The following is a 72089-nucleotide window of genomic DNA, read 5'->3' on the forward strand; positions in this document are numbered from 1 at the left end:
AGGATCCAGAGACAAATGAAAAGATGCTCAATATCACTAGCTATCAGAGAGATGCAAATCAAAACCACAATGAGATACCACTTAACACCAGTCAGAATGGCTACCATGAACAAAGAAACAAACAACAAGTGTCAGAGAGGTTGTGGGGAAAGGGGACTCTAGTTCACTGTTGGTGGGATTGCAGACTGGTACAGCCACTATGGAAAGCAGTATGGAATTTTCTAAGAAAACTAAAAATGGACGTACCTTTTGACCCAGCAATTCCACTGCTAGGAGTATATCCTAAGAACCCTGAAACACCGATCCAAAAGAACCTATGCACCCTGATCTTCATAGCAACTCAATTTACAATAGCCAAGAGTTGGAAGCAACCTAAATGCCCATTGGTCAATGACTGGATCAAAAAACTATGGTACATTTACACAATGGAATTCTATGCTGCAGAAAGGAAGAAGGAGCTCCTACCCTTTGCAACATCATGGATGGAACTGGAAAGCATTATGCTGAGCGAAATAAGCCAGGCAGTGAAAGACAAATACCATATGATATCACCATTAACAGGAATCTTAACAGCAAAACAAACAAGCAAGCAAAATGTGACCAAAGACACTGAAATACAGAACGTGCTGACAGGGTCCAGAGGGGAGAGGGGAGAGAATCACAGGGGAAAAGGGGAAGGACTCACATGAACAAGTATAAAGGACACATGGACAATAACTAAGGTGGGGCGCAGAGATGGGAGGGAGGTGGGGAGCACTGGGTGGGGGGCAGGGCTGGGAATACAAGAAAGAAAACTGTACTTGAACAAAAGTCATATAAAATTTTTCAAAAATGCTTTGTAAAAAAAAAAAAGAAAGAAATCAATGGGCCAAATTTAGCAAAAGCAAAGAACCCCAAGAGGTAAAGCCAGAACTCAACACCACACTTTTATCCTAAGAATATTTGACAAAGCTGATGAAAAACCAATTCTGGCAGCTTCACAGGTCTAGAAAGGCAAAAGTCAAGCCTCTCCACCCCTCCAACTAAGGGACTGTCATAAACTACTCCTTCAAGTTGGAACTCCAGGGGCTATACACTTAATACACAGGCCTTTTGCCTAGATTCACAACACCATCAAGCCCCACTGAGTGATCCAGAAAACCTCAAGACCTGAATTTTTTCAAAGATTTTATTTACATATTTTTGGAGAGAGGGGAAGGGGGGGAGAAAGAGAGGGAGAAGCATCAATGTATGGTTGCCTCTCATGGGGTCCACACTGGGACCCTGGCCTGCAACCCAGGGATGTGTCCTGACTGGGAATTGAACTGGTGATCCTTTGGTTTACAGCCTGCACTCAATCCACTGAGTTATACCAGCCAGGGCTCAAGAGCTGAATTTAAATCAAGGAGCTCCAAGACTAGTTATGCTCCCAGGCACCTATCAGTAGAAAATGGCGCCCCCCACTGCCAGGAAAAGTACCATCGTCCTACTCTTTTGCTCTACATCATATAGATAGGTCCCAAATGGTAGAGCTAAATTTTAAATCGTTCTTTTGACCCCAGAGACTATGCTCTTAACTACTAAACTGCCACAGAAAAAAAAAGTGTATAGAAATGAATTTTACCTAATATAAAGTTATGAACTATCTGTAGTTCTTTCCAAAACTTGCAGAAATGGACTTCCAGTCAAGGTGGATGTGTAGGTAGACAGACTTTGCCCTAGGCACAACCACAAGAAGAATTACAACTAACCTCAAAAAAACAACACCACCCAAACCTAGAACTGCCAGAAAATCAAACTGTATAGAATTCTGACAACCAAGGATTTAAAGAAGCCACATTCATCCAGATGGGTAGGGGAGACGGAGTCATGGAGATGGGCAGAGAGGGAGTGGAGGCAGCAGCAGTGGAACGGATGTTCCCATTGGTCAATGACTGGATCAAAAAACTATGGTACATTTACACAATGGAATTCTATGCTGCAGAAAGGAAGAAGGAGCTCCTACCCTTTGCAACATCATGGATGGAACTGGAAAGCATTATGCTGAGCGAAATAAGCCAGGCAGTGAAAGACAAATACCATATGATATCACCATTAACAGGAATGGATGTTCCCACTTTCACAAGTGGTGGATGAAAATCGAGAGGTATACCTTGGGAGCGAGCAATCCCAGCCCCAGGCCAGACCACACAGCCCAAGGTTCCAGAAGATGAAGCCCCCTTACCTCTGACTGTAAAAACCAATAGAGTTGGGGACGCAGAAGAAACAGGAGAGTCTGTTTAAAGGGCATGTACAGGCTTCAAATGTATGCAAACCACCCACTCTGGGAATCACCACCAGGGCAACAGCTAGAAGGGTGCCAGTTGCATTCAGGATGTGAGTGAAGTGACTGGGAAAGGGTCAAGTGCCAAGCAAACCCACAGAAGCCAGGCATCCCCTTTCCAACTCCTCCCCCAACATAGAGCCACACAATGGTGAAGCAGGTCCCAGTCAGGATAATACTAAGGCTTGTCCCATACAACTTAACAGGTGCACTAAGACAGGGAATCAGAGCAGCTCTACCTAATACACAGAAACAAACACAGAGCCTGGCAAATTGAAGAGACAAAGAAACATGGCCCAAATGAAAGAACAGAACAAAACCACAGAAAAAGAACTATACGAAATGGAGACAGCCAACCTACCAGATGCAGAGTTCAAAACAGGGGTGGATCAGGATGCTCAGAGAACTCACTGAGTACAGTAACAACATAAGGGAAGAAATGAAGGCTATACTAAACGAAATGAAGAGAAATCCACAAGAAACTGACAGTGAAGGGAAAAAACTGAGATTCAAATCAATGATTTGGAAGATAAGAAAGAAATAAACATTCAACCAGAACAGAAAGAAGAAACAAGAATTGAAAAAAAAAATGAGAAAAGAACAAGACTCTGGGACATCTCCAAAAGTGCCAACATCAGAATCATAGTGATGCCAGAAAAAGAGGAGGAAGGGTAAGACATTGAAAACTTATTTGAAAAAAATAATGAAAGCAAAACTCCCCTAATTAGGTGAAGGAAATAGACAAACAAGTCCAGCAGGCAGAGTCTCAAACAAGTTAGACCCAAAGAGGACCATACCAAGATACACCATAATTAAAATTCCAAAGGTTAAAGATAAAGTCTTAAAAGCAGCAAGAGAAAAGCAGCGAGTTACCTACACAGGAGTTCCCATAAGACTATCAGCTGATGTCTCAAAACAAACTTTGTAGGCAAGAAGGGACTGGCAAGAAATATTCAAAGTGATGAAGAGCACGGACCTACATCCAAGATTACTCTATCCAGCAAAACTGTCATTTAGAATGGAAGGGCACATAAAATGCTCCCCAAACAAGGTAAAGCTAAAGGAATTCATCATCACCAAGCCATTATTACATGAAATGTTAACAGGACTTATTTAAGGAAAAGATCAAAACTATGAACATTATAATGACAATGAACTCACAACTATCAACAACTGAAGCTAAAAAACAAAAGCAAAAACTAAGTACACAACCAGAACAGGAAAAGAATCACAGATATGGAGATCATTTGGAGAGTTATAAACTGGGCAAGGGAAGGAGGAGAATGGGGGAAAAGGTGCAGGGATTAAGCACAAATGGTAGGAACAAAATAGACAGGGGGGTGTTAAGAATAGTAGAGGATATGAAGAAACCAAAGAAGTTATATGCACCACCCGTGGACATAAACTAAGGGAGGAGGGATTGCTGGAAGGAAGGGGAATACTGGGCGGTGGGGGCCCAAGGGGGGAAATTGGGACAACTGTAACAGCATATCAATAAAATATACTTAAAAAAAACTTGCAGAAGCATTCAGCCAGCACTGCAGACATAGCTCAAAGGACAAGCACACTCCTTCACGAGGAGGATCTACTCCACTCTTTGAAGAGCCAGCTAAAATCTGTGCTGATTTCTACCCACTGGTCCCCACCTGGTCCTCTAGAGTTACAAGTTTCAATCTCTCCCCACCAAAAGCACCCCCACCTTTTCTTCTCCAGGCCTAACTGCCTTTTGTGTTTCAACGGAAAGCCAACTGATACATTTTTAGCTTCTTTGTATTAGACTATCACAGATGTGGATGATTCACTTTATCTCTGCTCCTTGTAAAATGATACCTGGACTAACCACCATACTCCAAGCTTGGTCTGGAAAGCACAGGGTCAAGCAAGACCATCACTTGCCAAGCCCTGTACTTGAAACCAAGTACTGCAGTATAAAAACTGCCTCCTACTGCAGTGCAGAAAACCACACTTTTGTTAAGGATCTGAGTGAGAGCTGTCTAAGGTGTCTGTTTTCAAGAAGTGTCACAACTCCTCATGCTGTAGGCAAACTGGTCTTTGATTCCTGAAATAAGTGACAACGTTCTCTCGTCAGGGTCTTTGCCTGCTGCACTGGAACAGCTCTCTCCACTTCCCCAATCCCTAACCTCTCCTTTGCCTGGTTGGGTTCTACTGAGCTCAAACCTAAGGCTAGCCTAAGGCTCAGCATCACATCTTTAGGAAAGCCCCATTAGATTCCTCTGTTTTAGGCTCCCACCACCCTGAAAACAGAAATTAAATAATTGTTACTCATTTAATGACTGTTCTTTACTAAAGAATAAGCTGCACAAAGGCAGGGGCCAATGGGGAGTATCAATAAATATTGAACTTTCTTTTTCACTCTAACATATCCCCACTCCCAGCAGGGCATTGGCACTGGCTTGCTTTCTCTCTCTGCAGCCTTCTGAGGATCCCGATATAAGCCTTGAGAGTTTCTCATCTCCCACTGCCCTGCATTTAGGCAGGACCAATACTTAACTCCCAACGTTATTAAAACACTTAGCCATTTGGGCTTATTGAGATCTGTCATTCAACACACTGACTGCATCTCACCAGCTTTGTGTCAACTGCAGACTCTGCCACCGAACCAGGGACCCCTCCTGGAGGCCATGGCCTTTTAGGGTTCAGGGGCGGTGAAGAGGTCCACGGGCTTTCCCAAACTCAGGCAACTGAAGTGACCTCCAGCACTTACACCTAAGGCTGACTCAATGACATGGACATATAGGTCAGAAAAGCTATTGTAACACTTCAATTTCCCTGGAATCCATGCCCTCCTGCCCCACAAACACAACATGATAAACAGAAGTGAGGCTGACTTCAGAAGCGAGTAAGTAATTCTGGCAGCTTCTGTTTTTTCCTGGCAGCCTTGTTCTGACTCTTAAGAAGTCCATAGCACTTTAAGCCCTTACAGGATTTCTAAGCATCAACTTCTGGATTCACTGAATTTATGTAACAGGGAGAAAAGTAATTTTATATCAAGAAAGCCATAAATATATAGTATTTGAAGAAAAATATTCAAACCCATAGTTGTAAAAGGGTTGTTTACTGTATAAACATAGAACTTCCCCACCTTGGAGAAAAATGTCAAACTATGGTTCAGTCACAAAGACAAAAGGAAAAAACAGACTCAAAGTCCCTTGTCTTCTCCTCTAGTTAACCCGAATTCCACTTAAAGATTATCCCTTGATACAGTTACTGAGTAATGATCAGTAACACTCTTTCACACCCCAACCAACTGATTTCCAACACCATCTTCACCCAGGGCAATAGAAAAAGGTCATACTTGAAATGGCCCGTGGCACTTTGCAGTGCTGACCCTCCAGGTGGGCACTGGTCATCAATGACAAGCCTCTGAGAAGACAGTCTCAACAAGTCAGGAAGCCACAATTGTTCGATCCCTTTCTCCACGTGAAATCCTCATTAAAACACAGACACTATGTCTGAACACAATTAATTCTATTTAAAAAGGAAATGTAAATCTGATAGAATCTGCTCTCGGTAAACCTCTCCCTTCTTTCTTCTCTACACACTTAAAAACCATGTTGTTAACAATTATGATTTGCTTTCTTCTCAGGAGAAATAAACTCGCCAGATCTGTAATTTTTAGAATTTTCTTCCCCTCTTTGAGCAATCCTAGAGAATGAAAGAATCACTTGAACATTGTTCAGATTTTCCAAGCACATTAATTATCTCATTTGCTTTAAGCCAGAGGTTGCATCTCAAACACCCACAGGGCCCCAGGGGGCAGCAGAAATAGGCAAAGTGGAGCACATCTTGCCAGAGGCAGAAATAAGTGTCAGCCCAAACTAGAGGGACAAAACGATTAGCTCCCCCACAAACTGGTACCACACAGTCCAATCAGTTTTTCAGAACTTCCCATTTCTCATGAGCATCTGGAACACAAACATTCAAATGTGAAACCTCACTTGAAGCATTGGTAATAACGTTAAAAAGCTCTCCCATTGGGCCAAAGCCTATCACCGGACCAATTCTGTACATAGGAGTCCACTTTTAATTCCTTACTCTAAGCTAAGAAATCTACTTAGGGATCTATTTAAAAGAAGAGGTATGGGGGAAAGGGAGTGAGAGGCTTCAATCCTCTCTTGAAAATGTCCTTTTTATTCCTCTCCAATCTAAAATATTACTCTCCCTGCCCTAAAGCACAAAAGTAAGAGTGACTACAAAACTCCAAAGGATGGAAGGAAAACAAGGTATCAAGCCCAAGGAGTTACTCTCATGCATCCTCTAAAGTTTCTGCTATAAACAAAATGCTGCAAAAGCTCTTAGATTTTTACTCTTACGCTTTTTGCCTAACAGTAGCAAGGGTCTATTCACCCTTGGATATGTGGCTTCACTCCATCTGTCTACTTTCAAAAATCTGAGGTAACTCTTCCAGCCCTATCCCTCACCACCCTCTCTATCCCAGCTAAGACACAGATAACAAATGCTCCAAACATGCAATATTGTTCACGTTTTGGAATTACAGTCTATAAAAACTTACTTTTTGAATTTCAGAATTTTTAAATTGTTTTCTTGCTGACTGAGATGCTCTCACACCCAAACCATTGTTTGCTAGCATTACTTCCTAGCATTTTAAAAACATTCCTAAGAAACCACAAAAATCATTCCCTAATTTCTGGGGCTTAAAATACTTAAGGCAATCAAATTCCATTAGTAATAAATGAGTAGAACCTAGCATTTAAGTACCTGACGCTACATGGCATGACAGGCATGGCCTCTACATTCTGTGGAAGGAGTGCTGAATCCACGCCCAAGAATTTCATAACACACTGAGAATGAGGGCAACAGTAATGCCCTACTTTGTACTGCAGTCCAAAGCAGATCAGATCCACAGCCTTTCACGTCACTGTCAGCTTCAGAGGCACCTGAGTAAGTTGTTAGAATCCAATGTCCATTAAAAGTATCCCTAACTTCTCTTGTTTTGAAAACCATGTTAGGAGCACTGAGATTGATGCATCTTCTGTGATAACAGTTCCACTCGTATGCCCTTGTTCTAATCCAGTACAGAGCAGTTAACAAGATATTATAAAATGAAAACCAACACCTGCCATTTCTTAAATGTATTGGAGGATTCTTACTGGAAGAGGAAAGATCAGACTTAACTGATAAAAGATAAAAGAACTACTGCAAATTATTACAAAAGTAATTTCTGAAATGTTTATTTTTAACCACTGCTAAAACAAAATTTTAGTGCCTCCTGAAGTTCATATTTTGGTAAATGAACATATAAATTACTGAAAAGCAGAAAAGAAGTTACTGTTATACAATATAATATCTTAATATAGTAATTCAGCACAGTCAAATAAACAGCTACAATTATTTAAATTGCTTTGCTATACAAAACAAGAATGTGAATTATTTTTAACACTGCACAAGTAACCAAAGGTAGCAAATCCAGCAATATTAAAATCTGTTATTAAATAGTATTCAAACATTCCAATAAAAACAAAACAATGAACTTCTACAGCTATAATTATGCCCTTGTGAAAGGAATGTACATGGATGGTAAAAAAAATAAAGTGACAAGAGCAACTAAGAATGTATCTGCACCTGCAGAGCAGAAATACAGTTAAGTGAATGCATATAAGGTCTTTTGCTGAAAAGTAGAAAAAAACCTGGACTTCAGTACAATTTTACAATTTCCACTGAAGTTCTAATTGTTTTGTGTGGTGACAGGCAGACAGGGTTTTAAATTAAAGTATCTTCCCTACATCTTGGGTATGGATGCATTATTTTTTTTTAATCCAATGGAAAGTTACCTTTGAAAAATATAAAATTTAAAGCAATGTACTGATGGGAAATTGATAATATTACTTGTGGAAAAATAATATTAGTTAAATAATTAGCTAAGAAGCCATCTGGATCTGGACTCTGACGATGTCAGTTAAATGCCACAGCCGGGGAATGTACGCTGTCACCACGGTCATCAGGAAACTTGCCCTCCTCTGCACGCTTGGTGCACTTAACGAGCAATTGATTTCTTCTGCCAAAAACATAAAACCCTTATCTAAGCAAAACGGAAGTATCATGAGTTGGATTAATTCACATCGAATATCTGAAAGGGTAAGTGGAACATTTTTCAAAGTATAAACATGTCAGCACTTACATATTCACTGAATGAACACTCTCAAAGGTTTTCTTCCATTCCATTGTATCAAGCCATCCAACAGACACTGTAATTTTATTGTGATTTATAAAAGAATCATTTTTTGTATAAATCAGGACATATTTTCAAAATCCACATTAATAATACCTAAAAATTTAAACTTAGCTTGAGAAGACTATGAAAGTCTTGCCACATTTAAGTCTAAAATGACGTTTAAAGAACCCCTTATCAGAGGCCTCATTCACTATCTTTCCACAGACACTCCAATGGTTCTAACCCTGATAAACAAAACTCAGCTCTATGCACATCACAACTTCAACAGTTCTGAATAAAATATATTTCATAAGGGCCAAAATCATCAGAGTGGCAATATTACAATGTTATAGTATAAATATGTCAAGTAGATTTGTATTAAAATAAGACAGAGCTGTTCTCAGCAAACAGAGCTCTGTGGAAAAATCACAAAGTGCCTTTAAAGAAAGTAAATTTAGACTGTACTCGATTAAGAGATACTCCTCTAAATGCAAAAGTTGTCTCTAGGAAAGGAAGTTTAACTCATGCTTCTTTTCACACCTGCCAACACTTCATATTCTTCTCCAGGCAAGCGCACTGAAGTGATGTGAGTGTGGGGTCTTGCTATGACTATGAAAGGCATGCTAACGCCTCGTGACCACCTGACACTCACAGGGGCTGAGTAAGGGCAAGCTGAACGCAGCGCAGCTCCATCAAAATGCAAAAGAAAAAAGCATATGAGGGAAATCTCACCTCAAAATGATTTTTACCATAGAACAAATAAACATAAACATTTCAAGCACAAAGTTTTACAAAAGTAATATATTACCACTTTAGTTTAAAAGAAATTCAGAAGTCAGTTTTGCTGTTAATCAAACCCGTACACACACTGAAGTTATTACTAAACACAACTTGACAGTTATGTGTTTGTAAAAATTCACTCAGAACTTAATAATCAAATAACCTGCATTATAATTAACAACACAGTTCCTAACATTTAAAAACCCAGTTCAGTGCTGCTGCATCTCAAGTTCTGAGAAGCTAAAGGCAGAAATGATCCTGGCTATAAACATACATTTCCTGCATTTCTCCACCTTAAAAAAATACTTGAAGAAACTTTAGGAAAATTTATTTTTAAGGCCTGCTCTATTTCTTTATCTTAAATTGAGAAAAACTAAAGGTTGCAATATAACCTCAAAATATTTAAACAGCACTTGGCATTTTTCTTAAAAAGCAAATTTAATTCTTTCATTATAAAATACATTTTTTCCTACCATAATTAATAATTCAAATGAACGGAAGTGCCCCTGGTCCTTTCCCGTGGCAGGTGCTATGTCCTCTATACTTCGTGCAGCTTCTAAAAGTCAGCACTCAGAAAAAAAGAAAATGTTTTGGAGCAAAACCAAAGTCCCCAACAAAAAGTAATTTACTGTAGATTACAAAATCCGCTAATGAGAGAACCAAAAAATGCACACATGCATACTCTTGCATACAAAACCAAGACACAATCTCATCCTCTATTCAAGTCGACTTGTTTCTTAAGCTGAAGCAGCAGGAAATGTAGAGCCCAGAAGGAATATATCAGAGGTCTCTGCAAAACAGTGCAGACAGATTTTTATCTAGGGAGAGAATCCTTTTCTTCTTTTCTACAAAAAGCTATGGCTAAAGGGACGAGGTTTTCAAAAATCCAAAAGTGAAAATCTTTATTAGACTTCTCTAAATACATTTCCATATTAACATTGACTTTTTAAATTTCAACATATTTTGCAACTTTATTTTCATTTACAGGATAAGTTGGGGATTCCAAATAGTCAAAAGAGAAATATAAATTCTTACTGCACAATCTTTATAGACATTTTCTGTTAAAGCACCTTTTTTAATGGTGACAGTGGATTTCTAACCATGAAAACATTAAAGCAAAGGAGGGCACGAACCACCAGCAAGGTTCAAGTGCTCTTCACACACAGAGACGCACACTCTCACTCACTTTCCTGTCAGAACAATTGGCAACATCAGCGAGTAATTTGATGAAAAGGTGAGGAAACTATCATTTACAGTACTAACAGAAGCCTAAAATACTAATTTTTTAAGGAATTAAATAGTTTAGGGGATTCAAAAAGCTACCAATAGCTGAGCTAATAAAATCGACTTTTAAAAATGAGTCTAAAACTACTAGAAAAAAATTAGCCTCAATGCTTTTTTGATGTCAAATGAGTTACTGATAGGACACCACGAGTCAGGAATCCAACCTCAGCCACCTCAGTACAGTTCCTAGCAGCACAGTTGATGCAAAAAGAACATCAATCAATGTTCCTGAAGACCTCACGGCTAGACCTTCCTTCAAATCCATGTTTTTAGTGTCTTAACATACTGCACATGGGTACAGAATAAGTGAAGATAATATTTGACAGAGATTACAAAAGTATGAACTATATACACCACCTGATGACACAACGAGCTTAAAAAGCTGTATTTCCTTTCCTCTCAATTCACTTTAAATGTTAATATTCATTATTTAAATTTTATCTTTTGCATCTTTGTCTTTTTTTGTTCTCTCCTAAAACAAGTAGTAAAAATATACTGGTTTGGAGTTTGTTCTATGCATTTTCCAAGAGCCAATCGAACAGTGACTTGCACTTCTCCTCACTGGAAGTCTTTTCCATCACTTCATAGTATTTAAGTACAGCCTGCAGAAGGTCCCCCACTTTCCAGCGTTTTTCTTGCAATTGTTTTGAAAGCTAAAAAAGACAGAAAGATATGTCAAATATTAACCAAAAACAATTTCATAACAACAAAGTTTTTATTTTGAACATTGGCTAAAACAAAGAATCCTGCTATTTGTAATAAAATATTGTTTCCCAGTTATAACAAAGTCTTATCCCTAAACCACCACCCCTTCCCACAAATTAAACATCTTCCTTTCCTGCCATTTATAAATACATCTCCTCCACAGAATGACAACTTGGGACTGCTAGAGACGGAACTCCATAAACCTCATCAAGCGGATACTCTGCATGGGAGTAGAGACGCTACATCTCTACAGGAAATTCTTAACCTAACCAAATACATCTGCCACACCCAAACACAAAATAATAAAGACATCAAGCTTAATAAAAGGATGTGGATTTTCCTTCCACAACTTATAGTCCCGCTTTTTCTTTTTGTTTGAATACACCCTCTAGCCTCAACAGAAACATGGCTTTCTAAGTTAAAAAATGTTAATGTTTTTTTTTAAAAAGTAAAATATTGTGGTCATAATACACAATATTTGCAATACAGTATATACAAATATCAAATCATTATGTTGAACACCTGAAATTAATGTTATATATCAATTACACCTAAAAAAAGTATAGGTTTAAATAAACTATCACCACTGATCAGAATGTCTTCACTTATTTTTTTCTATTTAGTTCTGTAGAAAATACTTAATTTTTTGTAATCTATATATGCTTAGTTTTTTTAAAAATAGCTTTTGAATTATATCTCAATAAAATATAATTCATATTATCATACAATTCACCCATTTAAAGTGCACCCATCAATGGTTTTTAGCGTCATTCACTGAGTCGAAGGCAGCCATCACCACAACCAGCATCAGAACTCCTTCATCACACCACAAGGAGAGCCTTACACGTCAGCAACCACTCCCCACTTCTCCCAAACCCCTTAACTCCAGGGAATTACTAGAATTAACTCCAGAATTACTTTCTGTCTCTGCAGGCTTGTATGTTGGCCATTTCACATAAATGAAATCATTTGTATGAAACAATCTACTTTTCCATGATCAATTATGACCAGCTTCTTTGACTTAGCATAGTAATTTCAAGGTTCCTCCATGGTGTAGCATGTATCTATCATTCCTTTTAATTGGTAGATTGTATTGCATTACATGGATACACCATATTTTATTTGTCCACTTCTTACCTATTATGAATAATGTTGCCATGGGCATATGCTTTCATATACCTAGGAGTGGAACTGCTGGGTTATACAATAATACTGCGTTTAACTTTTTGAGGAACTGGCAGAATGGTTTTCCAGGTTACATGGGGCAAGGTCTCCTTGCTCAGGCATTATCCCACTCAGATCTGCCCACGGCCTTTCTGAGCCTTCAATTTATCTGTGACTAAATAAAAATGTTTGCTTCCCTAAGGTCACTTTTGCCCATTCTGTCTCTTTGACGTTTTATTTCCTGAACATCCCTTTCTGTCTTATTTTCTCCCTTTACCACAAAACAGACACCTAAACTGGAAGAATCCAAAAAAATCTAAGTAAAAACAAGTGACAAAAATAGCAAAAAACCCCACAACCCTTATTTTTACACAATACTTTTTCACATACTTCTTTCAACAATACTTTTGTAAATTCTGTACCAGGAATCAAGAGTAACTAGACTATTTCTTTTTTGTTACTACTGATCAATTCACATTGGTTATTCATTAGACTACTCTATACCCTACAGTAAGATTAAATCAAAGTTCTGATATGAAAATTTCTGGGACAAAAACCTTAAATTAAAAATCTTGACTAACAAGGTGCTCAGTATACAGTTAAGTTCTCAATAAAAATATCTAATTAATACATCAAATCTGAATGTTTTATTAGAGCTTTATTAGATACCCAAGTGGTCCACTGTCCCTTACTGGATGTTTAAACTTATATTGGCTTTTGATTTTGCTAGTTTCTCATACTAATGAAACTGGATTAACAGAGAAAGAGACATACTAACTACTAGGCACAATTATGAATCAAATAGAAAGAAAAACTCAATCCTTTCATAGAAACACATGAAATGTTTATTAATGGCACCTAACTTTGAGAACTTAGGATGTGCCAGACACTAGATTAAGCATTTTTTAATATTATTATATGTAATCCTTACAAATCTCTGTAAATTCTATACTCACTTCCATAGTGCAGATAAGGAAGTCAGTGAAGTTGCCCAAGGTCACACCACTGGAGAGTGGCAGAGCTGATCTGTGAACCCAACTGTTCCACTCCATCACCTAAGCATCTCCTCACCCTATTATCAACAGCCATCTTACTAGATCAACCATATGACACAGAACACCATGTACTGTGAAATGTATCCTCACAACCACCCTAGAAGGCAGGTACTCACTTGTATAAACTCCTTCTTTGTAGAGTCATGAAAAGAAAGTTCTGTAACTTCAGCCTCAGAGGCAACAAGCCACTGAAGAATGATCCTTAGTTGAGGGTCTACTGTGCATGGCTCCAGGTCAATATTTGTTATTAGCAGAGTCTTTCCATCTTGCCCCAAATCTGATATTTAAATTTAAACAATATGAAATGAAACTCAGTAATTCCATTATCAATACCCTGGTTTCCAAGGATATGTAAATATTTTCCATTTCTTAAGACTCCAATGAATGCTTGGAAAAAAACCCATCCTTTCTTGACCACATCAAAAAATCAACTAAAACATCTCTTTGAAAGGGCAAAATAATGTGAAAGAAAAGAATAACTCCAATTATCCACAGAGAGCACAAATGTAAAACTCTATTCTGAGGCATTGAAGTGCCATAACTGCCTTCATTTGTGTCAGAATATAATCCACAGGTAAAGGGGGAGAAAATAAAACCATAAAGCTAAGATTACAATCAAAATACAAATAAATGAAACACACAAATAAAAACCTCAACTAAACATATTAAATGGATTTTAAGAAAGCTTTCTGAACTAAGAGAAACAACAGTAGCAGCCAATGTATGTCTAGTATATATTTAAGTACTGTTCTGAACTGTGTGGATAACACAAAGTCCCATAATTCAAAACTACCCTGTGATGTAGAAACGACCATCATCTGCATTTTACAGGTGAGGTACCTGAGGCAGAGGGAGATCCAGGGTCTTACAGTGAAGCAGTGGCTGAGCTGGGATAGGAACACAGGCAGTCTGGCTCCTTGTTCTTTATTGCTTCATTCTTCGGGCAAAATAGGGAAAATGCTATATGCGACTACTTAAATCCCAAAAGGCAGACCAGGGGATTTTCTGGTACATTCCTATTATAAATAAGGTATTGCTCTCACATTTGTTTTCTTTTTTAATGAAAATTATGTTTTCAATATAAAGTAGGATGAATCCCTGTTGACTATAAAACGAATGACTTAACACTGTTGCTTTAGTGATGTCTGAACAGTAAGCAGTGTTCAGGCATGGGCTTCCCGACTCAGGAGGGGAGCAGGGCATGGGGCAGGAACTGTGCCGAGTTGCACAGCAATGGAAATTGGCTAATAAATGTCCCCGATTCATTTTTATAATCTGCAGGGCATTCTGGACCACTGCTAATTATTTTTAGGATATGTGTCGGCCCCTAACTTTTCATTGAAAAAGCTGGTCTGCATTACTCTCTGAAAATAAATGTACTGTTTTTTCTCCCCTCTCTCCCCACCGACTATCAACAAAACGGGGTTTTGTGCACTATGGCACCAAACATGGGCCATGTTGTAATCCTGGTAGTGGTCATGGGGTCTGAAGCTGTCTCCTCAAGGCTTGTCTATACTACTGGCTTTCTCAGTTCAGAACCCCTGATTGCCTGAGAAGGGACCAACATTCTAAAATTACAAACAGCAGCAGCAACAAAAATGAGGGCTGTTTCCTTAGAAGTTCCATAATTTCAAACCTTTCTACAAATCTACATCAGTCTATCCTAATTTACCAATTTCTAATTTTAAAAATTTGTAAACTGGCTGCAATTTTCTATATAATGAGAGATGACTATAATCTCAAAAACTGGGTGGTGACATATATTTATAAATAATTAATCTCCTGATTTTTTACCTACTCACAAAAGAAATGCTGAACAGCCTGGCTAGTGCCAAAAGTAAAAACTTCTAAATGCATTTTATATTGATATTAACTTGTATCCTCTTCTCTCATAATCATTCCTCAGTAAAGTTAGTATTCATTACAGAAAATATCCACATGCATTTATACCACATGTAAAGCTTTTGGAACAACTCTGCTCACAGAGTTGAGGAAAAAGAATTACTACCTGGGAAAAAGAATGTAACTTTTCTATATTAAAAAATCAACAGGTTTTTAGTTAACAAAAATAAAGCAATTACCTAGCCTATCCAAAACTCAGAAAGTATCATGCTACTTCTTCATAACCGAGGAGAAAAACTTACCTTTAGAAGCCCTATTATATGAAGAGAATGTCTTTGTAGCAGAGGCATGAGAACTCTAACATAATAATCTTACCAGATGTAGGATTTTAGCTCAAAAATTGGTACACTTTCCTAAGTAAGAAGAGCACAACACAGTTAGTAATAACTGTGTTAACACCCACTGGAAACTTGGGTGTTATAAAGTACATTTCAGGAAATTCATTTCGGCAATTTTATCAGTTTACCTTCTTCTAAAGAAATTATTAAAAAATCAGTGGTTCAAAATCAAATATCTCACTGTAAATATTTTTCTGTGCCACTCTATAGAAAGAATTATTAGTATTTTCATAATTAAGAAAAAATAATATTTGGGAGAAAACTTCAACAACCATCTAAATACAATGAAAATTCCACTTCAACGTGAATAGCTGTTAGATTCACTCAGTCTAATACACTTGGATAAGGGATTACAAATCACAAGAACTCTGTGACCAATGGTATCTAGTACTGACATATTCAGAAGTATGTTTATTAAAGAAAGATTTGAATATTTCCTTCAAAGATGTGGATGTGTGACTGCAAAGCTGGAATTCAGAAAGAAATGTAAAGGATGAATATGATTTATATAAGATTATCATTAAACACTAATTCTGGAAGTTACTGACTTGGAAGAAAAAAACTACGACATAGGCCACAGTTATAATAAACAATATATTATGAGTATAGATCTTAAATTTTGAAAAATATAATTACATAAAGTTTACCATAAATTTTCCTCTCAAATAATTGAATAATTCTTTTAAAGCAGCTCAGTCTTTATATCAATGAGTACTTCAATAGTTTAGCAATCAAATAATACAAACTACTCAAACAAGGAGCTGACACCAAGTAAATTACTTTAAGAATACCATGATTTACAATACGAATACCCCGATTTGTAACAACCCAGAGCCTAACTGATGAAATGCACAAATACAAAAGTTAAAGGTTCTTACAAATTGTCAGTTACCTTCTACGTCATCCTCATGTTCTTCATCTTTATCATCTGGCCCATCACTTTTAAAATAAAAGAACAGAAGCAGTTTTTTAGAAAAAACTTTAATAATGTTATTCAAACCAATGCTTAGAATGTGGTAAAGGATGAATGTTACAATATGATATGTGACATTTAAAAAGGAGAGAAATGACAATAAAAGAGGAAGCTTTGCTTCTCACACCATTTCATGTTAAAATCTGAATTGTGAATGATGCCTAGATAAGTTATCAATAACCAAGAAGTTCTTTCTACCTGACCATTATATACAAAGCACCAAGTAAATTCATAATAAAATTTAATTTAAAATAATTTGAAGCCAAAATATTCTACTAATTTGGTTTTAGATAACACAGAATTTGAATATTATAAAATCACGTATTTATTAATCCTTCTGCTGATGCCATTTATATATTTTAATATAGTAGAAACACATTTTTCTTCTATATGAAATAAAACTACATACAAAAACAAACAGTAACCAAAACAAAACAAAAAAACAGAAATCCTGTAGGAAGCAAGCTCTTTTTAATGAAATAATAATTGGTAGAATGAAAAATAGCAAGCAAAGCAACACATGCATAAAAGCAATACATTTTGCAATTAAATGTCAACCATAACTTAGCATAGTTGAATTCTTTTCATTAGATCTAATTTATCAAGCAGAATCATGTCAACATATATGAGAAAAGCAGCCTGATACATACTGGCAGTGTAACCCACACTGTTTTAAGAATATGGCATCATGCATGAGCGGTGAAAGACTCATCGGTTTTTAAGTTTCTGGACTGGACCAACCTGTCTGATGTTGGAAAGGATAAATTGTCCTCATACATATCTCCTTCTAAACCAAGACTGCTCCAGCTACTGCTGTTACCATTACTGCCAGAGGAAGAAAAGAACAGAGCTGAACTAGAAAATGAATAGTCAAGACCATCTTGGTTTTCCTTTTGAACAGCTTCTGTCGGCGGTAACTGGATGTTCTGAAGCTGCCACCATGGAGCGTGGCATCCACAGGGGTACAGAGCCACCACTGCTACTACAAGAGGAACCTGACGGCTTCAGAGATTTGGGCATTTTCTTACTTGTCCTCAAAAGATCATAAAAATCATTCTAAACGTAGATTTATTTTAAAGATTAAGATAACATGTCTTTTAAGATAGCAAATGAATGTAAGAAGCTGTATCATGATGAAATTAATGTCTGCCAAGTGTTATGATATAATTTGTAGAAGGCCAATAATCCTCAGTTTGGGATAAGTTTAAAAAGAAAATATCACAGGTTAACATTCTCTCAGGTCTTTAGATAGTGCAAACCACGATGGACTTGGGGAAGCAGGGAGTTGGAAAAAAAAAGTTTTCTGATTTTAAAATTTATTATGTCAATTACCTTCATTTCACTATTATATATGATTCAGTAGGTGGAGACTAATACACATTTTCCTCAGAATATTGGCTAACCAAGGTTTATTCAAACATTACACTGGTCTCGTCGGCCAGTCATTAAGGCCACACAGGTAACTTCTTACACTATCCAATCAAAAGGAGAAAGCAAGTCACATCCTAAAACGTCAGCAAAGCAATAAAAAACAAAAAGCAACTGTCTTCAGAAACAAAACTAAATTCAATCTTTCTTATTAAAACCCAAACATGCAATATTTTTTAATTCTAATCATTAAAATAATTAGTAAGCACATTAGTTTGCTGTGAAAGCAGCTATCTTTCCCTGGTATTAGACTAGGATATCGTAAAGTTAGTATTTATACAAACCAAATTTTTAGTTGTAAAAAAAGAAATAATATAATCACCTTATAGGCATCAGTAAATGTTAACAAAATTACTAAGAAAAAAAATGATCACTTAAATGTTCTAAGTGGTTTCCAAGCAATATTGAATAATTTACATATCTATGTTTACCACTATCAAACTGTGACAAACTATAATGTATGGGAAAATTAAAGGTAAAACTGAGTAATATCTTTTCATGTATAGTCAAGCAAATATAGCTGTATCATAAAACTATTAAAACAACCAGAATCTTGCCCATGTAGTCTATTTTCAGAGAACCCAAAAATGAGAAAACAGAGAAACAGTGTACAGAGGACCAGCAGCCAGAGAAAAACTAATGATCTCAGACACTGTGTTCACTTCTGTCAGCAGAATGGTTACCCAAATAAAAACAAACTACAAAATTCCTACCCATACACTGATGATCCCATTTAATTAATAATAAAAACTTATCACCTCAGTATTAGATAAACATGAAAAAAGTCCCTCCACCTAACCTCATTTTCCCTCCCATTTTGCCCCTTTAAGTGAGATTTGAAGTCAGTTATTTGCAAAATGCCATTTCTAACTAGGATAGCCATGTATGATTCTTGACCTGACCAGGGCATTTCTGAAAATAACAGGCGTCACCATCAGTGATTACACCAGATCAGAAGTACCCAGGACTGTCCTAAACAAACTGGAGGTCATTAACCCTTCCCCAAAAAGACACTATATTAATTAACGTCAGGAAAGTTGCGGGGCCATTTTGATGCCTCTTTCAAAAAACTGTCCTTCCTATTCTCTAAAGCAGTGATTTTTCCACCGATGTTCCACAGGAGACACCTAGGTGTGCCACACAAATTTTTAAAATACACAATACCTGACCATTTAATCAGGGACACTAACCTCTATTCTCTTAAGACTATCAAATTTTAAAAAATAACAACAGCCAACACGACAATATCTGTCCGATGTGAATGAATCAAAATTATACCTATGTTTTATCCTTTTTGTCAGATGAGAAAAACCTCTGTTTTTTGGTGTGCTACAGAATTTTAGTAATTAGTTAAGTGTGCCATAAGATGAAAAAGGTTGAAAATCACTGCTCTAAAGAAAAAAAGTACCCACTTTAGAGTAAGAAAGAAAAATTTTCCTTCAAATTCATGAAATGTCCAGGTAAAGCTTAAAGGGTATAAAATCAAATGTATGCAACATTTTTTCATATCAACTACTGGCACATCCAGAGAAAATTAGCCAGGCTAATTACTATATTTAATAAATGTCAAAACCATTGGAAATATATTATAAATAATAAAGTACATTTTGAAAATAATGAGATTTTCAAATTCATAATTTTAAATAATGCTCAATATTAATTTATAGCTCACTTTTGAGGTCTTAGGACCCAAATTGTGCAGATACATTTAGAATTTTAGTTACCTTTCACTCAGATGATGAAAACTGCTGCTCTCATCCTGGTGTTCATCTTCGAAACTTAAATTGGACCAGCTACCAGTGCTGTCATCACCAAGACTGAGATTCATCTGCTGGCTACCAGAAGACTCGGTCGACTGAAAGTCTTCTATTTCTTTTGGACTAAAGTAAAAAGAAAATATAAATTCAATCCAAAAGCATCAGATGTTGAATTAGGAGCCTATTCATTTGATGATAAAAGATAATAAGAGCAAGAAACACTGTGCTGAGTCAGACCAGTGGTCCACCTAACTTGCTTTGTCTAGTCTGCCAAAAAGAGACTTATTGGAGGACACCTTACCAATCTGAATTGATGGAGGTACCCACCAACACCCATCCATCCCAAGTGTACCATTTATCTAAATTCTCTTTAAAGCAGTTCATATCTTCTACTGGGACCACTATGAAGGAACACAAGTTCCTAAGTTTTCCATCTGCTTAACCAGGTAGTACTTCCATTTGTACAAAAACATAACAACACAAAACCCTTTTTATGACTTTAAAAGAAAAAGTAGTAGTTCACGGAATTCTGGTACTGTCAATCAAGCCTTTAGTTAAACTAGGAAACTGTCATCAAGACTTTGAGTGTGGATCATAACCCTAACCCTTCTCACTTTTTTCAACCAAGAAACATTTACATATTTATTGTATCTTTGCAAGAAAGGCCATTCACTGTCCAATTGCTGTACAAGGGGAGACCCCCCCCCAAAAAAAACAACCCAGAATTATCTTCAGGAGGGCAGGCCCCTTGCAGTACAGGCTCCACTGCCAGGTGAGTGTTCAAGGAACCCATATGTACCAGTGCAGCAGCTGGAGCTACTGTGAAAGGCTGTGTTCCACTTCAGTAAATTTTTCTGAAGATTCTTTTAAGCATTTGCCCATGTCATGATGGGTGATTTACACACCTGCCCCCACAGCACTGAGTGTTCAGCAGTTTTCAACCAAAAACAGCATGGCGTCCATGCCCCACCCTCTCTATTCATCCAATCTCAACATGAGCGGTCTTTTGTTTCCCCAGATGAAAAAAGTCCTCAAAGGCAAACATTTTGCCACTGTGGAAGAGGTGAAACAAAAAATGGCAGAAGCACTAAAAGGCATAGAAATTGATGAGTTCAAAACTATTTTAAGCAGTGGCAAAAGTCTCAATAGGTGTTTTGCATCAAATGGAGAGCATGTGGAAGGTGACTGAAGTTTAAACATGTAAAAATACACAATTTTTTATAAATAAAATTCCATTTTGGGGGGCCCTCTGGTAACTACCTATACTACATTTTATTCTCAACATAGCATTTTAAAGTTGTATTTTTAAACATGAAGGGGGAAAATGGTAGTCTTCTGATCAAAACCCTCTAGTGGCTTCTCATCAGTTAGAATTAGCTAAATCCTGACAACACACTACTTGTTATGATAACCTCTCATAACCTCCACCTTATCTCTTACTATTCCCCCCATCTCACTCACTTCAGTCACTCAAGCCGTTTTGCTGTTTCTCCAAAATGCAATCCCGTCCCTTTCCATGAACCCTCTCCCCTGGTTCTCATGTGACACCTCTCTTCACCTTTGGCTCATTGTTCAAATGTTACTTTGTCAGAGATGCTTCCCCTGCTACCTGTTCAAAACTGCAAACCAGCCCTACCTGCTGCCAGCTACCACCACCAGCAGCAGCTGCACTAACTCCCTTCTTTGCTTTAGTTTTCCTCCAAAACAATTACTACCATGTCACATACACCATATTTTACTTATCCACTGACTGTCTTATTCTACTATAACTAAAGTTCAAATGAACACACACATTTCTCTGTGTTTCACTTACTTCAGTATACCCAGTGCCTAGAATAGATTCTCAATTGCCTGCCTCTTTGGAGCAGTTCTCATTTTGTATTTAAAATATACTAACCAGAATTATTCTGGGCATTCTTCATTTTTCTTCCATCCTTTAATTTGGAATTTTTAAGAACTATGATGCAGTGTCAGCTATACAGAATTCACCAAACATTCAATGATAGCACCAGAGATATTGAAACCTCTGATAAGGAAGACCTATCAGACTGTCACTGCTTAATTTCATCCCGGCAAGTGCCTTTTATTTGGGTCTTTTCATCTGACATCCTTGTAGACTCTGACATTAGTTTATGATTTACTATGTTCATTAACCTCTGTGCTCTTTCTGTTTTCATAGAATGTATATACTACATCCCTATTTACCTAGTTGCTTAACAAAATACAGACCTCACTTTAGAAGCCCATTTGTATCACCACATCCTGAAATGAGATTCAATGGTTTAGTGAAATGGAGTTGTTGGGAGTAGGCGGTTGAACTGGATACAAGATCCCATATCAAGATGATGATGCTCCCAGGATTCCAGCCTATCCTACTTTGGAAAAATCCGCTAATAGCCTCTCTGTTCCAGTCTCAAATCCCATTCTGTTGTCTCCCTTAGATTAGGCAGGGAGAGACTTCCATACCTTTCAAAGGCAGGGACTACATCCCTTGTCAGCAGGAAGCAGTTATTTGTAAGAGAATCAACTCCCTAGTCATCACCCCTAGAAGATTTTAGAGATCGAAATCTCTGAGGGGGGAATGAGACAGGATAGTAAGGAGCTAGGAAATTCCTAGGCAAGTAGAATGAGGAAACAGACAAGAAAATAAAATAAAGCCAAACAGCAAGAAATTTACAGCCAGCTACTGAATCACAAGACCTTCTCTCTCCTAACCAAGAACACTTGAAATCAGTGGTTTATACCTCTTCTCCCTAACTAGAGAATACCTAACCTTCTTGGCCCTAAGGTGTTAATACAGAGCTGCAGAATGGGACACTGTGGGACTATCAGAAAGAAGTGTCCCTTTAGACTATGGGACAATCAAGAGAAGTGGTGACAATGGCAATGTATTGAAGGATTTCTGCTACCTCCTTAATAGCTCTTTGGTTAAATTATGCTGTTTATTTTTTAAAAACCTTACCTTTGTGAATAGAAAAAAGGAAATGCTATATAAAAATTTAATCTCAGAACAGTAAATAAACAGGGTAATACTATATACTTGCTGTGTAATATTCTTCAGCTATTTCTTTGATTCACATTACCTACTTCACAGCTTTGTGAACTTGAGCAAGGTGATGAGCTTCATCTTCTACCAGGGTAAATGGTTAATACCTTCCTTCAAACGGCTATTGTGGGATAATGAACAATGTATGTGGAGGTAATAGGTAGGGTATAAAACGATACATAAATGTTGTTAGAAAAATTATGTTAAATTAACATAAATGTTAATAGAGAAATACTGCCAATTTGGGGTTAGAAATAATCCCACCTTTCCGAATAGGACCTAAGACATATATGATCAGGTTTAACTTTTCATTTTATCATAAAACCCAAAAGAAACTTGAAACTTACCTGCTAATGGCATGTTCAACATTCCCCATCACTGATGTCATTATTTCTGTGGTAAGACTTTCAACAAAGCTAACACCTTCTTGTCCAATCCCACTATCAGCTGCCAAACTGATATTGCTCAGCTCTCTCTCTGCTTTTTCGATAGCTTCAGCAACTATCTTTTCAGCAAGCACGGTCTTCTTATCCAGATCAACTTGAATTTGAGGGACATCAAGGTGAAAAATTCTGGTCTGATAAATGCTGTTAAATTTTGAATTAGAACCTGGCTTACTATGAGCAAGTGAATCACGTCTAAAAGAGTGTTGAGGTGAATTTCCATTGCAGTCGTGGAGTTCTTTATGGTCACAGTATCTGCAAGTTTGACTTGTAAGAGGTGACAACTTTTCTGCATAAGTTATCCTACCTGCTGCTTTTGTGGTTTCAGACACTTTGAAAACTGCAGATCCTAAACTTAGTTCTAAAGTATCATCCACTACTTTTTTAGCATACTGTTCTATAGCCTGAACAACATTCTCTCCATAACCATGCCCACTTAAACTGCCTGTACTATGGTAAAATCTGTGATTTTGTGAAGGCTGAAAAGACTTGGTAAATTCTGGCTCAATATGAGACTCGGTAACTTCATCACATCCAGATTTCTCATAAAGGCAAGAATCTGTTGAGGATTTTGGCAAGCCAACTGTGGACACTGTCAGTTCTTTTTTAACATCTGTGGTTATGCTGTGAGCAAGACAGGCTGTAAAACGATACAGTTCAGGGCACTCATTTCTGTATGTATCCCTTGTCCGTTCACAAGTTTGATTTTTGCAAAAGTAACCTCCACTTCTTTTAATTTGTCTTTTATCCACTTCTTGGTGGTGTTCTTTATTTAAGAACATCAAGAGTTCACTGTTGGTTTTCACCTGTGAGCTTTGCATGAGAACCATTTTTGAGTTGCACTTCATTTTAGCTGTCTTAGCTGCTTCTTGCAATCCTGATTTGACAGATCGATAGGCAAGTCTATTGGCATACTGATCCATTATTAACTCACTATTACCACGTTCTTGTTTTAGTACTTGGATAATGTGTCCTGCATATTCATCTGTCACACTTTCACAGCTGGGATACTTACACGTCAGACCTGACAAACAAGAACTTGGTGGTAATGAGAAAATAAACGGATCAACGTCTCTTGGGTGTGTTATAGTCTCTATATTCGATTTCTCTTCTGATCTATAATCTTGGTCACCATCACTGTAACAACTGTTCTTTTGCCTAAAAAGCATACAACTTCTAATTTTTGCTATTTTCTCAGCTTCTGTGATGACTTCTGCTGCCATATCACCTGCAAAATTGCATAATGTTTGTAAATTTTCATCTGAGCAATTTAACAAAGTAGGTGATACACTTCTTTGTCTCTGCACATTTAAGCAAGGACTCTGAATCTTGGGTTGTTGAGTTATTTTATTATCTAAACGGGAAGCTGCCATTTCAGTTGCAAAAGAAATGATGTGTGTGGCTAATGCTTCAGCAAACTGAACTTTCTTCCCTGAGTGCTCTGACTTCACATTCACTTCTGGATGCTCCTCACCTTCACTACTTTCAACTTCTTCTGAAAGGGATCGCATGAGTTTCAACATGAACTCTTCTTTTTCAATAGTATTTTGTTCATTTTCAGACAAACTACCAACAGATGAGTAGTGAGGTGTAGAAGGTGGTGTAGCAGGTGCAAATTCTTTTGCTAATTCCCCCTTGAGTTTTTTAGTTAACTTCTTGATATCCCATTCGGAACTAGCCTGGGAAGGTACTAGAGGAGTTGATGGAGGAGTTTCAGGTATTACATTTCCATCTCTGATTTTCTGTTTATCTTCCACATGCAAACCATCTACACACGTAAGCACTGCAGATGATAAAGTATGTGAATGGGCAAAAGGGCCTTCTTGCCCAAAAGATAAGGGCCCTGGTGCTGTATTATTCAAATTGTACTTTTTCACTGATTTGTCCTTAGCAATTTCCTTCAAATCAGGTTTCTGACCTGCCATAGATGGACAATGTGGACGTGTCTCTGAAGAAAATTCATGAGCTACAGAATCTTTACGTTCCAAAACATAACCCTTTCCTACTGAAAGTGAACAGTGAGTTAAGTGATCATGAGCATCAAGAAATCTGGGAATATTTCCCAAGGTCAACTGTGACTCTGCTCCAGAAACAGGCATGCATTCCCTGTGTACCAAATTTTTATCCACATTTGGGATGATTGGTTTGCTTTTATCTATGGAATGTTTAATAATAGATTTAGATAATCGATCAACAAACAAATCCTTATTCCTAGCTTCACTCTGTTGCAGTGTCTCTTGATCACAGCAGAAAGGCAGGATTTTTTCCTTTCCTGTTTTAGTTAAACAATTTGTGTGTTCATCCAATGTTTTTGTAACTTTGAATGATGTTACTGACTCTAAAGTTTCATTTACTATTGAATGTACCACTGCTGCAGAAAAGTTGCTAATAATCACAGGATCACTTGTTAATTTTGAAGAGCTTTGCATTTCAGTACCATCATCAGTTGGTTTAAAATCATTCTGGTTACCTGGATTATACTCTGAAGGCAAACAAATATTTCTGAGGCAGGCTACTTCCTCTCCTTTGTTTTTTGTGGAAACACATGCTTCAGTAGAATCCCCATTCAAATTATTATCACCAGATGACAAAAGAGACTTTGACTGATACATATTAGATGAAAAGTGATATGGGAGAAGAGCACTTCCTGCCAGGGGCACTGGTATAGAAGTAACAATTCCAGAAGTACAAAATAAGGCCTGCTGTACAGTGTATTCTTTTTTATATTCCTGTGTTGGTTTCATCACCATAATTGCTTGATTGTCGAAAGTAGGGGGATATGTGGAGGTCTGTGTGGATGGCACATTATGTTCTGCACTCACATATTTTATGTTATCTGTAGAAACACTAACTGCTGCCTTTGTTGTAAAAATCACATCAACTTGTGACAGCTCAATGAATGCTTCCTGTATTACAGATTCAGACAAATCTTTTGCATATGACCTCATCACTTTATCTTCATAATCAAATGACCAATATGGTGGAGATGCAGGTGTTGGAGGATATGAAAACTGACACACTTCCATGATGCCTTCAAAAACAAGCTCTTCAGCAAGATCTGCAGCAAACCCAGCAACTATGTTCGTAAATATCTGCTTCTTTACATACTGTAAATCTTTTAAAGCATTTGATAAAGCTTCGCTCACCAAAAAATTAGCCAGACCACTAATGGCATGCTGTTTCAATGAAAATGCACGCTGCCTTCTCAGTTCATTAAATGCCATCTGAAAAACAGATGCTGTCAATTTGATGGCTAAATGGCACAATGCATTGGTACATGAAGAGACTCCTCTTTGCAAATCTTTAAATGCACTGCCAAAACTTTTTTCCACCAGATCTGCTGCAAATTTTTGAATGCTATCTCTAATCATTAAGGATTTATTTTTAAATCTACTTTTTTGGCCAAGGCTTCCACTCTTAAGAGCTATGATTTTATTTTCTCCCTTTATAACACTATTAATCCTTGATGTTGCATTAGTTTGTTGGGTATGGACAATTGAGTCCAGTACCTCACATGAAATACTATTTGCATAATTTTCATAGGTGCAATAAATAGAATCATGATTTTCAGGAATTGTATCTCCACCACTATCTGTTTGGCAAAAACATTCAGCAGGTGTACAGCTTCCGAGAGGACTAAAAGCAGAGGATCGAATGGGACTAAATAAGCCACTGTCTTCCCCAGATGTCTTCACTGGGCGAGGAGAATCTGGAGTATCGCACAGGTTACTATAAGGGGATTCTGGTTTACGGGGTGTGGGCTTTCTAACATTAGCTGGGAGAGCTGGACGATCAAACTTGAATATTGGAGGATTCATAGTAGTGGTTACAGAACAAGATTTGTCATGTCTGTACCCTCTCTTTTGCAATAGTTTCCCTATGACAGGATCTTCTAGAAATGGACAAGTCTCTAAAGTTTGTTCTAGTTCATCAAACTGATCAAAACTATCAAAAAATTCACTTATTTCTGAGTCTGAATCCTCTATATCATCTTTCATCACAGGAATTTTGGGTAACTCCAGTTTTGCTTTTAAACTTTTTTGATATCCTTCTTCATCTAAGAAAATAACAGGACTTGGACTTGAGCATTCCGATTCAGATGAATAGGCAGGAGAAGAAGAAAAAAATGTTTTCTGTGTGTCAATATCTTTAGCAGAAATATTAGATGACCTATAGACACTTCTTTGGATCCAAGGCTCAGAAATTGATGTTGTAACTGAAGTTTTCACAGGTTGTTCTTTATGTCCCAGAATGTTTAAGGAAGCTGAAGGTTTAACCAATGACTTCTGCCACCCGGAGCTAATCAGAATTCTTAAATCATGGGTTTCTAACTGGTGACCAGAAGTCTGTGAAGCAGCATCGCACTGACTCTTCAACGCAGTCATGCTTGCCCCTACAGGAAAAAAAATTAAAATGATCAAATTATTCTTGAACAGAAATTTTTTTCATTTAAATCAATGGGAATAGACTTTAACCATAATATATTTATTTGTACCATGTCCCTTCTAAAGTATGTTGTTTAATATTCATCCCAAGTCACTCTTGAACGCAAATACAACTTGGAATAAAATAATCTCAATTTACTCCATACTTAGGAATACCTGGTCTATGGAATGATCAGAATGTTGTCACATGTTACTAATATGTGACAGTCACTAATATGGTGACTGTCAGATAACTCCTCTCAAGTTTGATTCTAGGCATGTTCCAAACACTTAGGATAATGAGGTAAACAGTACTACAAAAATAATTACAGGCGTAGCAAAGTTAAAAAACAGATAGCAATGAACTTAAAAACCATAAGAAAATTAAGTTCCTGACAATCCGGAGGAAAAAAGATTAAAAAGAATAAATTTCAATTGCACAAATCAGCCTTAAAACTTTTAACACTGAACTGTTAACTTTAATCCTCTATATCAAGAAAAATTCTAGTGAAGAACAAACCATCATTATAGGACTTTGAGGTCTCTTCTTCCTCTAAGTGCTCAAATGCAGTGACAAAGTCATCCTCTATGGATGACACGGACTGGTTAGTATCATCATCATCTTCGTTAGTGGTCTCAAGGTGGCACTTCTGATGCAAGTATGTGTCCAGGGTGTATCTCATACCAGCAGTATATTTACTTAGGAGACTAAAGATAAAATCAATTCTGAGTCTTGGTAATGTAGGCGGTGACACTCTCATGACACATAGCATTCCAGAATGATGACTCTTGGGAAAGATGATAAAAATATTTTACTTTCAAAACATATTATACATGCAAAGCATTATACCTACAAAACATTATCTGTAAGTATAGCCTACAAATAAATGACAATCTGGTGGGGGGGGCGGGTGGAGAAATGTATGCATCCTGAAAGGTTCCCTAGTTTTATAATGTTTAATTCTTTTTCTTCATTCTTTCTCTACTTTTCTCACTCTCCAACCTCTTTTTCTCCCAAATTTCTATTACCCAGGTATTGAAATTCTACCTATACTATCTTCTTAAATATTACAGAATTTACTATCTATTCGTTTGGCAATAATGTTTTCCTGTATTATTGTATAGCCCTGTGATTTTTCTTATTTAATCATTCACCTAATTCAACAAGTACCCTACAAACTGCTTGAAGGCAGGAACCAGGTACTGTTCCATTTTTGTATCCCATTTTCCTGTAGTGCTCAGCATGACATCAACTTCTCTCCTATCACAAGAAAATAATCCCCTCCTTTTATTTAAATTTCCCTAGTTTTACCATTTATAATAATGTTTACAGCTTTAAGAATATGTCATCAGACTTTCCCATACATACTATCTTTAAAAATGTAAATATTACAAATGATTTTTTAAAAAACTAGAACCTAAATATAATAGCTACTCACCTCTTATAGTCTAGCAAATAAAACAAAGTAAATATAAATGAAGACTATAATTAAGGAAATAAGGTGAGCAGTTCTACTTTTATGTGTGGACCTAATAATACAGTAGTAATCTTTTATACTTAGGATAAGTAATCCAAATTTTAAACCTACTAAAGTTCAATTTTTAGGAAGTAAAAAATTCAAAACATTTTTCTTTGATGCATTATCAATAAAACAACAGTAAAGAACTAAAAGCTGAATGTTATAAAACAAATTACCTGTTTGAAATGGTAACAATTTTGTGTGTAAAAATACATGTCTACTTTACACTGAATTTTTTTAACCAAAAAATCAGATAAAGTATGTTCTCTAAAACATAGTATGATATTAATATAAATTTGGAATTGGCCATAAATCGGGGGAAATTCCTATTGCTTATAGAAGTTCAAGAAATCAGAAATAAATTTTCATACAAAAAAACTAATAAATACTTGCCTACCATTTATGGAATTTCACACATGGAAAATCTAAATAAAGCTATGACCAAAATTATTCTATTCCCTCAATAATTTCAAAGCTTTTTGAGTTAGATTTTTCATGAATCATATTTCCTTGAATATGATTTCTTCTTTAAAAAAAGAAACCTCAAACGTTTAAACGTTTAATACTCTCAATCAAATGTCACTGTAAAACTTGCCCTGAAAAATTCATTAGAAATGATAAATTACAGTTACCTGATTTAAAGGACCATTGTTTATACCTGGTGGTTTATTTATATCCTTCATACAAATAATTTCATTTTCATTTAGACTACAGAAGTGCAGTGAATTCAGAAGGTCTGGAAGTTCCAAAGAAACTGCAGATAAATCCTAATTTAAAAGAATAACACAATAAATAACACTGCAGGTTAACACTTTTGTTATGGTTCCTATAATATGGGTCCCTATCCAAAAATTGTAAAATGTACTAATTAATAAATTTTCCAGTTCATGATAGTTAACATATGCAGTTATCAACCATACCCAATTTTTTTAAACTCAAAAATAAAATTACTGAAATTTTTTAATACCTGCCATTTCTGGAACCTTTTAAACATATTAATATCAAGCTACAAAATTTTTTACATGCTACCTCAACACATCATGACAATTAGGCATGATAGTTTTTGCTGCAAATGAAAACCTGTAGTCCTTTGGGCTTAACTGTGAAATTTTTCATATAGGAGTCTTGCCTACAGGTTGTATTTCATTGGAGGTTAAGTTTTGTACTTAAACAATACAAGTCTACTTTTCTGTCTTCCCTCTCTGAAGCATATGTTAGACTTTAACTGAAGGAAAAGAAAATAGCTTCCCCCTCAACATTTATCCTTTTTAATGTAAATATTTTACCCACTTTAAAACTTTTTAACATTCTTGACCCTTCACAGAGTACTTTCCTTTGTAATTAGGAGTTTATCTGTAACTCTTAAAGAGGACATAGAATAAGAGATAAGTACTTCGTAACACTTCTCTCTTCAGCCTTACATTCCCAGGAGTATGCCCCCTCTTGTGCCTTCGAGCTATTTCCTTCAGGCAAGAGTACAATCAAGACACATACAGCTTTCATTTGTTATCACCTGATATGCATTGTTCACACAGAACAATAGTGTTATTTCTTCTTCTATTAGGAGACTTTGCTGCCACAAAAGGAAACACAAGGCAATCACAAATCTTAAGAAACTGAGGTAAACAAGGCATGCCTACCACAACTCCTGAGCTTCAACCACTCTCCATGTGACTGAAACTTCAGTCACTCTGTAAATTCCTTCATAAATCAAACAGGCTAAAAATTTTGCATTGTTAATATTCTTTTATAAATTTTAGCCTTTAAATTTAGTAATTTTATCTCATTTTATAATATAAGAATCTGACTGTTGAGGTCAGATTATAAAAACCATCCACATTAAACAAGTGTTGCACTGGCTGGTGTGGCTCAGTTGATTGAGCACTGGCCTGTGAAGGTCACTGATGTCCCCTTTGGGGGCGTGTGAGAGGCAACTGATCAATGTATCTCTCTGTTTCTCTCACTCTCTTCCCCTCTCTCTGAAAGTAAGTAAATAAAATCTTTTTAGAAAATTTAAAATGTCTTACATTCTACCTTAGGCGCAGAATGGAGAAAAAGTTAGCTCACGGTTTGCAGCCTTCTCAGATAAATGACTTCTGTGGTCTCCTAACCTAAAACTGCTTTCCATAATAAGAATGCCCAGTGAGCCCTGGCTGGTGTAGCTCAGTGGATTGAGCACGGGCCTGTGAAGCACGGGCCTGTGATTGCGGTTCGATTCCCAGTCAGGGCACATGCCTGGGTTGCAGGCCAGTTCCCAGTGGGGGCCACATGAGAGGCAAACACATTGATATTTCTCTTCCTCTCTCCTTCCCTTCCCCTCTCTCTGAAAATAAATAAATAAAATATTTTTTTAAAAAAAGAATGCTCAGTGAAAATGCTAAAAAGTGAAAATGTCCATAGCACACTCAAATGTTGATCTCAAAATGCCATCTTTTACCTTTAAACAGGAATGATAACAGAGCACTTCAGTATAAGTTTTTGATTAATATGGCAAATTTTTCATGGTCTCAGAATTTCTTCCAAATAATCTCTTATGCCCCATTCTAGTTCAATGAACTGACCTTACCTGTATGTGAGCAGCATCTGTTTCTTCATTAAAACCTAGAAATGTGACCTAAATAAAAAAGGAATAAAGCTCCATTAATGTGAGTTTTAACATTTTGTCTGTTAGATTATTGACAACTGAGACAGAATAAAGCACGTAAGACATTAAAATACTGTCACACATAAATATCAAAACATTATGTTGCACACCTGAAACTGTTTTGTGTCAATTAGACCTCAAATAAAGTAAATAAATAAAAATGTTGACTTCTTTGGACAGAATGATTAATTTTTTCAAAGAAGGTAGCCCTGGCTGGTGAGGCTCAGTGGACTGGGCACCAGACTGTGAAGCCAAGAGTCGCCAGTTTGATTCCGAGTCAGGGCACATGCCTGGGTTGCAGGCCAGATCCCCAGTAGGGGGTGCACAAGAGGCAACCACACACTAATGTTTCTCTCCCTCTCTTTCTCCTTCCCATCCCCCTCTCTTAAAACAAAAACAAACAAACAAAAAAAGATAGTGACAAAAGTGTTTCACCAAAGATTTGGCTCCATAATGCAGTTCTTCAACCTCTCCCAAATTCACTTTTTCAGCAAGTTCAATCAATTCTACTCCCATAACATATCTCACATACACCCGTCTCTCCATTCCCCTGCCACCACTTCTCATCTGTACTAATACAATCCTCTTCCACCTGATCCCAGTAACTGTCATGTCACCTGCCTGTCAAAAGCCTTCCATGCTTCCAAGTGCAGTCCTGAGGCCCCAAGGCTCTGGATTAACTGCCTTCAATCTTCCCTCCTGTTCATTTACACACACAGGCTCCCTTTCTAGGTTTAGAATATGCCCAGTATACTTGCCTAAGGGCTTTGCAATGTTGCCCTCTCACCCTGGATCTCTCTTCCCTGGCTCCACCTCATTCTTTAAGATGCAACTGAAACGTCATCTCTTCAGAGAGGCTTTCCCTGAGTGGGTCCTCCAGTTTACCTCTTTAGTGGATCCCTGTGATAGCATCACTTATTTCCATGAGTGCTCTTATATAGAGATTTCTCTGCAGAAGCTTACATAAATTAAATTTCTAAAGACTAATGATATGAGGAAATATATAATGACATAAGTAAAAAGGACAAGTTACAGAAAAATGATAAAGAGTATGTCCACAATTCAGCTTTATTTTAAAAAACACACACATGGGAAATAATTCTGGAAGGCAATACAAAAACATACAAATGGTAATTAACTCAAGATGATGGAATTAAAAGTGATTGTATTTTTTCCCCACTTTTTTCACTGTGGTTTTTCCCCCTGCTTCACAAGATAGTCATTTTCTTTTTTTAAATAAAGATTTTATTTATTTATTTTTAGAGAGAGGGGAAGGGAAGGAGAAAGAGAGGGAGAGAAACATCAACATGTGGTTGCCTCTTGCACAGCCCCTACTGGGGACCTGGCCTGCAACCCAGGCATGTGCCCTGACTGGGAATCAAACCAGCAACCCTTTGGTTCACAGGCCATCACTCAATCCACTGAGCCACACCAGCCAAGGCAGTCATCTTCTTTTCTACGCTTTAGCTATTTCTTATTTTTCTATAAGAGATGTGTACTGCTTTTATAATCTGAAAAAAGTATTATTTTAAAATTTATATTCCCTTTGTCTTTGACATCATTGGAAGAAATATTTTCTATTTGAAGACAGAACAGTAAACTGTCTACTAAGTAAGCACTGGGACTAAAAATAGGAAATACTTAAATGATAGCAATATGGATAATCAATACTAGAAATTAAGGGAAAATAGCATATTAAAATATAAAACAACACACAATATACTTTTGATCTCTTTCCAATGATTCAGAAGCAAGTCAGAATCTAAATTACCCTAAGATTTTATTCTGACTTACTAGGGTTATTACTTCACAAAACTGTTAGTTTCTAGAGGACCAGGTAAATTGTTAACCTCTAGTAATTTGTCTCCTCATCTACAAAACTTAAGGCAATACAACTTCTCCCCCACAGTTGTGAGGGTTAATCAGATAATGTAGAGTAAAGTGTCCACCATATCACAGGCACTCAGTAACAAAGAGACATTCAATTAACAAATTTCCTTCCTTTCTTCGAAAAGATACTTAGTGATATATACACCCTAAAATGAGACATAAATTCCTTCTATTCTTTCAAGTTTCCTTTCACTGAATACAAAAAAGAAAGTAAGCTGACTTGGGGCTTTGAAGATGCCAGCAGAGCCTTACAGCCCACTGACGGAGGAAGGCCTTGCCAAGGAATGTGGGCTTGGAAAGGCATAATGTAAGCGGCTTGAGAGACACAGGCTGGAAAACTAGGGCAGAAGGACACAGGGGACTTGTCACACTTGGCAACAACTGAGGAGATTGAGAGCGGTTCAGCTTTATCAAAATAAAGAAAAAAGGGAAAACAAGGTAAGAGTCAAGAGCCATAGAAATTGAGCTGATACAGTCAGAGAACACTACAGGTCTGAAAGGCATGCTCGTCACCCTATGGAACTGCTTCAAATACAGATTCTCAAGGAATAGGAAATAAAATCATTCGCAAATATAAGAATGGTCAACATTTTATCAGTACACTGATTTCAAAATTTTTTAAATGATCAAATACCTTAATTTTCGGATTCAATAACCTAACACCTTATCTCTATTTTTTAAGTTTGTATTTATTTATTTATTTATTTATTTACAGAGAAGAAGGGAGGGAGAAAGAGAGGGAGAGAAACATCAATGTGTGGCTGCCTCTTGCACGTTCCCTACTGGGGACTTGGACCGAAACCCAGGCATGTGCCCCAACTGGGAATTGAACTGGTGACCCTTTGGTTCACAGGCCCATGTTGAATTCACAGAGCTACAGCAGCTGAGGCCTTATCCCTTTTACCATAGATCTGTTAATGGACTATGGTTATATTGCAGAATAAAAATACCTTTTTAGAGAAATAAATTCAAAGAATGGAGACATTGATGTAGCAGAGAAACATAAGAAAGTGGTATGTCTTCAAGTAGTAAATATTTTAATTGCAAACTAAACTTACCACTACTTTTTCATTTTGAATCGAAGTACTGAATTTAAACAATCAAGACAACAATAACCCAAAAAAGATTATAAAATAGTATGTATTTCATGTTTTGCAGTAGAAAGCTTCAGTATTAAAGTACCAGTTACTGAATAGAGCAGGAATCATCTAATACAGCACCATCTGCCTGACGAATGGCCAAAAATGTCTACACGCTGAATTAATGTGCTCATTACAGTGCACTGAGATAGTTACATTGGTGGGTATTTAAAACAGGCACTTCTCATACACATATTCACATGTAAATATTTTAGGCATTTTACACCTAGATCATGTAGTTCTATGAAACTACATTGTGCTTTATAAGGAAAGGGTACACAAAGTATGTCAAACCTCCGTCAAAATGGCATGTTCATCCCGCTTTAAACAGTCCTCTGCTGATACACTGCATAGTTCCTTCTCACTCTGTAATAAAGATTTTATAGACTGGAACACATCTTCACTGAAGCTCTGAAAATAAAAGACATTCTTAACTGAGTTAGTTCTTAAACAAGATAAAGGATCCAGGAGATGTTCTAGTTTTAAATGGAGGGTCAATAACTCTCCAATTAATATTCATTTGGTGTATTACTGTATCTTTTGATAAATACAGAACTCAATCCAGCTAAGAGGAAAAAAAAAAGAATCCAGGCATTCACCCTGCTAGAAGACCACAAGGCCCTCACACTCACTGGGTTCACTTACTCTTCCCCCACATTAAAACCTAACAGACTGCATACATGATTTCTAAGTCATTGGCAGAACAGAAGAAACAATTTATATAAGGAGTATGATGCTGTGGAAGCTACAGTAAAAGGGATGCTAACAAGAGTAATTACTCTTATAATCAGGTAGTTATGGAGAAAAAAAGACTTAATAACCACAAATAAGACTTTCCAGGGCCATTAAGATAGACATATAATGAGTGTGAGGGAAGGCCTTCCAGATTAGGCAGGAGAGGATATCATAAGCACAAAGTACCACAGGTAGGAAAAAGTTACATAAAGAAAATAATGTGCATTATAATCAGACTGTAATGTAAGTAGAACATTAATCTCCTTCTACCTAACTCTCCTTCTGCTGATTTGTTGATACACTCTTCTATTGGAACTAACCTTATTCCCCAATTTTCCCCTGTAAAAATCCTACCCATCCCAAACCTATGAAGATTTTCTATCTCTTCGTCAGAATAAACCACTCTCAAAGTTCCTACTGTATTCACTGCACATTAAGATAATTTGATTTACACTGTAATATAATTACTGGTTTCATTATGTATCTGTCTTTCCTACCCATTAAACCATTGGGTTTAATTTTGAGGCCAGATACGGTAAAACTGTGTTTAACTCATTTTGTTTCCCTACATTTCAATACCTCACATGCTATAGAGTGGAGAAAAAGTAGGTTTACAGCTGTGAGTACACACAACACAGGTTTATTCTTGTACTGTTACTTATTAATTACTGTATTATTTTTCATACATATAACTGGAAGCCTACCTTTGCCCCACCCTGTATATTAACTCAATAAATGTGTGCTAATTTTAATAAACCGAAAATTAGTGGAATCTTCAGTCTAAGAGAAGAGATACAAATATGAAATTAAAGCAGTTAAGAAAAATGTAGTTAAATTTGAATGTGAACTGCCAATATGAACTCAAGACTCCTTAAATATATGGACTACACTTTCCACTGAAGGATCATAGAAGTAATGACCCTCAGTAACAACAAGCATACCCAGCACCCACATTTTGGTTTCTAAATACCATGTGTCAATAAAAAGAACTAGAGCTTCTTGGGAAATTGGTTAGTTCCAGGTCTAAGGTACAGAAAGCATGAAATGTGGCTGAAACATCTCACTGTGATGGAATGCAAAACAGTGTTCAGAAACTAACTACCATAGGTCATTTCAAAAGAACACAGAAGACAACCTGAAAAAATTCCCACCAGCTAATCTGGGACAATTAGGGCAATAAAAGAATAAAAATGGTAATGGATTATAACAACTAATTTTTTTAAGCCTATAGAAGAGATAGATAAAAGGGTGAGTTGAAGGGTGAGTTGGGGAAGAGAGCATCTTTACATAAGAATACTGGCCAACAGATACAGACAGATGACAAAATTAGAAAATCCCATTTTGTAACTCCATGTAATGGAGAGTTACTGAAAGAACATCATTGTATACTAATCCACTGGATTAAAAGCTACTTGGGAACAGGATACTCACACTGTCTCATGGAATCACCCTATAGATTACTTATTAATTACAAAGGGATTGTGTGTTGTTATCTTGGAGATTATTATAACTGTGACCACCTGGTCAACCCTGGCATCTCCTGACCTGACAGAGTGGAAATACCACACCTTTGGGGGTCCCTGCTAAATCTAATCACAGATGAACTCCAAACATGGAGATTCTATGAGACAACTGGTCTTCACTTCCAAAGATCTGCTGTCATGAGAAAAGAATCTAGACCACTGAAAGGGACTAGGAGACTACAAAGACACAATATTTATACACAAATATAAAGTATGAATCTCACTTGGAGCCTTGCTGAGGCAAGGGAAAGGTAACACAGATACATATTTGAGACATCTAGGGAAATTTGTGTACGGACTGTATGTTAGATGATGTTAGTAAATTAATTATTTTTTTAAAAATTTTATTTATTTACCTTTAGAGGGGAAGGGAAGGAGAGAGGGAGAGAAATATCAATGTATGGTTGCCTGTCATGCGTCCCCTGCCGGGAACTGGGAACTGGCCGGCAACCCAGGCATGTGCCCTGACTGGGAATCAAACCGCGATACTCTGGTTCGCAGGCCCGCGCTCAATCCACTGAGCTACACCAGCCAGGATTTAATTATTTTTTGAGGGATGGTAATGATGCTGATGTTAGAGCATGCTGACATATCCAGAAGAAAAGTAAAATAAGGTCTGCAGCCCCCACTACCACATGGTTTCAGAAGCTGTGGAGGAGAGACTGTTTCCTGACATGCCTGCTACTAGACCCTGAGCTATTTAGATCCTGGCCAGGACAGAGGCTGTTTCCCATAAATGCCCTCAGAGACAATCTGACTCCCCTATGCCCCATGCTCTGCTGGTTCCTGGAACAGGTCATCGCCCTGCCTGGACAAGCATAAAAGGCATTTTCCCTTACCTGGGACCAATCCAGTGTGTTCATCCATCCTGCCCTGTTCTACATAATTCTTTAGTGCCTGCCAAGTATCACAGAGATTATCTACTTCCTCTTGCCACAGCCCAAGATGAGCCTATGTTTCCTTTAATAAACTCTGTTAACTGCTGAACTGGAGTGGCTTACTTCTTTCTTCAGTCTTTCCCTGCTCTCTGCTTAGAGAGGGAGATTTTTCACTCTGGATTTTTTCCCTAGGTCTGCATGTATGAACAGAAGGGAAGTTTGAATGTATACATGTGCATGTATGTGTGCACATGTGTATAAACACAGAGATAGAATGATTATGGTAAAACATTAACAGGGTGAATCTACATGAATAAGTGTATGCGGGATTCATTGTACTTTTCTTCCCCCAACTTTTCTGTGAACTTGAAAATATTCAAATTTTTAAATGATTCTGTTTTATTTAATAAGTGGAGGTTTTCAGGCTAAGATATGAACATGAACTCAAACAATAAAATTAAAATGCAAAATCTGAACTTGAACTACCAATATAAACTCATGACTCTAAAAAAGCAAATGGGCATTCCTAGTACCTAGACCTTGGTTTCTAAATACTACCAGGGTTCTTTGGAGAAATAGCCAAGTCCAGGTCTGAAGTAGGGGAAGCAGAAGGTGAGACTGGGGTCAGCCTGTTGTAGCAGAAATCAAGGCAGCAAAGAATGATGACCCCGAGACAGAAGGACACAGGGACCAGCTGCCAGGGGCTCCCAGCAACCAAGTTTGGGACAATTTGAGCAACATGAAATAAAAAAATGAGTAAATGAATAAACGACTATAAATAAATAAAGGGTTGGAAAATACAGAACTTTTAAAATCCACAAGTCCAAAGCAATACAAATAAACAAATAAATGAGGGAAAATAAAGTCACTTGCCACCATGGAGGTGACTATTCCACTAAATTATTAATCTGAAAAGTGGTACTAAAGGGCACTTACCCTTCTTTTGTAAGAGATATTATCATTCATCTAAGGTTAACAGAGAAAGGTTTTCTTTTTAAAAAAAGTCAGCTAATAAATGTAAAAAGAGAGAGGAAATTAGGAAAATCACCATTTTGCAACTTCAGGAAATAACAAATTCAGGAAAGGGCTATCAAGAAATGCCAAAAATATCAGATGAAAGGTTGTTAGAAAAAAACTAGATCTATGTACACAACCAAGTATCATCCCATACATTATCAGCTAACTAAAAAATATACAATGGACAGCTCTAACAGAGTTACTACCTTACTCAATTAATTAATATTCGCATTGCTGATCACAGGAAAACCATAAATTCTGTCTTCATATCACTCTATAATGTATTCTTGCCAACTATATTTAACCTGAACCTACTTAATCCTATACCTAACTTTTAATCTGTATAAAATACAGAAGAGAGAGAAACGTTAGATAGCACTGTGAGAAAACAACCAGACAAATCCACAGTGTGGAACATTGTACAACACACTGACCTAGACTGTTCAAGAAGTCAGCCTTCAAGGTATTTCAAAGAGAGGAAAACAAGGGGTAAGGAAGGGAGGATTTTCCCATGCTGACAGCACTCTTGTGGACATGGTGAACATTCCTAAAACCATCAGGACTCTCTGTAAGAAGTGTGGCAAGCACCACCCTACCAAGTGACACAGTACAAGTACAAGACCCCACATTGACACAGTACAAGAAGCGCTCTACATACCCAGGGAGAGCAGCATTTTGACAGAAAGAGTAGCCGTAGTGGGCATACTAAGCCAATTTCCCAGAAAAAGGATAAAACTATAAAAGAATTTTGCAGAGGTTTGAATGCATTGAGCCCAACTGCAGTTCTAAGAGAACACTAGCTTTAAGAGATGCAAGCATTTTACACAATGGAATACTACTCGGCCATAAAAAAGAAGCAAATCTTACCCTTTGTGACAGTATAGATAGACCTGCAGAACATGAAGCTAGTCAAAGATAAATACCATATGATTTCACCCATACGTTTGTTCACTCATATCTAATGAACAAACTGAAGTAACAAGGAAAATAGAGACAGATTCATAAATAGAAAGCAAGATGACAGCTAAGGAGGGTGACAGCTATAGAGAGACTGAGCAAAAAAAAAAGGACTCATGGACATGGACATCAATGTGGTGATTTCGGGGAAGGTGGGGGTGGACACAAGGGGACTAAATGGTAAGGGGAAAAAATTAAAATTAAAAAAAAGAGAGCCCTGGCTGGTGTAGCTCAGTGGATTGAGTGCCAACTTGCAAAACAAAGTGCCGTCAGTTTGATTCCCAGTCAGGGCACATGCCTGGGTTGCAGGCCAGGTTCCCAGCAGGGAGTGAGTAAGAGGCAATCACACAGTGATGTTTCTCCCTATCTTTCTCCCTCCCTTTCCCTCTCTAAAGTTAAATAAATAAAATCTTTAAAAAGAAAAAGAGATGCAAGCATTGTGAACTGGGTGAACATAAGAAGAAAAAAGGCCTCATGATCTAGTTGTAAGCTTCAGTTTTTGTTTTATTATGAAGGCAAAATCTTCAGGTTATGTTTAAATTTTATAAATAAATTAAAAGTAGAGAAACTTTCAGACCAAAGAAATGTAAATATGTCATAACTATCAAATGCAACTTAAGGCCTAGGAGCTTAAACTGAATTCAAAATAGGAGTTGGAAGTGGGAAATCTATAAAAGACATTTTAGGGTAATAAAGGGTAATAAAGGAAATCTGGATATGGCTGGGTATGAGATATAAGGAGATTATATTTAATTTTCTTAGATGTAGTAATGGTATTATTATGTGGGAAGATGTTGTTATTTCTGGGAGAAGCATCTCAAGTGTTCAGAGGTGAAGAGATATTAAGAATTTAACTTTCAAATACTTCTGCCAAATAGTAAAACACAAACACACACCAAATAACACAACATATTAACAACTGCTGAACACTAGTATTTGGTATGCATATTTATGTGTTGGTGTACTATGCTTTTAAATTTTCAATATGCTTGAGATTTTTCATAAGAAAATGTTTTTAAAAATAGAATAGAAAGTATAACTCTCTCTGATATTCCTAACACTTGGTTCCTAATAATATTTAATGTATCCCTACCTTTAATGCAAAGTAAAAGAAAATCTAGAGAATTCAACTACACCTTTCATTCTCTACATAAGCCATTAAGAAAGTATTTTTGGCATTAATCCATACCAGAGAAAGACATCAAAAGCAGTGTATGTGTAGGTATAACACACACACATATAAACAGTATATAGTATTTGGAGTCACATACTTTCATCTAAAAGAATGTCCAAGTATTCAAGTGAATTCAAAGCAAATCTTTACTGTGTGCCTATATGGATAATGTGCTGAATAACGAAAGACATTAAAATAGTAGTATGAAATTTTACCTGTGGCCTAATTCCTTATTTCAGGAATATATTGGTAAATTCAAGTCAAACAGGTATGTAACATTATGCTTGAAGAACAACGTCACTAGCTTATTACTACATTTTGTGTATATAATTATTAATATAAAGCAATCAGTATAACTTATTAATTTAAAGCTACAGGTCCTGTTGCTAATATGAAAAAAGTATAATATACTACAGTTTACAGAAGTAGAAATTTGCTCACTACTGATTATCTAATACCTAGTATAGAACCTGACCTATAGTAAACACTCAAATTTATATTTGCTGAATGAATAAGAAGAAAGCACCAACAGAGAGGTGAAAGTGGCTGAGTGTCCATAAAGGCAGGAGGTGGAAGCCCTCCAACACACCTGGACAGCAATGCTCCTGACAAAGAGGACATAAGAAGTGTGCTCTGTGCTGGCACAGATGTATTGAGAGGAGAGCAGGGCAAGACTGGTGATGCTGCTACAGGGTAAATTAGCCACCGAAATGCCACATGTCTTCAGTCATTCTATCCCAAGGGAAGGAGGGATGGATGGATGGATGGATGGTAATAGCTTGGGGGAGAGCTAAAGGTATATAAGAAAACTTACACCTGATACTCACATTGCTACAAGATAGAAAACTATCTGCTGAGAAGAAATGGGGAGACACTGCAATGTTTATGAAACAAGGTTCATTGTCTTCATGACTTCCTATCACTATTGTCCCTATTCCAATCTTTGCAGTATTTTACTGCAGTATGTTTCTAATTTCAATGAGATTAATTTAAAAACAAGAATATCATAGCTGCTTTAACAAAAAGAAAGATCATCATTTGTACTAAAACTGTCACAAAAAGTAGTCTAATATAGAGAACTTACTTTTCTGACAGGTGCTCTAGTCTTCATGTGGATGTTTCTGAAAGTCTGGAAGGTCGCCATAACTATACTGCTGTTGTATGTATTAATGAAGAGGTAATCTATAAAACACCTAAAGAATACATAATAAAACAAAACAATTTATTAACTTTAGTGACTTAGTCACTAACCATAGTCATTTAAAAAAATATAAACAAAAATTCTGAACCGTAAAAATTTATTTAGCAATAGAATCCTTGAAAAATATGTTAATATTGGTACCTTAATAAGATAGCAAATTACTACAAAAATCTTCTTTAGTTCAATATTATTATAAAGCAGTTTATACTTACTCAAGCTCACTCTCCTTTTTACTGCAAATAAGAATTTTGAAAGCCTCAATAAAAAAATACTTGAAAAACCTTTTAAATCTAAAATACAGAATATCACAAAGATTCCCAGCCTTCTTGTCTCCCAAAAGTAACTCTGTTCTATAGCAACTGTGAATGCTCTATATATTCTTACTTCTTGGGCAGGAAGGTTTGATAATATATAAATGAAAATGTGAATTCTGTACATTTCAAATTAAATTCAGATATAAATTCCTTATACAGTAATCTTAACAATATATCAATGATTAGAGTTCAAAAACATCCAAATTAAATGATGAATTATACTTAAAACACATGTGCACACACACACACACACCCTTTAGGAGAACCTCTAAGTCTTACCTTTTTATCAATACTTTAATAAAATACCTTTGAGAGCTGAAATGAACTCAGCATTAACCACTCAATATCGACATTTGACCACAGTAACTTGTTCACTCATTCAAAATGTACTTGCATTACATGCTATGGATACAGGAAAGAACAAGGTGGGAAAATGTTTTATTATAGTGAAAGGTACGAATGGGACTTGAATTCTAAATCACAAAGTAACAAAAAAACTGACTCAATAAAGATTTAAGAAATGGTATAGTTTCATTCAAACAGGTCTTGTAATTACCTAGTAGAAATTTTAAGGACATTTGATTATAACATAAATTTTAGTGTAAAGAAATTTATATGGAAAACAAAACCTCAACCTAGTACTAGAAAAAATCACTAAATTTTAGTGGAGTTCTAATTTTACATTCCCATACTATAGAGATAAAACTGAAGTGTGTGTGCACACACACACCTTCCTGTAGAGATTACTAGATTCTAATTTTTAGACAAAGAATTGCGATGGTATAATATCCTGAGTTAGATAAATCCTAGTGGTTTCTCTAATGATAAAATTTGATCAATGACTAGAACTGAAGTATAGTACAGTAAGAAAAACAACAGAGGTCCCAACAGTACAAGATAAAGAGTGATACATCAGGATTCAGAAAAGTACCTTTCTGTTCCTGTTTTACTTCTCATTAGCTTTGTCTCCTCTCTAGGTAAACTGCAATCATCTGTGGATCTACTTCCTCAATATACACTCGCATTACCTGACTTACCTGGCAAATTTATTGTAAGAATCAAATGGAAAATAATTTATATAAGGCAGTTTGGAAACTATGAAACATATGTAAAAGAAAAATTAAAATACTTACTTATGGAGCAAAATGAATAAGAGGACCAAAATTATCAAAACAAAATGCTGCCCTAGACGAGTGTCTCCACTGGTTGGAGCACCATCCTGTCCACCAAAAAGTTGTGGGTTCAATCCCCTGTTGGGGCATGATGTGTGTGTCTTTCTCTTACCCTCCCCCCTCCCCTCTCTCAAATCTGCATCCTTGGATGAGGATTTTTTTAAAGCATAAATGTAGAGATTTATATGGCCAAAGCAAATAAATAATCCTTTTATTTGTCCCAGGCCTACTCACTCTCTTTGCCCCCCACCCCCATCCCCAGAGGTTTCTTCAACTGTCAGAAGTCCTTAGAGGCATATGGACTTGCCTCAAACTTCACATAAAACATATAACACAGAGGTCAACGCAAGGGTTCCAGAAAAGCAAAACTCTCAAACTCAGCACCTGAGCAAACTGCCACCAGTTTTCTGGAGGACAGTTTTGAAATGCATGTCATAACACTGAAAATATTCCTCCCCTATGACACAGCAATTCTACCTCTGGTAATCATCAAAGGAAACAGTGATTCTGGAGCACTAATATTCTAACTTAAATTTAGAAAGTGCCAGGTGCTTTGCTAGGAGTATTGCAGCAACATCTCACTGAAGCCTCAGGACTGGGAGAGTAATAGTCCAAGTTTACAATGAGAAGAACCAGCAAGGAGATATTAAGCAATTCAGCCGGGCCCACACAGCAAGCAGTAGAGCTAAGACTCAAATCCAACTCCTCGTCAAACTCTAATACTTAGATCTCTAACCACTTCTCCATAGTCTATAAAGGTATGAAAAGCTGTCCATCACACTTTATAAAAGAGAAAAATAAACACTCAAGAGGGCAGAAAAAGGAGAGTAACTGAATAGCCTGGAGCGCATTCCTAAGATGGCGATGGCAGCCATTTAAAAATAATGCTAAAGGACAGACACACAAAGCATCTTCACTTTCTCTGACTCTTGTAAGGGTGCAGCCAAGAAAAGAGATGGGGAAAAGCACTCACCTTTGCGGCTGCTGGCTAATATTAGCAAAGATTAAACACTAACTCACCGGAGGCTTCACCGGGAAAGAAACTGACCAATTATCTAGATGAGCTGCTCACCTGAAGGTCGACATGCCATGCCCCTGACGCAGAAGAAAGAGTTCCAAGGAGCTAGCTGGGAGGCCTGGATGTTCCGAGACAATGTCCTGGATTTGACATCTCTAAGTACCCCAAAGCAAATGGAATCCAATACGGACCCAGGAAGGAAAATTTTTTTAAACAAATGAAACCAATATAAGAAGGAATAAACTAAAGAAAGAAAAAAACCCAGACAAATATAATCATGCCACCCAAAACTCACATTATTTATTTTCATGATATTACCTCAGAATTTATATTAATAAAAAAGAAACTAAATTTAATTCCACATCTACATTTTGTTTCACTCAGTGAAGAAAAACACATTTACTGAACTGTACTCCAACACTTTGTGTTTAACTTAAAACCATTATGTCATAGAGGAAAAAAAAATTGACCAGAGAATATCTATGCAATGGTCCATGAAAGTGAATCCCACATGAGATTAAATGACTTGTACTTCTGGTAAAGCAAAGAAAAAAATCACTTTTGGAAGTGATGCAAAGACTGATGGGGGAGAAAGGAGCAGAGCAGGGTTTCTTCACCATCTCATATAATTAAAGAGAATGGAGCTTTAGACAGATTTCTCAAAAGGAACAAAAATATAGTATTTTCCCCTAGGACATCTTTGTGTTATAATAAGCTTTTCACTTAATGCTTTTTGGCTCTCTGACCTATTCTGGGTGAATAAAACAAGAGTCCTAAACAGGAAAACTAAGTGTGTTTCTCCATTGTCAAAGAAATGAAAGTAAACCTAGATCATTTTTCTAAAAAGCAGATCAGAGACAAGAAGGTACAGTTGAACAAGGCAAACAATGTCAAAAGTGAACTGCTAGAGCACAGGAAAGACACAGGATATAAAAATAATACTATGAAATCCCCTAGAAGCAGCAAAAAAGCAAAACAAATATTGCTAAAAACACCAAACACCAATAAAGTCTTAAGAAGTATCACAGAATGCAAAAGAAAACAAATGAAAGCAATTAAAGAAACAATTCTAAAGAGTACAGCAAACAGAGGGATAGGACGCTGAATAAATTACACCTAGCCTTTGATCTTGCGATTTCACATCTTATCCTGCATATGCACTTACACAAAAGTCATGTATATGTGAAAGTAGAATATTCATTAAAACAAAATAAGATGAAATGCTAAAATAATCTAGAAGTCCATCAATTCAAGTACATTATAACGTACTTATATGGATATTACCCAGCTGCTGGAAAGAGTTGGGTTAATACATACTGATGTGACAGCATGTCCACAAAATATTAGTAGAAAAAGCAAGTTACAGAACAGTGTAAATAGTGTGCTCTCTACTTGTGACTTAAACTACAGATACAACTGACACACCTATGTGTATGTTTGCACACACACCTAGGATATATGACAAATACAAACTAAATTCATGATAGTGGTCACTCATGAAAACCAAGTTTTTTTGTTATAAAATGTCATAATATTGGAAGATGATAGGTTAATAAATAAAATAAGGCAGATTCCAGCATGTTCACATTATCCCCATTTTGTATAAAATCTGCATCACTTGTGTATTTATATGTACTATAAAAAAGAGCATACTACATGGGTATAAACATTGGTTTTATCTAGGTAGATATGTTTTATTTTTCTGGATGTGCAAACATTTTTTTATAATAAGAAAAAAATATTTCCCAAGTCTTTCCTCCTCTCTTCTGGACTAAGATATGTTTGAGACACCATCATCTATTTCTTGACCCTTTTATAGCATGAGTTAACTAAGCCAAGGAGTCTCGGAAACGCCTCCCTAGTCCTCCATCAACAATATTGTCCTATCTTGACTCTCTTCCTACTGCACTGGTTCTCAAATATATCAGTACACAGAAGCAACAGCTTACTTCTAATATCTTCCCTCACCCTCAAAGATCCAGACTCAGGAGGTCTACATAGAAAAGAGAAATCTTTATTTTTAACAAGTACCCTATGTTTTTTCTGATTGAAAAACCTTTGTCTATATCTCCAGCCATTACATTAGTTACCTTCCCTAAATTCTTTCATACTTTGTTATTTAAATACTAATATTCTATAACCTCCAACCTTATCCTCTTTGGTATTCATTCTTCTTAGTTTTCCAAGGATATTTTATCTCTACTGGTTGTTACTATGCAAATAACTCCCTAATACATTTCTCTTCAATTCACTTGTTACACCTTAGTCTCAGGTTCTTATGTTCAATTTTTTAGGTACTTCCGACTAAATATTACAATTACTCCAAAATTAGTATGTTCAAAAACTGAATGAAATTTTCTCTCTAAACAATCTCCTGTATTTTCTACATCATGAAGAGTCAGTCAGTAAGCCAATTGAGCCAGTAAACCAAGTTAAAAACTGACCTTTCCCTCAATCCCTACAGACTACCACATCCAGTAAATTACAAGTCCTGACCCATCACCCTCCTAAATGCCCCTCAAATCTATGCTTTTTTGCATCAGCTGAACTGATACTGACTCTTCATGCATCAGTTCAAGGGCCTCCATCCTTAAGGAAGGCTTGGCTCATGTCCTTGCCCCAACAGTAGCCACCTCCTTTATGTTCCCAAAGTGGTTTGTCCTTTATTTTTCTGGTGTCACTGTTTGCATGCTTCCCTTCTATTGTGAGTTCACTGAAGACCAAAGTGTCTTACTGAATTTGTATTCTAACATAGTAAACATTCAAACATCTGCTCAATTAATAAAAAAGTAATCCTTTTTAAAGTGCAAAATATGCCTTTAGTTGTTTAAATGGGATACCTTTAATGAATTACTTGAGAAAATACAATTAAGACTTTATAATCATTTCTAATTTTATATTTGGGAAGTATTTGTAATAAATGCTCCAAATATACATTTTCACAAACCCCAAATGCCCAAGTGTTAAAAGTGAATATTCTGTTGAATATACCAAAACAAAGATATATAAAACATTGGTTTTCAAACATTGGACAACTAGCAATGCAGGACTATGACCTGGGTACTTCCAGTCACACAACACAGGGAGAGGAAGGCCAAGCAGTCTGGCAGTCTAGGCGGGCTGCAGACACAGAGATCAGAATTTAGGAAGGCCATGGAGTCTTGAATTTGTAGGGCAAAGTACGGAAGGGAGAGCTCAAAAAGAGTGAGAACTTTAGAAACGTGCAGACGAGTTCCTCTAGAGTCCATGGCTGAATACTGATCTGTGCTGAGCATCTGGGGTAGGGAAATAACTACCAAAGACCAGTAGACCAAATAATAAATGGAGCCAGACAGGGCTTGGAAGAGTTTGCGCTCCCACCAACCAGCATGGAAACGCCTTGCCGTGTATCAGACAATGGATAGACTCCTCAGAAAGAACTGCATTATCGGGTTGGCCAAAAAGTTAGTTTGTTTTTTTCCATAAGATGACTGTAGGAGTGCTTGGTTGTCTTTAAACTTTATTTGAAACAATTTTTTAGACTGTACTGTAACAGAGGTCTTATTACAATACATTTAAAAAACATCTATCAAAATTAGTACATTTTTATGCAGCCATTTTAATATTCAAGATGGAAGAAAATACACAACATTTTTTGCATATTATGCTTTACTATTTCAAGTAAGGTAAAAATGCAACTGAAAAGCAAAAAAGGATGTGTGCAGCGTATGGAAAAGGTGCTCTGATCAAACATGTCAAAAGTGGTTTGTGAAGTTTCGTGCTAAAGATTTCTCAACAGGGGACTTCCCCTAAGATAGAGGCGTAGGTGGAAACACTGTGCCTCTTCTCACAACCAAGTTTAAAGTCAACAAAGTTTCAGTAACAAAAACACAGCCAACACACAGATAATTTAACTATACGGAAGTCCGACAACAACAAACCGTTCAGCCAGACTGGTAAGGGGGCAGAGCCAGCAGCAGAGCGGGGTCCAGCAAGAAAGATCTCCCAACCCAGGTGCATAGGCAGCTGTGGGCAGATCCCCGGTGTGGGCCAGCAACAGGCGGACCCAGTGAGGGATCAAGGCGGCAGGCTGACCATGGTCACACATTCGCGTGCAGATAAACCAGCGAAGGAGGGAGCAGTGAGACAGATCGCACAGGCCCCAGCGACAGGAAGCAGCAGAGGGGACCGCCATTGCCCCTCTCTGACTCCACCCCCATATACAGCTTCACAACCCAGCAACCTGGGTTGCCCCGCCCTGGTGAACACCTAGGGCTCTGCTCCTCATATGTAAGAGGTGTAAACAGACCAAAACATGGCTCAAGAAGAACTCAAAGCCCCAGAGCCGATAACTCTAAGCAACCAAGAAATACCCAACCTATCAGATGTACAGTTCAAAATACTGGTGATCAGGATGCTCACAGAACTGGTCGATTTTAGTCACAAATTAGAAGAACAAATGAAGGCTAAACTAATTAAAATGAAGGGAAATACACAGGAAACCAATAGTGATGGAAAGGAAACTGGGACTCAAATCAATCGAATGGACCAGAAGGAAAAAAATGACCAAACAGAAAAATATGAAGAAACAAGAATTCAAAAAAAATGAGGAGAGGCTTAGGAACCTCCAGGACATCTTTAAACGTGTCAACATCTGAATTATGGGGTACCAGAAGGGGAAGAGAAAGAGCAAGTGGAAAACTTATTTGAACAAATAATAAAGGAGAACTTCCCCAATCTGGCAAAGGAAATAGACTTCCAGGAAGTCCAGGAAGCTCAGAGTCCCAAAGAAGGTGGACCCAAGAAGGAACACACCAAGGCACATCATAATTACATTAGCCAAGATTAAAATGAAGGAAAGAATCCTAGAAGCAGCAAGAGATAAGGGGACAGTCACCTACAAAGGAGTTCCTATCAGACTGTCAGCTGATTTCTCAAAAGAGACCTTACAGGCAAGAAGGGGCTAGAAAGAAGTATTCCAACTCATGAAATCCAAAGACCTACAGTCAAGACTGTTCTTTCCAGCAAAGCTTTCATTTAGAATGGAAGGGCAGATAAAGTGCTTCTCAGATAAGATCAAATTCAAGGAGTTCATCATCACCAAGCCCTTATTATATGAAATGTTAAAGGGACTTATCTAAGAAAAAGAAGATGAAAAATATGAACAGTGAAAGGACAGCAAACTCACGGTTATTAACAGCCACACCTAAAACAAAAGCAAACTAAGAGGACAGCCAGATCGGGAGCAGAACCATAGAAATGGAGATCACCTGGAGGGTTAGCAACAGGGGAGTGGAGGAGGAGAAGGGGGGAGAAGGTACAGAGAATAAGTAGCATAGACGGTGGGTAGAAAATAGACAGAGGGAGGGCAGAAATAGTAGGGGAAATATAGAATCTAAAGAACTTGAGACACGTGGACATAAACTAAAGGGTGGGGAATGGTGGGGGAATGGGTGTGCAGCGTGGAGGGGAATGGGATGATTAGAACTATAATGGCATAATCAATAAAATTTATGTTTTAAAAAAGAAAATAAGATGTCTCAACAGACGATGCTCCACAGTCAGGCAGGCCAGCTGAAGTTGACAGTGGTCAATTTCAGATACTAAGTGAGAACAATCAACATTATACCACGTGGGACAGAGCCGACATACTCAAAATATCCAAATCAATAAAGTTACTGGTGAAAATAAAAAAAATATGTCTTATATTTTACGGAAAGAATTGTATGGACGTTTTGGCCAACCGAATACTTGGGGGACAAGTCAGCAGCACACTAAAGGCTGTTTAGGTCTCACCTAACAAAGCTAAGGGAAGCCTGAAAACAATCTAACAGGTTAAAACTAAGCCAAAAGTGCACCCCAACCAAATCCAGCACTCTTAGGAATACAACAAAATCAAACTAACAACAGCTTAAAACTTACTGGCATGCAATAAAAAAATTAATAAAGTGTACACCCATTTCAGCAACAGCAGAAATGATAGAATGACCAGATGTTAAAACCATGGTATAACTGTGTTCCATACATTCAAGACAACAGAGGAAAACATGATCGCAAGGAGCGAAATACAAGATATAAGAAACCTGACTTAAAATGCTAGAGATGAAAATAAAATATACTAAATAAGAAACATACTAGATGCAATTAATTAACACTAGAAACTGCAGGAGAAAAGTCCAAAGACACAGCAATGGAAACTATCCACAATGAAGCACAGTGACAAGAAACTTAAACATAAACAGCAGCAACAGTAACAGTGACTCACTTCAAAAAGTACCGGAGTCCCAAAGTGTGAGGGCAACATATGAAGACAAATAATACAGAATTTCACAAATTTGATGAAATCATCAAATGAATGATCCAAGGAAGACCAATAAACCCTGGGAAGAATACACAATTTAAAAAAAAACCCACACCAACACACATAAAATTACATTGCTAAAAACCAGTGCTAGAGAGTAATATCTTTTTTCTGTCTTTTTTGGTTTTGTAATTATTTTATTGTTGTTCAATTACAGTTGTCTACATTTTCCCTCTAAAGAGGAATACCTTAAAAGCAACTAGTATCCATTACACACAGAGGAACAATGAAGGACAGCACACTTCTTGTCAGAAACTATGCAAGTCATAAAATAAGAGCATAGAAAAGGAGGCTGAAAGGTCAGATTCCTGAAATTAAGTAGACTTTAGAAATTCTAAAATACATGCAGAAGAAAAAAAAGAGTCCACCAATTCACTGGAGACCAGATTCTTACTGGCAGATAACCTGTACTGCAAAGCTTCAGTTCTTCCTACTGATAAAGTGTTTCTGTGTCTGGGGACTAAGGTAATGCTTGCACATGATACTGATGAAGCTCAGGCATTGTTGGACAAGAATTTATCGACTGCCACAAAGAATCTTGATTCTCTTAGGGAAGACCCTGACTTTCTTCGAGATCAATTTACTACCACAGAAGTCAATATGGCCAGGGTTTATAAGTGGGACGCAAAATGAAGAAACAAAGATGATTCTACCAAAAACAAAGCATAATGCTGGCAACAAAAAATGTGGTTCAGTTTTCCAAACACATTCTTTAAATACTCCACAATTTATCCTTAAAGGCTGACATAACTTTAAATGATTTTTAATAGTAAGAATGATAATTAAAACTTTAAGGAAAAAAATAAGACAATAGATAACATCTTTAATGAAAAAAAAATCTAACCCAATGAAAATATCTTTCAAAATGAAAGCAAAATAAATTTATTCAAACTAAAAAATGATGTGATAGTTCATCACCAGAACCATCACCAGAATACCTATCTGTTCAAAGAAATTATTCAGCAAAAGAAAAACAATACCATTCAGAAATTTGGAACTGAAGGAATCAAGTGGCTAAAATGGTAAATATAAGGGCAGTTTAAGAGATATTTTCTGTTTAAAATTCCTTTTGAAAGTAACCATTTAAATTAAAATTAAGAACAATGTATGATGGGGTTTACAACATATATATAGAAGCAAAATGTATGAAAAAATAACACAAAGGATATGGTGGGTGGTAGATGAACAAACACTTGTGAGTTCCTACATTATAAGAGAAGTGATACTGACAGAGTTATTTTGTAGAGCCCAAAGCAACCACTAAAAACATAAAATAAAATAATACCTAATAAGCAAACAATGGCATACCGGGGATGCTACCCCCTTTTTGCAAGTGAGAAAGTTAAGGCTCACATTCACAGGATTGCTCTAAGAATGCAATGAAATAACACAAAGGGTGGGGCAAAAGTTGTTCATATGGGAGATAATAAATAAATAATACAACAAACTCTGCGTTTTGCACACTCACAACTGTAAACCTACTTTTGCCCCACACTGTATGTAAAACAGGAACATAATACAAAAGAAATTCAAATGCTAGCTCCTTCCTTGAGTACAGGCCTGCTGTTTGACTTATAAAATCAAGCTATCACAGCTCCTGGTTACCACTTTTCAATCCTGAATCAATGACATTCCTGCATCCACAGTATACATTTTGTTTGAACCTCTACAGGATTTCTCAATCTCAACATTATGGGCTTTTTGGGTCAGACTTTTTGTTGTGGAGACTCTCCTATGCATTGTTAAACATCTAGCACCCACTAGATGTCAGTAGCACTAAAAATGTGTCATTGCCAAATATCTGAGGGGCCAGAAGCAAGAGACACAATTGCCATTGCTCTATTTTGACACTTGAGACTAAGGTGCCTAAGTAACAAATTTACATTGTTACAATTTGATGTGTGCACTGGATTGTAAATATTAACATTCAACTCTAAGTAACAGTGATTGGGTGACAGCAGTGAAAAGTCCCTGTTCTCACAGAGCTTACCCTCTAGGGCCATGCCTTATTCACCTCTGCATTCCCCAAAGGCCTTACCCATAATAATACATAAACATATATTTACAAGTTGAACAAGCTGTAAGGCAAAGGCAAATTTCATCAAGGAGATGAACTCCAGAGGAGCATTTGGTGGGAAGAGTGATATCTTTAAAGAGAAGATAGTATGGGACACCTACCTAATGACTTACTGAAAAATTAATGCAAGGATATTTGTTCTGCCACCCTTGTTTTCTCAAAGAAAGAGAAAATGGAGAAAAGTTACTGATCTTCTTACTGCATTCCAAGTTGGAATCTACTTCTAAAGTATGTCTGAATCTTGCCATTAATTGATATTTAAAATAACAAGGGTCTAATTGAGAAAGTACTAAGTGTGAATTGCTATGACTCCAGAACTTCCTGTACTCCAACAATAAACACAACTATAAAAAGAAAAAAGAATTTAAATCTTAAGGCTGTGCTTTCAATGTGAATATTCTGCCTAGAAGTTGAAATCATGTTATTAATCTTACAGTCCCCATCTACAAGCTTATTTTTAACCAAAAAATAAGGTCAGATTTTTAATTGAAGAACACATCTCTCTTTCTCAGTGACATCTATGACTCCTTAAATTAAAAGAGTATATTGCTGAAAAGGTATTTAAACAGCTCTTGCAAATAGTAATAAGGTTCTATCCTAAGCTGCCAGTAGCAGGGATGAATGCACAGATCTGCAGGCCAGATGGTCCAGTGCTTGGGACAAGAAAAATTCTAGCAACCTATGCAGAACCTTTTAACTGATAAGATATAAAAGGCATAAAAAAAAGAAAAGTTTCCAAGTCTGGGTAGCTGGAAGGAAAGTGGAACCTTTACCAATTACAGGGTAACTGAAAGATAGTGTTTGATGTCAATATAATATCCTAAATAATACAGTCCTGTTGGAGTGGTCAAAACTAGAGACATTACTTGAGGAATCACCTGCATATACAGAGTTTGAAAGCTGATCCCAGAGACTGGGAAAGAGAGGATAAGAGACAATCTAAGGGGACAACCATAATAAAGGGTTCCTAGACAGGTAAACAAAAACCCACACATAAATAGGAGTCTGAAAAGCAGGCAAGGTAGATTTGTAAGAATTTAGTGTCATTAAAGTCAAGATAAAGTTTTTAGTATGGAGTGGTCATCGCTAGAATTCTAACCTGAAGGCAGAAATGACATTCTTTCATCTCTGAATGCTGCAGAAGCCCCTATCACAGTACCTCCCAGAGTATGTGCTCAGTAATAATATACACATACATATATATATATATATGTATGGATATATATATATCCTTAAACAGTGCCAGCCAGGCACTGTTTTAATGCTGTTAAAGAAAATTCCTATTTCTCACAACAGAAGTTACTGTTATCATACCCATTTTGCATCTAAGAAAAATGAGGCACTAATCAGTTACATATTGTCCTAACTCACACACCTAAGAGAATCTGTCCTGAGAGAGAACACTGCTGTGAGCAAGTGCAATGCAATACTAAAAGAAAAACTTAAAACTGCAGTATGTTAAATATACCAGAGATACCCTTCATTTCCTCCCTGCCTACATCAGCACTTTCTTAAAGAACTTTCAGTACCCATTCCAAAAAAGTACCAACTGTGATACACACTGAAGTCTCCTCTCCATCCATTTTCCCACTACTATCATCCTTCACCCTCAGCTAACTGGACTATAAGTGGGTATTTAACCAAGTGGATTCTCTCTTCAGAAATTCAGGATTATGATAAAGGTGTTCGTTGAGAACAACTGCAATATCAAAGTGAGTCAGAGGTTAGCACCATGACAAATCAAAGTTTCATGCAAATCAAAGTTATAGGGAGGCAGAAACCAAGATCTTTAAAGAGAGGGACATCTGAAAAAAAAGAAAGAAAGAAAAACTAGAACAGACATAACAGAGTACAAAGTAGCAGGGAACTGAGTAGCAGATACATAAGACCACATGTTTTCCAGAGAAAAACTGGAAGACAAACCTCCTGAAGATTTTCTGGTTCCCAAAACACTGAGCCTGCACAGACTTCATGCAATAACTTCAAATGTAGTCTTCCAACTGTCTCACAAATACCTTTTTTAAGTCAGTCAATTCCAGTGCATGTTTGCAGCCAAATAATCCTCAAGCCTTAATTAAAAGAGGTCAAAGAAAAACACTGAGAAAGCAGGTACTTTTTGCTTCACAATAACTTTTTAGGTACTTTTACTCTCTTTTCAGGGTGAGGAGAAAGAGGCTCAGCAATATTAACAGACCTGCCCGAGTCCAAAGTCCAAACTCTTTACAATATACCTCATTCTCACTCAAGTAAAAATCCTCTGTGTTTCAGGCCACTACATCATTTCTCATTTCTTCCCACGTTAACTTTTCTCCTTTTATCATTCCCAGTTTCTAATGCATATACAGGATGAGGCAGAAGTAGGTTCACAGTTGTGAGTATGTAAAAGTTTATTCTTGTTATTATTACTGTATTATTTTCCATACAAACAACAGTAAACCTAATTTTGCCCACCCTGTATTTCAGATGTCTTACCTTCTAGTAAATAGTTTAAATAAATTGAACTTTTTATGTAGAAAGAGGGCAGAATGAGCACCCATGGATCTGTTTGGTCTGTTTTTAAACTAATAAGTTTATTTCCTTTCCCCACTTCACCAGTTTATAGACCCTTAACTCCAGCCTAGACCCAGCTGTTACCTTCTCCTGACCTGCCCCCACCGCTTGTTCCCTCCTAGTGATTTTTTTACTACAAGGCAGGTGACTTGATAGAAAAAGAGCAAATTCAACTTACCCATATAATTATCCTACCCAAAGTTACTTCTATTACTTTTCAAGGGCAAAATAAAACAACTAATACATCCTAAAAGCTTGACACCCTTGCCAAAAGGTTTAGAGACCAGACAAAAAAATTCTATTTTTCTATTCCTGAAAATCAGTTTGCCAATATAAAATGGGAAGGAACTTTTTAAATATAGATGAGTCTCTTGTTCACATTTTCTCCAAGTATAAACAGAACTCCACTATTTTTAAGTGAAAACTTCCCTTAATGTATCATCTGACTGGGTTTGATCTCCTTTTCCAGAGAGTAAGTTTTCAGAATTAAAATACATATAATAGGAACACATATACATATTAAATGTACTATCCTTCTTACAACCTCTCAAGGCAAAGGACTTAAGCTTCTAGACTTACCCCAGAAGTTCAGAAGCTGGCGAATCTGTGGTTCAGGGCCTTTGGCGAGTCCCATATCCTCAACGACTGGGACCTACCACACTAGCCCTTACCAATAATGCAGTTATGCGGGTACTCACACTAATCACAAGTTACCCGTTAGGCTTGGGATCCCATTTGTTCCGACAACCCTACATTCTTTAATCTCCCATAAACTGCTGTTACAGTTCCAACTAACAGTGAAATTCACTGTCAACCCTTGCATCGGTACTGCTAGGAAGAACATAAAAAGTATGAAAACCAGGGCACTACTCGAAAAAAAGTGACCGTGTGTTTAAAAAGATTCATTAAATTGCACCATTTTAAACGTCTCTAATCATACTGGGAACTGCGCTTCCATTTCCTCTAAGACCTTAAAAGCACCTTTGCATTATTGAGAAGCCTTTATTTTCTGAGTATTTCCACACATAAAATCAGTATCAATCACTGTAACATCTCTAACGAAACTAAGGAACGCTCACAGGTTTTAAAAAGAACTGAATAATTACAAAGCTGAGAAGAGAACCAGAATTTTTAACTCGCGTTTCCACTAAGGCCATTAGATGTCTCAGCACTATTTCTTATCCTGCAATTTTCTTAACATCTTAAGATAAATCACCTTCAGCTTAATAAGGTTTTAGAGGACAGGGTAAGCAGAAGAAAAGAGTTATTACCAAATCATACCACGGTGGGAGTTGAGGTTCTATTCCCATAGTCATTTTGCGAACGTTTTTCCGACTTCGGTCACATTTCATAAGTTTTTTTTTTGTAAGGCAGCTTAGGTGCCTGAAATAAGACGGTATACTCAATCCGTTCAGATCCTAGATGGCCAGCATTTAAGCCATTAACAGCCTTAGAGAAAACACAGATTTCAACACTCTGAGGAGCTGCTTGACGCCTTCCGTTTCTGTCACAGACTAGGGATGCGCCTGGTTCCAGAGCCCAAGGGTTCTGACAGTGAAGGATGCTGCTGTTCCGGGACAAAGTGCGACGTCCTCTCCCTCCCGCACACTCCCCCGGGCACGCACCACCACCGCAAACTAGGCACACGCTCCACCACCTACCGGGGGAACACAAGTCAACTGCACTTGTCATTCAAAGGGACTGCAGCTTCGTTGCCACACTCCCGCCCCTGGAAGACTCGGCTCGATCCTCTGAACACCCCCGCCCCCTGGCCCAGAGCTTCCTCCCACTGCCCAGCTCCACCGGTCTTCCTCCCCTCGCCAGCGAGGACGCAGTTCTACGCGGCCCCAAAGCCAGAGCAAGGGCTGCGGGCAGACGGAGGGCTGGGGTCCCGGAACTGGGCCGCTCCGTCCATCGCAGCCCCACACCCCGCCGCCATCCGCAGCTTACGCCGCGAGAAGATCCGCACTCTGCTCACCTGGGGACCGCAGCCTCCACAGCTCAAAGGCATATCACCAGCCCGCAACGACCAGCCGCGTGAGCTGCAGAGAAGGCGAGCTCCCCACCCGCACTGGCCCCTGGCCCTCCCCACCCTCCCCGCCCCGCGGCCCGCCCCCGCCCGGCCCACCCGGGCTTCCGCCGCTGCCGCCGCCTCAGCTACAGCCCGCGACACTACCTAGCCCCCACGCTTCCCACCCACTCTCGCGAGAAGACCTCCGTGACCAAGCCCGCGTAAAAGTGGGTGGGTTTATTGAAAAGCAAAGAAAGAAAATGAAAAACGTTCCCACGTGCTCCGCGGCAGCACGCAGAGTGGACCCTCGCGTCACATGACGCGGAGGCGGCCTCTCCATTGGCCAGAACCCGCACAGCCGTGGGAGCTTTAAACTCGAGGCTGACCTACGAACCTGCGGCGAACGTCTTGCGCGCTTCCTGATCCGTTACCTCGGAAACTACTTAACCCTTTCCTCTGGCAAAATACCAATCCTAGTCTTGCTCAGCAGGTTTGGTTTCAGACCCTGCCTCCTTGCCTTCAACCTTAGTCTTACCGCTTGGGGTCAGAGGAACTCCTTCGCCACAGGCAGGCTTTGCTCTCTTCTGATTTCCCGGACCCTTCAAAGCGGCACCCGCAGCAGATCAGAGCGCCTCAGTAAAGCTCAACCTCTCCGGATGGCTCCGCCCCTGCTCAGCATCTCTAGGGAGGACCACTCCGCGCTCCAGTCCTGCGGCCCTATCTGAACCTCCACAAGGAATCTCCGGGCCCTAGTGCTCACCCGGACATCTTTACGCGGCCTTGAAATTGGGAAGTAAAAGCATTGATCACCGAGAAAGCAAGCCCTAGATTAAAAGTTAGTGTGTGATCATTTCCACTTAGAAGTGTAAATCAAGCTGCAGTCTCCTCAAGGACGTCTGCTCCTCAAGGGTGAAAATACCCGATAAGTAAAAGACATTTTTAATAGTATCTTCGTTATGAGTTCTGCCCTGTCGGGAGACCGGCAGGGAAGAAAAGGTGCATTCATATGTTCATTTCTTCAGCAAATGTTTGTTGAGTTCCTGCATATGTTAGTCATTACTCCAGGCTGTCAGTTGAGCAGCGATGAAGACAAATAAGTCTAGGGTCCAAGGAGCTTATAGGGGAAGGAAGGGAGAGAAGAAAGGAAAAATATCTTTTGGTGTTAAGCTCTATACAATATATATACATGAATGACGAGATGGTGATTGTAATTGGGTGGCTACGTGGCCCTTTTGAGGAGGAGGCCGTAAAATAGTGGTTTGTATAACAAATATCAGAAGAAAGAGTGTTCCAGGCAAAGGAAGACACTATTTCAAAGGCCGTAAATTACGTTTGAGGAGGGAAATAGGAGCGAGTAGGAAGAAATAAACTTGGAGAAGTAAACAACCATGGATCATATCCTGTAGGCTCTGAAAGTCAAGAAAGGAATTGGAAGCTTACCCTACGTGCAGTGGAAAGCACTGGAGAGTTTTAATAAGGGAGAGTTACCTACGGTTTACTTTAAGAAAACAAAAATGTTTTCTTTCGCCTGCAGAGAATGGATCTTAAGGCCACACAGGAAGCAAGGAGATTGAGACTTGGTAGTCCATGTGAGAGACAGTCCTGAAAGGCTTAATTTCCAATGACCTTGGCATTCTTCTAAAATCCACTAGGTCAGAGTCCTAGTGCTATTTGCTGCCTTTTGTTAAAAGAGGATCTGGACACATCTATTGTTACTTAATTACAGTAGGAGCAATAAGTTGGATTTTTGTTGTTAACTTGAGAAAACAAGTGGCCCAAAAGAAAAGTTGCCTTCAATTTTTTCTCCCTCCATTTATACCACACAGGTAACCACATCTTCTATTCTTAAAGTCAATTCTAAAAAAACAACAACAACAAAAACATAAAGTGATGTTCAGTGAAGATATTTATGCCTCGGTGTAAGACTTGAAAAGATAGAGGTTGGAGGCTAGAAAACTAAGATATTTTACTTAAAGAGAAATTAGGAGAGTTGAGTTCAACTGGAAAACCTTTCAGTAACTGGTGAGACAACCAATCAAGCTACCTTATCATCCTTGAGTCTCAGCTTCCTCATACGTAACACAAGATGCAACTTAACCAGCCAACACCGAAGTGGTTGAGACTGAATTACACTTTGGCATACACACAACAGTAAGACAAAATCTGGAAAGGGAAATGAAATGAATTTTTATGAAACCCTAACAGAGTCAATAACACAATTCAAATTAAATTGGGTGCTCACATGCATGCATGCACACACACGAGTTGAGGAACTATGAAACCGATTAATATAGATACCAGGAATGCTTCCCCCAAAACCTTGGCCTTCTCAGAACGTGAAAGCAAAAGCATTACCACCTGCTCAACTTCATATTCCCTTTCTCTGTAGCCATTTTAAACCTATGATGTATTTAATAATGATTCATTTATTTCTAATAAGGATTTTAAAAGTAGAAAATAAATGTTTGAAAGGCAATCTCTTAAAGTTAATCTAACAATTTTAATGAAAATAAGACTCTAAGAAACCTTATAGGGTTACTTTAAAAAAGGTTTTATTCATTTTAGAGAGACAGGGAGGGAGGGAGAAAACAGATCGATTGCTTGGCCTACAACCCAGGTATGTGCCCTGATTGAGAACTGGTGACCTTTCAGTCTGCAAACTGGCACTCAATAGACTGAGCCACACCAGCCAGGAGTATAGGGTTACATTTTAAAAGGAAAAGTGCTAAAAAGAGAAAAGGTATTATTTTTAACAAATTAAGATCACTCTTTTAAAATGCTAAAAGAACTGAGCACTCTCAGTGACTTTTGCAGTCATAATGATTAACTGAAACAGCTGCTTGGTGCTGTTAATTTAGATAATGGCTCAACCTTACCATTCCAACATGTGTTAATAAAGTCATAGTCCTCCCAACTCACCCTAGCAAAAAGGTCATTGTGGTCAATTATTTGGAGTACAACAAATATGAAATAAGAAGAAAGTTAGGCTTGAGATCCATTTCCGCAGATATCCCTCCCTAGTTACTGATTCTTTTAAAAATTATGTTTTAACAGCTCCATTGGGATATAATCAGATATCATACAATTCACCCACTTAAAGTGTACAATTTATTTACTTAGTTTATATATTCCTAGAGTTGTGCAATAATCACCAAAATCTAATTTTAAGACAATTTTGTCCTCCCTAAAAGAAACCCCATAGTCATTAGCAATCAATCCCCTACCTCATGCCCAACCCTAAGCAACCACTCACTACTTTATGTCTCTTTAAATTTGCCTATACTGGACATTTCACGTAAATGGAATTATAGAATATGTGGTTGTTCATGTCTTATTTCATTCACTTAGTATGTTTTCAAGGGGCATGCATGTGGTAGCATATATCAATACTTCACTTCTTTCTATTGCCAAATAATTCCATTGTATTGGTATATCATGTTTTATTTATGACTTAATTAATAGACAGGTTATTTTCACTTTTGGGCTATAATGAATAATGCTGTTTTGAACATTTGTGTACAGTTTTATGTGGATATTGCTTATTTTTTAATACTTTAAAAATAAAATTAAAAAGTCCATATTTCTTTTTCTAGCACAATAGCTTTACTCCTAGCTTGCTTTTTTATTATTTTGTTGTTGTTGTTGTTTTGCCTGTGTTTGAAGTATGTGCCCTCTATCCCCGCCCCCCACCCAGGCCTAGAGGGTTGGCATTTCTACTCACACAATTCACATCTGACCAAGCCACTCCTCTGTTTAAAACCCTTCAGTAGCTTTTTATGGTTCTGACCATGATCTGTTTACCTAAGTTTCTCCTCTGTTCTCCTATCATTCTCCCTCTCAGATAGTTCTTTCACTTCCTCAAAATAGAGCCACACCCTCCCTGCTTCATGGCCTTCCCGTAAGCTGTTCCTTCAGTATGGAATATACTTTCTCTGCCTGTCCTCCTTAGCCTCTGAAGGCTCATTTAACCCATCAGCATTCAGCTCTACTCTTCCACAAGAACTCGTGTCCTAACTCCCCAGACTGACTAAGCTCCTCATCTGTATTTTTCTACAAAGCATTTATCGACTTACAATGACTTTTATTGATTACATATTTAGTTAATATTTAGTCCGTTGCCTCTACTAGACTGTAGGATCCATGAACAGAAACCACATCTGTTTTTACTTCCACATGCCTGGCACTTAGTGGGTAGTATTAGTTATTCACTGGAGGGAGGGAAGGAAGGGAGGGAGGGAAGGGTCTTCCTGTATTCTATTTTTTCCCCCCTTTGTTTGTATTGAAATAAATTTCTAGGCCCAAGATAGAGCCACTCCTCCCCCGTGTGGCATGCCAACAAATAAAAACTTAGATACCTTGTGTCCCTATAAATGCTCTGCTAGACCAGAAATGCAGTATGTCCGTCCAGTCAGCCAGTTCTCAAACACCAAACCAAATCTCGGCTCTATGCTTATTTTCTTGTTCCTTTTCATGCTAAACAAGGTTGATTATGTGGCCCCAGCCAATCAGATATTTTTAATTTTTTTCCTCCTTTATTTTTATTCTTTACTCTATAAAAGCCTCCCACCTTCCTGCTCATTTTGGAATTCTCCAAATGGAGACTGTCTGCTTCATAAAGTGTTAAATAAAGTTTATGTGTATCACCTGCATTGTTTTCTTTAATCATTTTTAACACTGGGAATCTGCAGTAAAATCTTAATAAATGTTAGAAGCCCAATCTGTACTATGGTAAGGTGAATTAATGGAAGTTGAGATGGCATAGTAGGGGACACAAGTGTCTCAAGCCATACTCCCTACAGAAGACAGGCGTGGAGAAGAGAGGGCCAGTGGTGCACTGAAGAGCCAAGTCAGTAGTGTGATGAGTCAGAGAGCACAGGCTGTGTCTGAGTGTACCTAAGATTGTGCCTATGAGAGCCTCCCACATCTTCAGGGGACATTTTCGTGGGCTAATTTCTACCAATGAAGTTGATGATGTCTCCAGAGTAATTTTGCTATTTTGTGGAACTTTTACTGGTTACTTTTATTGGTTTACATAATCTAATAGAGCCAAGGCATTTGAGTTAAGAATTATGAACCAGGAAGGCTGAATGATTTATTCTAGATCACATGGGGGACTAAATCATAGTTCAGACTAAAATTACCTTGTTCTGTCTGATTCTACCTTTCAGTGGCATACCACACAAAGCTAGCCTCTCAATTTAATCCTTCTAATGACCTTCTGACTACAAAGGCAGGAATCATCTTTCTGCAGGAGCTTCACACTAGCAACCTCTGATAGCCAGGGGCAGATTCCAGGTCGCTTCCTGTTTGAAAACTTGAGTCTCCCTTTGGCCCACCTGCTGAATTCCTGTTTCCTGCCTGACTGACAGCCACAGCTGTCAAGTCCTTTTCCACATTGCTCAATTTTGGGATTTGTTTTTTTTATGATGATGATTTAATACACATTCATTATGTACAACACTGGAAAACTCAAGAAAAGATAATGGAGCAGACCACCTGCCTTATTTACTGTAATGATACTTAGTAAACCAATATTCTGGTAAAATATTCTGAAAGTGGGAATTTAGGAACATTACAGTTTCATCAGCCATTTAAACATGTAAAAATTCATTTAAATTTAAAAAATTAAGTGTCTCATTTATGCCTTTGTTTTAAAAGCAGGTATATTATACCACAGTCTTTTATATGGTTTATAATTTATACACTTATCTAATTCTTTTTTTAAAGATTTCATTTATTTATGTTTAGAGAGAAGGGAGGGGAGAGAGAAGGAGAGGGAGAAAAATGTGTGGTTGCCTCTCACACACCCCCTAACAGCGATCTTGTCTACAACCCTGGCTTGTGCCCTGACTGGGAATCAAACTGGTAACCGTTTGAATCACAGGCCAGCGCTTAATCCACTCAGCCACACCAGCCAGGGTTACACTTACCTAACTCTTTTGTAGTGAATCTCTTGAAGGACAGAAACATACCTTAACTCTTCTTATGATACCTATAAATATTTTTACACGCAGTAGGTGTTCATTAAATGCTCAATGACTTCAAAATCATGAAGTCATGATTATTACTACAGATGATAGTTCAGAAGTGCCAGTCCAAATTAAAAACCTCTAGAATTAGCAAAATAAATGTGAGCACTATTATTTATCACACTCAAATATAATAATTCTTCTGATTTAAATCATCATAGTTAATTACTGACTTAATTTCCAATATGTGAAATACAGATGTACCATCTTTTAAGGAACTATATAAATGTCTAAAATTGAAAAACAAATAGTCATGCTTAAATGTAATTACTACATAATAGGCTTTTAAAAATATGACTGTCCTGATTTTAAATGGTTGGTATAGAGTTAATTATAAAAAAGAAATCACAAAGTTTTGTAAAAAGCTTATGTAACAAACATTTGTAATTCAAAGAAGCACACATGTAATCAAGCATTTCAAAAGCATTTAGCGTAAGTAAATGGAAAATCAATTTAATTACAAAAAAATGTTTATCACAACTTCTCAAAAATGTCTTTTGCCAAAGGTGAAGCAGACTTCCTCTTCATGTGAACCAATAGTATACATGCTTGCTACTTTAAAAAAGATATTGGATAACTTCCCGTGGATTACTTATCTAAAGGGCAAGGGAAGTCTTTTGAATATTGTCATGACCTTATGACAAGATAAAACAGATTCTAGCACAAGTTGTTCCTGAATCTATCACTCCTTGTTGCTTGGGTGCTTTGCTTTTCATATAAAATATTAATTTAACATGAAGATAAGAGAATCTTATTAACTAGTTAACTCACAAGAAATTCAGTAGAAATATTCTTATACGATTAGATTTTTCAAAGTAGGTAATACTCATCCATGCAAAGCATGAATATTGCATGCCTACTTCCGGTCCAGGAAGCATTAAAAATTGTGATAAAAATCTAAATTAAAAAGTAGCAGAACTTTTAAGCTGCTTTGATTACTTCCTAGGCTTTAAAAAATTCCTGTTCTATTTGGTTTTTTTTATTTTTAAATTAATTTTTTATTATTCAATTATAGTTGACATACAATACTATATTAGTTTCAGGTGTATAACATAGTGATTAGACATTTGTATAAATAACTTAAAAATGATCATCCCAATAAACCTAATAACCATTTGATATCATAAATAGTTATCACAATATTGACTATATTCCCTATGCTATAGTTTACATCCCCATGACTATTTTGTAACAACCCATTTGCACTTCTTATTCCTTCTTCTTCTTCACACATCCCCTCAGCTCCCTTCCCATTAGAACATACCATCAAAATGTTCTCTGTATCTATGAGTTTGTTTCTGTTCTGTTTATTCATTTACTTATTTTTAGATTTCACATATAAATGGAATCATATGGTAATTGTCTTCCTCTGTGTGACTTATTTCACTTAGCATAATACCCTCTAGGTCCATTCATGTGGTTGCAGGTGGCAAGGTTTCATTTTTTATGACTGAGTATATGTACCACTTTTGCTTTATCCTTTATCCTTTTTAAAAATATTTTATTTATTTATCTTTAGAGGGAAAGGGAAGGAGAGAGGAAGGAAACATCAATGTATGGTTGCTTCTCGTGCATCCCCTGCAGGGAACTGGCTCCTGCCGGAAACTGGCCTGCAACCCAAGCATGTGCCCTGACTGGGAATCGAACCACAATCATCTGGTTCGAAGGCCCGCGCTCAATCCACTGAGCTACACCAGCCAGGGCCTATCCTTTATCTTTTGATGGACACTTAGGTTGCTTCCGTATCTTGTCTATTGTAAATAATGCCGCAAAAAACATGTAGATACTTATGACTCTTCTAATTAATGTTTTAAGTTTCTTTGCATAAGTACCCAGAAGTGGAATTGCTGGGTCCTTCTTTGTCTCTTGTTATATAGGCTTTGGTTTAAAGTCTGTTTTCTCTGGTATAACTACTGAAACCCATGCTTTTTTTTTTTCCATTTCCATTTCCATAAAATAACTTTTTCCATCTCTTTACTTTCAGTTTGCGTGTGTCTTTCTATCTGAAGTGGGTCTCTTCTAGGCAGCATATAAATGGGTCTTGTTTTCTTATTCACCCTGTGCCTTTCTTTTTCTATTTAAACTCATTTTTATTTTAAGATTTTATTTATTTATTTTTAGAGAGAGGAAAAGGGAGGGAGAAAGAGAGAGAGAAACATCAATGTATGGTTGCCTCTCATGTATCCTCAAGTGGGGACCTGCCAGCAACCCAGGCATGTGCCCTGACTGGGAATCAAATCAGTGACCCTTTTGTTCGAAGGCCAGCACACAATCCACTGAGCCATACCAGCCAGGGCTTATTTTTATTTTTTAATTATAGTTGACATACATTATTATATTACTTTCAGGTCTACACCCCAGTAATTAGACATCACATAGCTTACTAAGTGGTCATCCCGGTAAATTTCATACCCATCTGACACTATACATAGTCATCACAGTATTACTCACTATATTCCGTATGCTGTATTTTACATCCCCATGACTATTCTGTAACAGTTAATTTGCACTTCTTAGTCCCTTCACCTTTTTCACCATCCCCCACCCCCTCTTCTCTAACAGCCTTCAAAATGTTCTGTGTCTGAGTCTGTTTCTGTTGTGCTTATTTTCTTTTTTTTAAGAATCAGTTGTTAATAAATACATATTTATTGTCATTTTTTGTTCATAATTTTCTTCTTAAAGAAGACCCTTGAATGTTTCATATAATATTTGTTTGGTACTCCTTTAGCTTTTTTTTTTTGTCTGGAAGCTCTTTATTTGTCCTTCAATAGTAAATGATAGCTTTGCTGGGTATTGTTGGTTATAGGTATTTGCTTTTAATCACTTTGAATACTTCTTGCCAATCCCTCTGGCCTGCAAAGTTTCTGTTGAGAAATCAGCTGACAATGTTGTGGGAGCCCCCTTGTATGTAACTATCTGCTTTTCTCTTGCTGCTTTTAAGATTCTTTGTCTTTAATGTTTTGCATTTTAACTATGATGTGTCTCGGTGTGGGCCTCTTTGGGTTCATCTTGTTTAGGACTCTCCATGCTTCCTGGACTGTGTGTCTATTTCATTCACCAAGCTAGGGCAGTTTTCTGTCATTATTTTTTTCAAATAAGTTGTAATTTTTTTATCTTTTTCTTTTTCTTCCAGCACATCCATGATGTGAATGTTGGTATGCCTGAAGTCATCCCAGAGGCCCCTTACACTATCCTCATTGTTTTGGATTCATTTTTCTTTTTGCTGTTCTGATCGGGTGGTTTTTGCTTCCTTATATTCCAAATTGCTGATTTGATTCCCAGCTCTATCTACTCTATTGCTGATTCACTGTAAATTAGTCTTTGTTTCAGTTAGCGTACCTTCATTTCTGACTGGTCCTTTTTTATGCCACTGAGGCTCTCATTAAGTTTATTGAGCATTCTTATAATCAGTGTTTTCAACTCTGCATCCAGTAGATTGCTTCTCTCCATTTTTTTAGTTCTTTTTTTGGAGTTTTGTTCTGTTCTTTCATTTGAGACATGTTTCTTTGTCTTCTCATGTTGGCCACCTCCCTGTATTTGTTTCAGTGTATTAGGTAGAGCTGCTACGTCTCCCAGGCTTGGTAGAATGGAGTATTGTAGCAGGTGTTTTGTAGGCTACAGTGGCTAAGCCATTCTGATGACCCAAGTTGGCCACTCACAGTGCACCCCCAGGTGGGCTGTATACACCTTTCACTTGTAGCTGAAACTTGATTGTTTTTGGCATGTCAACAGAAGGGATTTGCCCTAGGCCAAGGACTGGCTACAACCACCAACAACTGGCCTCCAAACACCGTGGAGGATCAACTGTGCAGGTGACCACCTCACAGAGCAAGACTTACTTCAGCTGGGCTCTGGTGCCCACTGAGACCTACCCTTTGAGTGTGTCACTTGTGGTGGTGGTTGGGTGGTGATGCTTTGATGTGGTCTGAAGCTGTCAATTGGGTACACTGACCACAGGGCCTCTGGGATGGTGCAGACCAAGGTCGCCACTGCCTGTGCTCTGCCAGGGGCCACCTGGTATGAGCTACAAAGTGATCTACAGATGGTTGCTACTTGTGATGGGAGGTGCCCTTGTGATGCCAACCTGAGAACCAAGGCCAGCTGCTGCTAGTGCTGCATCTGGGGTCACTAAACGTGAGGTAAAAAGGCTCACTGAGAATAGGTACTGCTTCTTTGTGATATTTTAGGAAAATCTCAAGCATGAGCCAAGGCAGGCCATTTGTATGGAAAAGATGTGGGCCTGCAAATTGGGTGGGGCAGAGGCTCAGGAATCACCATAGTGAGGCAAACAGTGTAAGCCAGGTTGACAGAGACTCACAGGGCCTACCTGTCTGGGAGAAAGCTGCACCCTCCCCAATTCTCGCCCTGATGCATAGAAATTCAGTTCCTTCCCATATGTTTGTGATGCCTTTCGAGCTGCCACCCCAGCACTGAAGTTCAGAGAGAGTGATTCTATGTAAGTCTGTGCACAGGCCCGTTGAGAGCAACTACCTGGAACTCCAGAATTCCTCAGCCTCTATCCCTGCTGTTTTCTACAGCGAGAAGTTATGGAGACTTCTCTTCCTGGCTCTGGAATTGTAGGCTAGGGGGACCTATGGTGGGACTGGAACCCCTAGTTCCTCAGGAGGCACCGCTGCAGCTGAAATATTCCTCCTGATTTTTATCTGTCACATGTGGGTGTGAGACAAGCCCATTCTGCATGTCCTACCTGTTTTGATGTGGCTTTTTTTTTTAAAATTTCCCTAGTTGTAAGACTTCCATTCAACCAGATTTCAGGTGGTTCTAAATGATGATATTCTGTAGTTCGGTTATAATTTTGATGCAGTTACGGGAGGAAGCGAGTACCCCACTTACCATTTTGCCCGAAAGTCTCCAATTTGGGGTTTTGAGCCATTAAATTATGCTAGCAAGGTCTAATCTAGCTTCATACTAGTTTTGATCCTTATTTGCTTTGGATTCCCTTGGGTCATCCTTGAACAGATTTTCTCCCCTTCCTCACAAAGGGACTTGTGAAATCAAACAATGCTCTGAAGAACAAATGAGGATTCTTCATAGCCAAGCCTCATTAATTCTAGAGCAGCCTACTGTCTCTGGTTTGTTGGTTTACTGGGCAATATCACCTCACCGTCAGACAGTCTTCTTCCTCTAAAGGATATGGCTACCAAAATATGGCAACTGTAGTATTAGGCCACATGAATGCTAGTATGATGATCAGAAGAAAAGAGGTGTGGTGGCCTCACTCTAAGCTAGTTAGTCCACACCTGTATTAACCAAGTGAGATAAAGCCAGGTGTGAAGGGACTAGAAAATATGTCATATGTAAAATCTAGCCTGGTGGTATTTCACCTGGAGAAGGGAAAACTCATAGGAATATCATAAGCTGAAGTTGAAAGTCTTAGACATCTGTTATTTAAGAGAGAAGGGAGAGGATTTTGTTTCAAATATAAGGGCAGAAATTACAATAATCTTTTTTTTATCTTTAGAGAGGAATGGAAGGAGAGAAGGAGAGAAACATCAATGTATGGTTGCCTCTTGTGAGTCCCCTGCTGGGAACTGGCCCGCAACCCAGGCATGTGCCCTGACTGGGAATGGAACCGCGATCGTGTGGTTCGCAGGCCCGCGCTCAATCCACTGAGCTACACCAGCCAGGGGTGGAAATTACAATAATCTTAAAACGGAATGGGTTATCTTTATAAACAGTGGGTGTCAACTCTCTTGGCATGTGTGCGATTTCTTTTTAAAATGCCCTTTTTAGAGGCCAAATTTACAAGGTCCTAATTTATTTGTCATATTCTGCTCTTATCTATAAATTGATTTAAAAATTCTTCCTTTTTAAAAGTGTGTTTGTAACTCACATCGGTTTGTTCAGGTCGCTATTCTTATCGGTTGCTGAGGTAAGATTCCTGCAAAGATCGTGTTATCTTGAAACATCAAGCCCGTACACAGAGTGCAGTGAGTGTAACAGGACTCCTACAGAGTTCCTGTCTGACAGTTTAATGGCCTGTAACGGTCCTTCTCCTTTTCAGATGGTCAGTAGCTATTCTGAAGTTGCCAAATACAGTCCTGATAAAAACAGGGTGTTCAGTAAAATACCAAACTAACTTGCCGTCAAGTGGCAAGTTAGTTACTTAGTTAGTTAGTTAGTTAGTTAGTGTTCCTTTGGTGAATGGCTTGAGGAAAGGACATTATTTTCTGGGAAAGAGAAATCAACATTTTACCAGATGCTGCTTAGGCTTTAGTGTCAAACCCAGTGACCTTCAAACTTTAATATCAGTCTGCATTTTTTATAATTTTATTTATCTTAAAGAATATTTTACTGATTATGCTATTATAGTTTTCTCATTTTTTCTCCCATTTATTTCCCTCCACACAGCAACCGCTTCCAACCAGCATTCCCTCCCCTTAGTTCATGTCCATGGGTCATTCATATAAGTTCTTTGGCTTTTCCATTTCTCATACTATTCTAAACCTCCCCCTGTCTATTTTCTACCTACCATTTATGATTCTTATTTTCTGTACCCTTTCCCCCATTGTTCCCCCACCACCTCCCCATGGATAATGTTCCATGTGATCTGCATTTCTGTGATTCTGTCCCTGTTCTAGTTGTTTGCTTAGTTTTTGTTTTTGATTTTTAGGATCAGTTGCTGATACTAATGAGTTTGTTGTCATTTTACTGTTCATAGACTTTGATCTTATTTTTCTTAGATAATTCCCTTTAACATAAGAAGGGCTTGGTGATAACCAACTCCTTTAACTTGACCTTATCTGGGAAGCACTTTATCTGCCCTTCCATTCTAAATGAAAGTTTGCTGGATAGCGTAATCTTGGATGTAGGTCCTTGCCTTTCGTGACTTCAAATTCTTCTTTGTTGGGGACTGCTCTGTGTGGTTTCAGATCTTGCGCTTGCAGGGCTATGAAACTACACAGAGATGTCCCAAACACTTCTTTCCAGCCCCTTCTTACCTGTAAGGGTTCTTTTGAGAAATCAGCTGATAGTCTTATGGGAATTCTTTTGTAGGTAACTGTCTCCTTTTCTCTTGCTGCTTTTAAGATTCTCTCATCATCTTTAATATTGGGTAATGTAATTATGATGTGCCTTGGTGTGTGCTTCCTTGAGTTCAACTTCCTTGGGGCTCTCTGAACTTCCTGGAAGTCAAATTCCTTTGCCAGATTGGGAAGTTCTCCTTTATTATTTTTTCAAATAGTTTTCAATTTCTTGCTCTTCCTCTTCTCTTTTGGCACCTCTATGATTCAGATGTTGGAAAAATTAACATTGCCCCAGAAGTTCCTAAGCCTCTCCTTGTTTTTTTTTTTTCAATTCTTGTTTCTTCATTCTGTTCTGGTTGAAAGTTTATTTCTTCATTCTGCTCCAAACCGTTGATTTGAGTCCTGGTTTCCTTCCCTTCACTATTGGTTCCCTGCATATTTTCCTTTATTTGCATAACCTTCACTTTTCCCCCTATTTTGTGACTATACTCAACCATTTCTGTGAGCATCCCGATTAGCAGTGTTTTGAACTCTGCATCTGATAGGTCGACTATCTCTTCATCACTTAGTTCTTTTTCTGAAGTTTTGATCTGTTCTTTCATTTGGGCCTTATTTCTTTGTCTTGGCACACTATTTTCTTTGTCCATTACATTGTAAGGAGTGGAGCCATAGGTATTTACCAGGGTGGGGCAACCCACAGTGCTGTGTTTTGGTGGTGTATAGGGGGGAGGTATCAGAGAAGGATCAATGCTGCTTGCGTAGCTCTTTCATTCACTTTCAGTCACTTCCCCCACTATTTACAAGCAAATTGGACCCTTCTGGTGCTGATTCCCAGGTGGGTGGGTTTGTGTATGTTCTAGGACCCTGTAGGTCTCTCCAACAAACTCTCCTGTGAGGGTGGGAGTTTCTCCCACCACTGCCACCCCCACAAGTTTTTACAGCCAGAGGTTTTGAGGCTTTATTTCCCCACATTGGAACCCTGGGTTGTGTGGTCTGTCTTGCTCCCTAGTTATTCCTTCTGGGGGGTTTTTTGCATGCAAATGTGAGACCACCTGTTCTGCCATTTGCTGCCTTGCTACGCGTCCTCTCTGCCCCAGCTTCCCATCTCCACTCCTACCAG

At 37.7% G+C, this 72089-nt stretch overlaps 1 protein-coding gene across 5 annotated transcripts; it reads right to left on the minus strand.

Moving 5' to 3' along the window:
- Window positions 1-8104: 8104 nt before the first annotated feature.
- AKAP11 (A-kinase anchoring protein 11) lies at window positions 8105-58608 on the minus strand. 5 transcript variants are annotated; one of them, XM_037060173.1, is made up of 12 exons: window positions 58490-58608; window positions 42356-42464; window positions 35282-35398; window positions 31881-31928; window positions 29947-30081; window positions 28315-28582; window positions 23275-27763; window positions 19849-20004; window positions 17438-17521; window positions 16616-16662; window positions 13600-13760; window positions 8105-11212 (listed from the first exon to the last, which is right to left on the minus strand). In XM_037060173.1, exons 2-12 carry the CDS (start codon window positions 42413-42415, stop codon window positions 11072-11074), a joined length of 5706 nt encoding a protein of 1901 aa, XP_036916068.1. In that variant the 5' UTR covers window positions 42416-42464; window positions 58490-58608; the 3' UTR covers window positions 8105-11071. The 5 variants fall into 5 exon arrangements, with proteins under 5 accessions (XP_036916068.1, XP_036916064.1, XP_036916053.1 ...); XM_037060169.1 differs by lacking the exon at window positions 58490-58608 and adding an exon at window positions 57922-58016; XM_037060158.1 differs by lacking the exon at window positions 58490-58608 and adding an exon at window positions 57225-57487.
- Window positions 58609-72089: the final 13481 nt, after the last annotated feature.

The sequence above is a fragment of the Sturnira hondurensis genome, unplaced genomic scaffold (genome assembly GCF_014824575.4).
Source record: "Sturnira hondurensis isolate 20B ecotype Veracruz unplaced genomic scaffold, ASM1482457v3 Scaffold0001074, whole genome shotgun sequence".
NCBI lineage: Eukaryota > Metazoa > Chordata > Mammalia > Chiroptera > Phyllostomidae > Sturnira > Sturnira hondurensis.

Coding starts and splice junctions, on each gene's coding strand:
- AKAP11 (XM_037060158.1), bottom strand. CDS start 57,295: ATGAAATGTGACCGAAGTCGGAAAAACGTTCGCAAAATGACTATGGGA. Junction 31,929..35,281: donor AACATGCCATTTTGACGGAG/GTTTGACATACT, acceptor TTTTTTATTTAG/GTCACATTTCTAGGTTTTAA. Junction 20,005..23,274: donor GTTGAACATGCCATTAGCAG/GTAAGTTTCAAG, acceptor TTTTTACTTTAG/TCCAAAAGAAATAGAAGACT.